The sequence below is a fragment of the Eriocheir sinensis genome, unplaced genomic scaffold (assembly GCF_024679095.1).
Source record: "Eriocheir sinensis breed Jianghai 21 unplaced genomic scaffold, ASM2467909v1 Scaffold46, whole genome shotgun sequence".
Taxonomy (NCBI): domain Eukaryota; kingdom Metazoa; phylum Arthropoda; class Malacostraca; order Decapoda; family Varunidae; genus Eriocheir; species Eriocheir sinensis.
In genome coordinates, this window is record NW_026111787.1 from 920,491 (window position 1) to 983,730 (window position 63,240).

Sequence of the window (63,240 nt, forward strand, 5' to 3'; positions counted from 1 at the left end):
TCTATCCAAACTAACTTAACCAACCCTTTTCATTTTATATGTAACTTTATGTCTGTGATTATAGAAAATAGCAGGTTTGCAGGAGCTTTGCAAGTGAGTTAAAGATATAGGCTACACATTAAAGAATTAGTATTTGATGAGACTGGAGACAAGATGGCGGAGGTGCATAATACGAATCTTAACCTAAATTAACTTAACCTAACCTAAATCACAAGGGGTAGGCAAAACAATTCTTCGAGGCAAAAATGTCCTCACATCCCCAATCCCAACTAAAACTAACCAAACCTAAAACAAACCTGGCCTAACGCATCTAACCTAAAGTATGAGGTAGGAAAAAATAAAAAATAATTAATTAATAAATATTTTGATGAAAAACTGCCAGGTTTACAATCAGCACATCGAAATCTATCGGAAAAAGTAGTTTCAACCCCAAATCCATTCTCTGACCTCTGCAATAATACCGAGTTGGACCTGTTTCTGCCGGAGATCACTGACGAGCCCTGTCCACACTCCCATGCACCATCAGGGCTCACAGCAGGAGGGGGACTCCCAAGGCGCCATGAGTACTGTGTAACAGTCGGGCGCCTGGGAGTCCAGCGGCTCCCTGCTGATGTGAGCCCTGATGTGACTCAACTGGTATGTACGGTGATGAGTTAGTTCGATTTTGCTCCCTATAAGAGTTCCATGGGTGTAGGACAGGCCTTGTGCATCAGCGGCCTGTGGCCGCCCTGGCTGGCACGTTTTCACCTCTCATTGTACAGATCTTATCATCGTCAACGATTCCTCAAGTGTCCAGCACATCCACAAGCCCTTCCTAACACATATACAGCACATGCCCTCATCATGAAGAAAACAATATATCAACTCTAAAAGGCCTGGTCTATATACCTTGTTTACGCTGTACTGGAGTTTTGGCGCGCTCTCTCTGGGGCCCACCCTCAGCTGCAGCGTCTGACAGCACAGTAGCAACACGTAGAAATCCACTCTCGAGCCGATATGTATATATAATGAAGACTAAAATTTCTCATCTAGACCTTCTCACCGCAAATATTCATTCTGATAAAATAACACTTTCCAACCTGCAAGTTCAGCTAATATATACGTGCTGCAGCCGTAATTTTTACAACGATCGACCGGCCATTTCAGATTCAAATTTTCGTCACCATTAATAACCATATTTCGCCAGGCGGTATTTATTTTTAATATTCAGTATCACTGTTGACTAGATAATTAATGCCAGAGAAGAGACATATAGGGCATGTGTACGTACGTTATATGTACCCGATAAAAAATTAAAAAATAATGACGTAGATCTGGCAAAAAATTGAAAATTACTAAAATTTACCAAATTTCACCTTGTCATTTCTTTTCATCAACATATATGTCTGGCGGAGGAAGGAGAATTTTTTTTCTGAAAAAAAAAAAAAAAATATATATATATATATATATATATATATATATATATATATATATATATATATATATATATATATATATATATATATATATATATAGATAGATAGATAGATAGATAGATAGATAGATAGATAGATAGATAGATAGATCTTACACGACTTTTTTTTTTTGCAATATCTATTCTTATACACTCAACCCTCGATTTGCCGGATTTCGGATTTGCCGGACAAGAGTCCGTGGGGTAAAAAAAAAAAAAAAAAAAAAAAGTCCGGGACAAGTCGATTTCAAACTACCGCGCCAGACAAAGTTCGCAAATCGGGCACTAGATGGCAGCCACTAGACCACACGGGATCAGATATCTACCATCAATATATCTACAGTAAGGTAAATGCTAATAAAAAAAACAGTACAGTACCTGTATATAGTATATGTATGTTGTATATGTGCATGTTGTAGAAGGTAATATATTATATTACAGGACAGTATAGGACAGCTATGCGAGGTGTAGTCCGGGGGTGGGTTGTGTTCCTGGACATATATATAGGTAAAGTCCTGCAAGGGGGGACGGACGACATTTCCGTTCCATTGCATTTATTTGCCATTCCCGGACAAGCCTTCCCCCCTTTTAGTCCGGCAAATCGAGGGTTGAGTGTACATCAAACTACATTAGAATAGGTACCTTTTTATGAAGGGACGCGTCGTAGTTCTCAAGTTAATTGAATTGAAATATAATGTGTGGTGTACGTATAGCTTGTCATAATTAACTCGTGAATTCCACGAGAATTTCTTACCCCAGTTTTATGCACGGCTGTAGACACGTCTATTTCTTAAGAATTACACGTGCATTCATTCACGTGAATTTGTCGGCTAAATACTCACGTGGTAAAGACGTGGATTTCTGGTGAATTCACGTGTTCACGAGTTTTCACCAGATATCCACATCTAAAAGATGTGAAATTCTGCACGTGTGCTGCCTGGGATGGAATCCGAGTCCGGCCTGGCTCAGCTGTTACCCATGGGCCCAGGTTGCCAGTTATGCATTTTCTGCTGCAGTCACAGTGCAGTGTTACCACGATAGGGGTGTCGAAGGAGGCAATGCCCCCCCGTTAGAGGTCAGGATATTTAAAATTCAGTTGGAGTAGTTTAAATATGCGTCCCTTAACTATTTAATATGGAGGCGTAATGTCATATTTTGGAGGCGCGGAGTCAATCTCCACAATTACTGTTTCATATCTTATTTCAAGTATGAATTAGAGAGCAATAAAAATTGTGGTAGAGAGCAAGAGAGTGTGAGTGTATGACATGGCCTGCCTGCTGACAATGTGGAAGGGAGCACTGCCAGGATGGCTCCGTTGCCCAGCGTGGTAACACTGCAGCAGAAAATGCTGTTATGCATAACTGGCAATTTGGCCGGCGAGTAGAAGCTGAGCTGTGGCGGGACCCAGATTCACGTGGAAGCTCTCCCTACCGCAACTTAACTCGTACCAAAACGTAACTTCTTCTAAATCTGAATTCTTCTGCAAGGTGAATAGCTTTCTCGAATGCTTTGGGGTGCATTCAGCAGGTGTTTTGGCTTGTCTCTTGGGTCCCATGTTATGTTATGTGGTAATGGAGAAGCGTAGTCTATGACAATCCGTATAAATCCAAAACCGTAGTATTGGAAACTCTACTATTTGAGGGACGACTGTGCTATAACTCAATAACATTTTATCCGGAAATGTCTGAAGTCATCCACAAGTCTGAAGTCACCCCATTTTACGGTATTGAACAGCAGAGTAGGGTTGTACCGACGTATCGGCATCGATGTATCGGCACATTTTAATTAAGAGTATTGGTATCGGCTGACTTTCTGCTGATACTACCGATACTTGAAGGAGTTTTGTATGTCGCATGTCACTCGTTGCAAATAATTTTGTTCAGCAGAAATTGGATGGTACCCCAAATTGCCCTTAACCCCATACCCAGTGGGCAAAACTCAGATAAATCTGATCAGATTCATGTGAATATGACACGTGAATATCACAAGAAAAACTGATCTAAAACGCAAAAAGGAATTGACATGTTTTTGACACATGAAATTCACGAGAAATTTTCACGCGAGTTTTACGTGTCGTGAACACGAGTGTTTCACGTGACCAAAACACTTGAATTACTCGTGTAATTTCCTGGGTAATTTCTGTATTAATATGAAAATTTCCTAGCTTATCGGCAATGCATGTCCTGTATTCCTGTATTATTTAAAGATATAAATTCCAAGGTAAGATTTGTATATCTGGATTTTTAAAATCTTGTATTGAATAGAATTATATACATCCACATACTGCAGGATATTCATATGTATTCCTTTTAAGTACTACAATGCATAATATAGTATGGCACTACTATGATGGTAGTACAAGGAATACATACATGAATATCTTGAAGTGAATGTATATATTTCTATAAAATGCACAGGATTTTAGGAATGAAAATACACACATCCTACCATGACATTTACATCTTTAAACAATATAGGATATGCATTGCTGATAAACTAGGAAATAATCAATACAGAAAATTCACATAAAGCACTACAGCATTGCAGTATGTATTGCAATGAAACACAATATAATACTATGTAAATTTAATATCCATCAGGAGAAAGAAAAGCCACAATACAATATAATACTATGTAAATTTAATATCCATCAGGAGAAAGAAAAGCCACAATACAATATAATACTATGTAAATTTAATATCCATCAGGAGAAACAAAAGCCACAATACAATATAATACTATGTAAATTTAATATCCATCAGGAGAAAGAAAAGCCACAATACAATACTGTACATCATCATTTTCACAATTTGCTGGTATTCATGGCAGGCCTGCAGTCAAGTCACAGCAATAGTGGGTGAAAGGAGGCAGGAGTCAGTAAAATTACATTGACTCCGACTCCAGCTGAGCTCTTGGATAGCATTATAAAGCCAGTTTCATTATCAACAACCATTTTGTGGCAGATTTCAGATTTTAGTTTTACCTCCTCAGCCCTAACCTAAGGACTGTTCTACACAGTATGCCTTGATATTACAGGTGTGGCTTTTAATTACTAATACAAATTTCTGTTCATGCTTTGAGAATACACATATCTTGTTGCTACATTTTTTGCACACCATACCTGGAATAAAAATGTGGGTATCAACAGTTTTCCTGAGTCTAACCACACTGTTGGACAGATCATAGAACAGTTTTCACAGTAAGGACAGGTTTCAAATAGTGTAGTTCTACAAGAATTTATAGGCCAAAACCCTAAAAAATGTCTGAGGTTACCTGATTTTATGGTATCCCCTGACCCAGCATCACTATTTGCCCACTACCCTACATGATTTAGTTTCCACTTTACTTCATTTTTGGGGCATTACACAATTTTGTTGCAATCATGTGTATTTCTGTTAAACTCACATCTCTGAATTTCTTCATAACAGTCTGTGATGACACTGCACAATCTTGTATTTTTAAAAGCTACTTTGCCCCGTTGTCCATACATGTTGTACTTACACATCAACTTCTTCGACATAATGCTGCACAATACCTTTGATATCATATCCTTCACTGAAATTCCACCTATGTGGACAAATTTTTCTGTCATTTCTTTGCAAAAAGAGGGTGTTCACAATTCATTTTCAAATGCCTCTGCATCCTCCATAGAGTCCAGCTGTTGAATTGATATATCATTGTCACTTGGTGTAGAACCAGTAAGAGTATGCAAAGAGGTCCTCATATCCAGCAACAAATGAATGACTCGCCTCTGGAATTCTGGAAAAAATAGTGAGGAAAAGAAGTTTTAACATACACTTGGCATTTTAGAACAGGCAATATTTCAATCCTCCTCAGATATTGTTATCCAAATGTGGTGAATCTGAGTGAGTGAACCATATTAATTATGGTGTGGAAATTATTTAGAGCTACACTCTTACTTATTGAATCTTCCTACTTACACATACCCACACAAATCAACAATCCACTCTCCACCAAATATTTATATGAACTAGTACCTATATTATACAGATTAATGCTAATAATTTATTAACTTAATATCATAACTCCTTTTTCAAATCACAACACAAATCCAATAATAATCTATTGATAATGATTTTTGCAGTAATTACATGGAAATTTCCATACATGCAGTTAAATTCCCTCAGATTTGTTAACTGAAATAAAGTATCCCTAAGCATGGTTAAGTATAATCCTCAATCATGTTTTATAAATCCATCACTGTCTATACTTTGCTTTTCTCATCTGTCCAAGATAAAGTGGGGAGGGGGTTTGCATATGCCTTTAAAGTTAAGCTTGACTGTGATCTGAAGATAGTCTCTTTGCCCTGTGAACAAGGAATGGCTAGAGAAGCTGAACAATAATATTTAAACTGTCAGTATTGTAATACTTTCCAAAGCCCTGTTATGTTACATTGTTGCTACATCTCCATTTAATTTTTATACTTTTGGACAGATTAAAAAATTAAAGTATTTACAGGATACATTGTGAAAATCATAGCATTGTAAACTACATGATGCTGTAAGTACATGGTATAGGACACTTGTGTAATCTTTGGAACCTGCAGGTAGATGATGAGTGGTGCCACTAAGTGAAAGACAGCAGGACTTTGGTACACTCACTGTAATGTCAGGTTACCGAAAATTGTTATCACAATAAATGCAACCAGAAAGAACGTAAAACTGTTAGGACAACATAACTCAGTACATTTACAATATATTCGTACAAGAAGAATTGGAACACCTAATGAAAAGCACTACACTGTTCAGTGTTTAAAACACTTGAGCACTACTCAGTGCACAAAAACTTTTCAACTTACTTGCCTAATCCATAGGAAATCCACTCTGACGGTTTTCTCCTTGGTTCAAGGGTTGAACATCATCAAGGTCTTCACTAGACAGATTCTGAATCCAATCGCTCACTTGTCGGTCACTGCTGTCATGTCTGCTGCGTTGGTCACTGTTGTCATGTCTGTTGTGTCGGTCACGACTGTCATGTCTGTTGTGTCAGTCATGACTGTCATGTCTATTGTGTCGGTCACAACTGTCATGTCTGTTGTGTCGGTCACGACTGTCATGTCTGTTGTGTCGGTCACGACTGTCATGTCTGTTGTGTCGGTCATGACTGTCATGTCTGTTGTGTCGGTCACTGCTGCCATGTCTGTTGTGTTGGTCACAACTGTCATGTCTGTTGTGTTGGTCACGACTGTCATGTCTGCTGCGTCGGTCACTGCTGCCATGTCTGTTGTGTTGGTCACGACTGTCATGTCTGTTGTGTTGGTCACGACTGTCATGTCTGTTGTGTTGGTCACGACTGTCATGTCTGCTGCGTCGGTCACTGCTGCCATGTCTGTTGTGTTGGTCATGACTGTCATGTCTGTTGTGTTGGTCACGACTGTCATGTCTGTTGTGTCGGTCACTGCTGCCATGTCTGTTGTGTTGGTCATGACTGTCATGTCTGTTGTGTCGGTCACTGCTGCCATGTCTGTTGTGTTGGTCATTGCTGCCATGCCTCATTGTGTTGGTGACTGTCATGTCTGTTGTGTCGGTCACTGCTGCCATGTCTGTTGTGTTGGTCACGACTGTCATGTCTGTTGTGTCGGTCACGACTGTCATGTCTGTTGTGTTGGTCACGACTGTCATGTCTGTTGTGTTGGTCACGACTGTCATGTCTGCTGCGTCGGTCACTGCTGCCATGTCTGTTGTGTTGGTCACGACTGTCATGTCTGTTGTGTTGGTCACTGCTGCCATGTCTGTTGTGTTGGTCATGACTGTCATGTCTGTTGTGTTGGTCACCGCCGTCAGCGTTGTTGTGACTGTCATGTCTGTTGTGTTGGTCACTGCTGCCATGTCTGTTGTGTTGGTCACGACTGTCATGTCTGTTGTGTTGGTCAAGACTGTCATGTCTGTTGTGTTGGTCACGACTGTCATGTCTGTTGTGTCGGTCATGACTGTCATGTCTGTTGTGTCGGTCACGATTGTCATGTCTGTTGTGTCGGTCACGATTGTCATGTCTGTTGTGTTGGTCACGACTGTCATGTCTGTTGTGTCGGTCATGACTGTCATGTCTGTTGTGTCGGTCACGATTGTCATGTCTGTTGTGTCGGTCACGACTGTCATGTCTGTTGTGTTGGTCATGACTGTCATGTCTGCTGTGTCGGTCACTGCTGCCATGTCTGTTGTGTTGGTCATGACTGTCATGTCTGCTGCGTCGGTCACTGCTGCCATGTCTGTTGTGTTGGTCACGACTGTCATGTCTGTTGTGTTGGTCATGACTGTCATGTCTGTTGTGTTGGTCACTGCTGCCATGTCTGTTGTGTTGGTCATGACTGTCATGTCTGTTGTGTTGGTCATGACTGTCATGTCTGCTGCGTCGGTCACTGCTGCCATGTCTGTTGTGTTGGTCACGACTGTCATGTCTGTTGTGTTGGTCACAACTGTCATGTCTGCTGCGTCGGTCACTGCTGCCATGTCTGTTGTGTTGGTCACGACTGTCATGTCTGTTGTGTCGGTCATGACTGTCATGTCTGTTGTGTTGGTCACTGCTGCCATGTCTGTTGTGTTGGTCACGACTGTCATGTCTGTTGTGTTGGTCACGACTGTCATGTCTGTTGTGTTGGTCATGACTGTCATGTCTGTTGTGTTGGTCACGACTGTCATGTCTGTTGTGTTGGTCACGACTGTCATGTCTGTTGTGTCGGTCACGACTGTCATGTCTGTTGTGTCGGTCATGACTGTCATGTCTGTTGTGTTGGTCACGACTGTCATGTCTGCTGCGTCGGTCACGACTGTCATGTCTGTTGTGTCGGTCATGACTGTCATGTCTGTTGTGTTGGTCACGACTGTCATGTCTGCTGCGTCGGTCACGACTGTCATGTCTGTTGTGTTGGTCACGACTGTCATGTCTGTTGTGTCGGTCATGACTGTCATGTCTGTTGTGTCGGTCATGACTGTCATGTCTGCTGCGTCGGTCACGACTGTCATGTCTGTTGTGTCGGTCATGACTGTCATGTCTGCTGCGTCGGTCACGACTGTCATGTCTGCTGCGTCGGTCACGACTGTCATGTCTGTTGTGTTGGTCACGACTGTCATGTCTGTTGTGTTGGTCACGACTGTCATGTCTGTTGTGTTGGTCACGACTGTCATGTCTGTTGTGTCGGTCATGACTGTCATGTCTGCTGCGTCGGTCACTGCTGTCATGTCTGTTGTGTTGGTCACGACTGTCATGTCTGTTGTGTTGGTCATGACTGTCATGTCTGTTGTGTTGGTCATGACTGTCATGTCTGTTGTGTTGGTCATGACTGTCATGTCTGTTGTGTTGGTCATGACTGTCATGTCTGTTGTGTTGGTCATGACTGTCATGTCTGCTGCGTCGGTCACTGCTGTCATGTCTGTTGTGTTGGTCACGACTGTCATGTCTGCTGCGTCGGTCACTGCTGCCATGTCTGTTGTATTGGTCAAGACTGTCATGTCTGCTGCGTCGGTCACTGCTACCATGTCTGTTGTATTGGTCATGACTGTCATGTCTGCTGCGTCGGTCACTGCTACCATGTCTGTTGTATTGGTCATGTCTGTCATGTCTGCTGCGTCGGTCACTGCTACCATGTCTGTTGTATTGGTCATGACTGTCATGTCTGCTGCGTCGGTCACTGCTACCATGTCTGTTGTATTGGTCATGACTGTCATGTCTGCTGCGTCGGTCACTGCTGTCATGTCTGTTGTATTGGTCATGACTGTCATGTCTGCTGCGTCGGTCACTGCTGCCATGTCTGTTGTGTTGGTCACGACTGTCATGTCTGCTGCGTCGGTCACTGCTACCATGTCTGTTGTATTGGTCATGACTGTCATGTCTGCTGCGTCGGTCACTGCTACCATGTCTGTTGTATTGGTCATGACTGTCATGTCTGCTGCGTCGGTCACTGCTACCATGTCTGTTGTATTGGTCATGACTGTCATGTCTGCTGCGTCGGTCACTGCTGTCATGTCTGTTGTGTCGGTCAGGACTGTGATGTCTGCTGCGTCGGTCACTGCTGCCATGTCTGTTGTGTTGGTCACGACTGTCATGTCTGTTGTGTTAGTCACGACTGTCATGTCTGCCGCATCGGTCATGCCTATCATGTCTTTTGTGTTGGTCACTGCTGTCATGTCTGCTGCGTCTGTCACGACTGTCATGTGTTTTGTGTTAGTCACTGCTGTCATGTCTGTTGTGTCGGTCACGACTGTCATGTCTGCTGCGTCGGTCACCCCTGTCATGTCTTTTGTGTCGGTCACTGCTGTCATGTCTGCTGCGTCGGTCACGACTGTCATGTCTTTTGTGTTGGTCACTGCTGCCATGTCTGCTGTGTCGGTCACTGCTGTCATGTCTGCTGTGTCAATTGCTGCTGTCATGTCTGCTGTGTCGGTCACTGCTGCCATGTCTGCTGTGTCAATTGCTGCTGTCATGTCTGCTGTGTCGGTCACTGCTGCCATGTCTGCTGTGTCAATTGCTGCTGTCATGTCTGCTGTGTCGGTCACTGCTGCCATGTCTGCTGTGTCAATCGCTGCTGTCATGTCTGCTTTGTTGGTCACTGCTGTCATGTCTTGTCTGTCGGTCAGATCTGTTCCTTAGGCTGTGGTTGTCATGCAGGTCTAAACTGCTGTGTTGGCTGTCACTGCTGCTAGCTATATGTAGGGTATCAGACTGACTGCCTTCATCTTGCTGTTGGTAACTACTCTTTCTTACTTTCACATCTGTGAAATATATGTAATAGGAAATATTAGTAATTATCTTGGGTCGGACATTAAACTGCATCCCGTGATGGGGCCACAGTTCAGGAGATTTGTGGTTTTGGAGAGCATGGAGTCGCTCCTTTTACGGGGGAAACAGCCTCAATATACAGATAGATAGATTCACAGCGACATTTTGTCATACTATATTCATCTCAGATTGAGATCACATCATAAATGACCTCATCCTATATAAGAAATACAGTAATATGACCCTTTACTGCATGTGGACTGCATTCGTTTCTCTACATCAGGTCATGATCACATAAAGCAATTAGTTATAGAATACAGCTACATCTTACCTGTCAGAATTATATGTCTTTTCAGATTTTTTTCTTGCTTCACTTGGCAAGACTCTGTGTTGATGGTTGTATGGGACAACCTTTTGTGGAGGGGGGGCGAGCAACTACTACTTATAAAGATGGCCCTGAGGCAAAGTCTGTGAAAAAATAATAGCTGTTAACAAAACAAAATTTACTATGGTAATATCTAATAATTCAAATATGCTTATCTCCTACAAACCTATAATAAAGCAAGATTTGGCAGGAAGAGCAAAGCAATGTGTGCTGAGATGGTTTGGTCATGTTGAAAGAATGGAGGATGACAGGTTGGTGAAGAAGATAGTAAGTTCAAACGGGAGGGGTAGGAATCTGAGAGGGCGGCATGAAAGGATGGATTGATAGTGTGAAGGAGGCAGTTAAGGAAGGGACTGACACTAGAGCATAGCAGTAGAGTGATTGTGCGTGACAGGAGCACAGGATGCAGCTCAAGGGCACACAAAAAAGAAAACAATAATAAAAAAAAGCCTGCTACTTGCTGCTCCTAAAAAAGAAACAAAAGAGGTGTCCAAAAGCAAGGTCAAATTCGGGAGGAGAGATGTCCTGATACCCTCCTCTTGAAAGAGTCCAAGTCGTAGGCAGGAGGAAATACAGATGAAGGAAGATTGTTCCAGAGTTTACCAGCGTGAGGGATGAAAGAGTGAAGATGCTGATTAACTCTTGCATAAGGGGTTTGGACAGTATAGGGATGAGCATGAGTAGAAGATAGTGCATGTATGTAGGTACATATTTTTGTCTAGAAAAACCTTATACATGCTTGCAAATGTCAGTAACTGAATACAGACTTACGTGGACAATCCAAATCCTGACTACTAATAAAGTCCTTTGGCAGAGCTTTCTTCATACGTTTCTTCCTACCACGCAAGGCCAAACCATCTTCCCCATCCAGGTCACTGCTGCTTCTGTCACTGTCTACTGCTGATGTCAGCTGGTGCTGCTCACATTCCTTGTAACTGTCTGAAACCCATTTAAATGCTTGTCTATTTCAGGTTTTCACTGCAAACATGACTCAATAACTTTTTAAACTTCCAAACCCTTAAAAGTGTTACTCCTCAGGTGTATTAACCCTATTGCGAAAAATGACAGATCATATAATTTACGGAGGGAAGAAATTAAGACAACTGAAAGTGATTACAATAATCCCTCCTGTATTTGGATTAATGGGGCCAGAGACTTCTTGGATTGGATATGCAGAGTTTCCAGATAAGGGAGGATCTCTTCGATCTGCCTTAACCTCTTCGTTACTGATGGTGTACTATAGTACTTCATATAAAATTTTGGCTAAGGAACCGATGAAGTACAGTTACCAATGCTTTACAGTTGTGGTCAATACAATATGTATTACTTACCAGAAGCTATTTTTACTTTTTTCAATGGAAATTTTCTCCATGATTTGGGGTCTGGGTCTTCTCGACTAAAGGCTGTTCACTTAACTCTGAGCCGTGGAGCCGAGCCTCATTTGTAACGAGGCCGCTGATTGGCTGGCTGGCTCTCTCGCTCACCCTGTGTTGAAAGGCTGCATAATGAATGCTCGCGTGGCACATGTCTATGTTTTATTCGTTATATCTTGTCTCATACACATAACAGACCATTTTTGTTGGTACCGTTGCACTCAGCAGTGAATGCAGAAGCTTCGATACTCAGGGAAAAACTATTACTAAGCAATAATAAAGAAGTTTTAGCGAGTTGAAGCGGAAATTTTCTTGCGATATCTTTATAACACTGTTTATTTATTATCATTTCCTGTGTAAATATTTAAAGGAATGCTGTTATGAACGATTGCGTTTCATAAAAGAATGTCTCCTGAACGGAATGCAATCATCAAATTATAGTTAGATGATAATATAAGCGGATTACTGAATTATTTATGAGCATGTGTCACTCGCCGGGAAGAGGGAGCAGCGAGGCAGCACGACACAAGGCTGTGTAGGGAGGTGAGGACGGGGGTAAGGAGAGCGCTGATTGGCTGGCGGCCTCTCTCACTCACCGTGTGAGTGATTTTATTTCATGTAGCTATATAACCTATATGTTCCACAGGAAAAACTATCAATCCAGTGTCAATAATCGTCAGATTAGCACCATTACTTTCATGTTGTGCCAAAGGATGCATCGTATCTATAAGTAAAATCAAGTAAGTAAAATAATAAATAATGCATGCAGGACACCCGGCCTATATATTTTCTGCTTTCAACACTCACTGCTGTTCTGTCTTCACTGCCTGAGCCTCCTCCCCTCACCTGCAGCATGAGTCTGCCGCCTGGCGGCTGCACTCCGCTCGCCCTTTCCCGCGAGTCATACCTTCCCATAAATTTTTTTGTAATTCACTTACATTACCTTCTAACTATAAGTTGACAATTGTATTGCGTTCAGGAGACATCCCTCAATGAAATGCAATAGTTTATAGCAGCATACCTTTGAATATTTATTCAGGAAATGATGATAAATAAACAGCGTTATAAAGATATCGGAAGAAAGCTTTCACTTCAACTCGCCAAAATTTCTTTATAGTTGCTTATTGCTATCTTTTTCCTGAGTATCGAAAGTTCCCCATTCATTGCCGAGTCTAAAGGTACCAACAGAAATTATCTGTCACGTACATGAGACAAGATATAACGAATAAAACATAAACATATACCATTATACACTGCCTCTCAACACGGTGAGTGAGAGAGGCCGCCAGCCAATCAGCGCTCTCCTTACCCCCGTCCTCACCTCCCTACACAGCCTTGTGTCGTGCTGCCTCGCTGCTCCCTCTTCCCGGCGAGTGACACATGCTCATAAATAATTCAGTAATCCGCTTATATTATCATCTAACTATAATTTGATGATTGCATTCCGTTCAGGAGACATTCTTTTATGAAACGCAATCGTTTATAACAGCATTCCTTTAAATATTTACACAGGAAATGATAATAAATAAACAGTGTTATAAAGATATCGCAAGAAAATTTCCGCTTCAACTCGCTAAAACTTCTTTATTATTGCTTAGTAATAGTTTTTCCCTGAGTATCGAAGCTTCTGCATTCACTGCTGAGTGCAACGGTACCAACAAAAATGGTCTGTTATGTGTATGAGACAAGATATAACGAATAAAACATAGACATGTGCCACGCGAGCATTCATTATGCAGCCTTTCAACACAGGGTGAGCGAGAGAGCCAGCCAGCCAATCAGCGGCCTCGTTACAAATGAGGCTCGGCTCCACGGCTCAGTGTTAAGTGAACAGCCTATAGTTAAGGCATTGTGAGCATCAACTTTTGATGGCCAATATAAAATCTGGCTGCCTTCAACTATCCAGGTAGATGGTACCACACACTCCTCTTCTTTTCTGCCCTCCAGCCACACCGACCTTTTCCACATCCTGGAAATATTAATTTCATGCTTATTGCAATAGAATATGTTTAGTCTCCAATATAATTGACCTCCGGCAGGAACCTATAGTACCTTATGTTTTACCCATTGTTTCTTAGAGAACTTTAGCGTCATCAAGACAAAAATCAGACATGGAGACTATGAAAAAAGGTATTATTAATGGCAGTTTATAACAATACATTACCAGTGGATTTAAACATTCTGATCATTTAAATCTCATTATCAGTTGCATTTACCAGTCGGAAATAGCTTCTTGGGATCCCCCAGTTAGGTTAAGTTAGGTCAGGTTAGAGTAATTATCCCACTGAGGTCCACCCTGTCTTTTTCACTAAAGAATTTCAGAATGCAATGGTTATTAGGGTGATTCCAATGTTGATTTTTGTCGGAAATCATTAGTTTTATTGCTATTACCTCCGGAGGTGAGGGAGTGGAAACCAATGATTCTCGGCAGAAATTAATATTGCAATCACATGAAAAACATTAATAACCATTGCATCCTGAATTTTTTGAATGAGAAACTAATAAACAAACACCAAACACAACCTAACCTAACTAAACCTAACAGAACCTAGACTAACGTAACGTAACCTAACTTAACGTTTTGTATCCTAACCTGGCTCACCTCATTCGTCTGAATCATAGTCCTCATCACTGGAGATACGAGGCGGAGCTAGGACATTTGGCACACAAGGAAGCCGTATAGCGGAACTGAATTTGAAAATGAAGCAGGATGGAATGAAGATGCTAGACAAGATGTCACTGGCTGATAGAAATAAAAAAAGGGGCGGTGATTGGCTGAAGGAATCTAGGAATTTCTCGCAAGAGTTCGCGCAGGCGCAGTGTCATGTGAGGAAGGGACGCAGCAGCCAAGAGACTCCTAGACAGCTGTAATGGCGCATCTCCTCACACGCATAACTATAAATTTTTCAAAAAATCGTATCTCGCTTATTACTAGTTTGTGACGGATGATTACTTAGAAGAAATTGTTCTACTCAATGAGAGGATTATAAAGATTATAAGAAAATCAATACATGACAGGGTGGACCTCAGTGGGATAAATACCCATTTTAGTTTAGGTTACATTATGTTTCATCTCGTTTTTAAGACATTCAGGCAACTTGCACTGCTAGACTAAAGTGCAGCAGTTAATTTGGGATACATCCAAGAAATTATTTCCAACTGGCCAATTTGGGGTCAGGTTAGGTTAGGTTGTCATGAGGGGGTACAAGGGGGGCGCCCATGATCGCATTCACAAATAAAAAGTTAAATATTAAAAAATCGCTGGCGGCGTTGCTATACATTTGCGACACATATATGCGGTTCAATGTAGAAGTGAATAAGTAGTTAAACTGTAACTGTATCCTGCTATATATAGGTACTACACGTTCAGTAGTACATACATGATGTTACTACAGTCTTGTGCATTGCCATACTGTAAAATAAAACCCAGCTGTTTCCCTAACATCACTGCATTCAAGGTGAGTCCCCCCCCGGAAATTTAAAGTTCATAGGATGTTTGGCAAACGTTTGTAAAAGGTGCGCAAACTTCACAACATGAGCTTCAGTTGAACCTCAAACAAGCCTGAAAAGTACCCGTTTTGGTGTACACTTTTCGGTTTGCGCAAACCTCATGTGAACTTTAAAAGCACCCAAAAATGAGCTGTAAAAAGACTTTTCATGAACCTTAAATGAACTTTTAAGGGCCTCAAAAAAACTTTATATGAACTTTAAAACACCTATAAATGAACCATAAAAAGCCTTTGAATGAACCTTAAATGAACCTTTAACAAACCTCAAAAAAACTTTAAATGAACTTTAAAACGCCTATAAATGAACCATAAAAAGCCTTTTAATGAACCTTAAATGAACTTTGAATGGACCTCAAAAATCTTTATATGAACTTTAAAAACACCTAAAAATGAACCATAAAAAGCCTTTTAATGAACCTTAAATGAACATTGGATGGACCTCAAATAATATGAATCACGAGTTCTAAAAAATGCCTTCATAGGAATTACTGCCATTTGAAGAAAACAACATGGTTTCCTTCTTGTTTTATTATCTCCACATATACATCACATTCTACCATAAGGAAATCCATTATGCAAAGGTACCTCTTTTATCTATATACCTTATATGAATCAGGCATTTGTAATTATTTATGATGCTAGCAAAAAGAAAGTTTTGTGTTATTTTGCATGTGTTGTACTTAGTTGACACTGACAGTGGAGACCAGTGCTTATATAACACTCAATAAAGAACACATGCATAAAATTATTTTAGCCACAAATTTGGTTTCAGGCCAAATCTGAATCATGTGCTGCATCAGACTCTAACCTCATCAGCTGCATGTTGTCATGAACTTTGGACAGAGTTTGCAGACTGGAATGTTTCCTCATGTACACTGTTACCAATCTGAAGTATGGCTCTTCCATGTTCAAATTTGTGCTTCTTTGCTGCTGCCCTTGTAGCAGTATTTTTTAAATATGTTGAAAGAGCAGTTGATGCCTCTTTAGTATCAACTGAAAGGGTTTTTATTGTTGTTAAGAGTACTGTATCCATAATTGAAGGCATCATTTTGCACATTGACAACTTTTTTGTGCCTGACTTCCCAAAAGCGCTAACATATTGCCATACTGAATCATCAGCTAATCTTTGCATTATCGACCTAACTATATCCAGAGCAGCTACTTTAGCATTCTTCTTAGGCTTGGGAGCTAACTCAATGAGGATCTTAAGGAGGTCGTTCCTGTTCTTCTTAGAATTTTCACATCCTTCCGAGAACTGCTTCTCCCGTTCGAGAAACTGTTGAAAAACATAATTCTTAGTTCATTATTGTTTATTTTATGTGTACATGAGGAACAGTTGTGCAATACAGATATATGAATAAGTCTGTTAATGTAAGCCTATTACATACTACTGCAGAGATGCTTGGTAAAATTGTACTTTTTAAATAAGATAAGTGACAAGAGAACAGGAGATTGAATTACCTTGGTTCAGTCCTACACAAGTATGGAAGAGCAGAAGGTGATATAAGAAAGGGAATGAAAGAGTGTTGCTGGGCGAGGGGTCACACACAGGCCGCAGAGATGACATGATCAAATGAAAAGAATAAGTTAACTGACTAGGAAGGTGCATTTGCACAAGACGTGGTAGCTAGGTGTTAAGAGGAAGAAAGCACATAAATGGGACGACAGGTTATTGCAGTATTTGAGGAAATTATACAGCAGAAGTGAAAGGGGATATGCGGAAGCAGATAAAAATTAAATGGGAACATATCCTAAGAGTGATCAGAAGTCTGCCACATCATAACCAAATAAGACACATACACACCACAAACTCAAAGTATCCCACCTCCAAGCACTAATATACCCATATCACAAAAAAATAATCACTTCAAAATTTTATGTTAACACTTAGAGCAATTGGCTTTAAGCTAATTGTTATGAACTAATAAAAAAATAGGGTACTGTGCTGTAGCACTTAATAATTTCATGTAAATGCACTTGAGGTGAGGATATTAAAGAATGCAGATGGTGGTAGTGGTATGGATGTAGGTATGGTATGGTACTGACTGTGTTGAGTGTTGCATTTAAATATTTTCTTTATACTGAACATCAAAGTCATGCAGTTTCAACATTTTTGTCAAATTTAGGCACTAAATTTGAATATAAATACTTTACAATTAGTTACAATAATTTGTAATCATCCAGTCAATAAAATTATGACCCTCACCATGCAGACATTCAAACAGAATTATACAAGGAAAAAATTCATTGATCTAAATACAAAGCATCATGCACGTCACCCAAGCAAGTTAATATTGTAAGAGGCATGTCTAACTACATATACAACTCAGTACATTGATGTAAATATTATACATATGTATGAAGGCTCAAAAGGAGTGAAAGGACAATGTGAACAAAGTAACACCCATCAAAAATATGTGATGAATTAATTGCCCAAGGCCAGTTTCAACCATGTGAGACATGAGACAGCCTCTGCTATGGCTGCATCAGCAGAAAGGCCTCAAACAAAACCACCCACTTCCTGCTACAACTTTCTGTAACAATTGGTGGCAATGAAAGCCTTTTCATGAAGCTGTGAGTGGGACTTACACATGGGACAACAGTGGGCTACCATTGTGCCATGCCTGTACAAAGCAATAAGTTATGCAAACCCAAAAACTGCAGAAGCGTGTATGCAGGTCTATCTTTTCAGCACTGAAAATGTCAAAGCAATCTGCCCAAAACTGAAATTACCTGAATGCTCAAAAGATAGGTGTGCTATATCGCTTCCTTAAACAAAACTATAATAATAATGCCTTATTAAGAACCACCACCACTATGTTTATCAAGCAGTATGATACAAAATCATGCTACTTCACCCAATAATCTGCTGTTATCAACATCAGATGTTCAGTCAAGTGGCACAGGACATGAAATAGCAAATCATGTTCTCGTTCTCTTTAATTTCAGATGTAAATATGATATAAATTGTTAAGAATTGCTTCCTGTTATAAACGAACAATACATGTTTCATTCTATCATATAAAAAAATATCATAGCATTCCGAAGTTAAAGAAAATAAAATTTATTATTTAATCCAATTTTGATTACACCACACTGATTACTTACTTCTTCCAGTGATGTAGCTTTAAAGCCAAAAGACTTCAGTTCATCAAAAGGGTTTTCAATAATCGACTCTGTACATTCAGATGAGTTCTCGAGCTTGCTCTTCAACTCTCACCTCCTGCTTCACATCTCGCACCTCCTGCAGCAAGACCCTGAGAAGATCGATCACACTCACATCCTGCAATAAAGGATATTTTGCCTGTATTTACAGAACATGGCACAGTTAATTAATCTCTATTACAAATGTAACACTTCTCCCATAAAACATCACCAAAAATACATAACAGCAAAAATGCAGTATCTGGAATTCAACATGGGAGAGGCAGTACCATACATACTGGCATGCCTACTTACAAGAGCCTTTGATGTATACATTAGTTTGTGACTCGTGAATTAATTACTTGCCAAAATATGTACAGTACTCTTAAATCTTTATGATGTTTGCAACTGTTGGAACTTTATACAGGTCTGGCTAACCCCTGGGAAAACAAAAAACATATTGAATACAAAATATACAAACTTATATCACCAATTCATATTCAAGAGTAAACTTGTAAGTTGTAAATTATTCCACAACTTCATACACACCTCCTCCATCTTGTGTTGTGTTTCAAAACTACTCGGAAGACTTTCAGCAATAAGGCTCAGTGTAGCATCCCCTGTAATGAATTCAGCAAATCAAAATGAGTCTTTCCACCGAGAGCACGCATTGAAAGGGGGGGAGGAGGAGTGGTAGCAAGGATGGTGGAGAACAGGACAGACAAGGGATAGGGCAAAGGTTATAGGCAATAATCAGTGATCAATGACAAAGCATTGGTGGTTGTGGGCAGTAGTGTGTGGGGATGGCATAGATATGTAATGAATTTAATTCTAAATTTAGATGTATATTTCAATCTCAGAAGCCATGGAAATGCAAGATATGTACGTCAATGTTACTAGCAGGGGTGTGGAGTCGGAGTTAAAATTTTCCGACTCCGACTCCAGGAAATTTTAAAGTTGCGACTCTGACTCCAACTCCTGCCCCTATGCCCCTCCCCCTCTATTGAAATTTTTTCTTTTTTTTTAGATGCCTGTAGCACCGGTAGACTCTCTTGAGGTCCTTTTTCTTACATGTATTTACATCCAAATTACGCAAACTCTATTAAAACAACATCTAGATAATGTAAAAGAAAAAAAAAATCACAACTACATTACATGATAAATGATATTACGTTAAGGAGTCGGAATCGGGGGTATTTTTATCGACTCTGACTCCAGCCAAAAGTAGCTGACTCCACCGACTCCGACTCTACACCCCTGGTTACTAGTATAAACTTACTTGATATAAAATGTTACATCTAAAGTGGTACAATGGTATCTGCATCGTAACATTAAATATATGTGGCAAAATATCAGTAAATATGTATATTATTTTAAAGCATATAGTATTATGGTATACAACAAAATGTTATACTTACGTGAGCCCTTTCTGTCTGTCGTGATGACGTGCGAGGTCTGCAAGAAGATATGTCTGAGGTGCACTTCTTCTTGCAGACAGGACGGTCATCATCAGACTCTGATGAAATCAGCATGGCCCTACTACCTGTCAAGAAAGAACAACATTAATAAAGAAATTTAATAGAGAACTTCAGTGCTCTTGATGCTGAGGTAGTGGGGAAAATATCCTACATGTAAATGCTTGAAAGCGATAACTTTCAGTGTTTTTATGATGGACCTTACGGAAGATGGCAAAAACAATTCCTCCCTTGGGGTTTATCCCCAACGAAACTATGAAAAAAAAAATAATAATAATAATAATAATATTATGGAACATTATTATAACAAATTACATAATAACACAAATAATACTTAATTCCACCTAAACTTGAAGATACAGGAGATCCTGAGTGTTCTGAATCAGACTCGGATGATGCAGGTCCTGACATGGTCTTGAATTCTGCTGGTTAGAGCAAAACATTACAAAATGAAAAATGACAGTAATCCATATCATATACCAGTATACATTTTTAGTATTTCAAATGTAGTGTATAGCATAAATGGAAACAATAGGGCCGGGAGGGCATGAACTTTTTTAACCAACAACCAGGATTTTTCCACTATTTGACTATGACTATAATGTGCTTCTTAGAGCCTCGGAAGATTTTCAACCCTCAAGGGAGGAGGGCAGTCGCCCCCTTCAGCCCCCCTTGGCTACGCCCCTGGTGCCTCACTGGTCAGTTATATATATCCAAACCTAAATTAATGTACAGGAGTGAATTGAGTCAGTTGACCGTGAAATATCGGCACATGTGTATGACAATTCCCCACCCCCGGGCCCATACACCCGGCCACCTGTCACCCGTATACTCATTAACTCTTTAAAATTCGATAGCGCAGTTTCTGGCCTTATGCCACATATGTATGGGGTTCAAAATGTATATAATAATGAGATCTAACCCATGGTTAGGATGAGAAATAGGACATATGTGTAACATTCGGGAATAATACCGAATTAACACCAGGCCCCCCGAGGTTATCCACAGGGGAAGAGAAATTACAATTGTACCCCATATTGTTGTAGAACATATATATAAAGACACACACTTACCACAAAGTAGGGTGGACACCTTTACCGTAGCCGCCAGCAATACGGCTGTGCAGGTGTCCTGTCCAATGAACCCTCCAGCCTCCAGGAATGGCAGCTGTCCCGTATTCCTTCTGCAGCGTGCACGCTCGCCGACGACAACAAAGTGGCGTGGTTGGTGTTAACAAGCAATGGAAGACATTGGGAGCCAAAAATGTGCAAGAAACTGACTTCCCATTCCCAACCGATGATAAAGGTCTCTGATTCCCGCCAAATAGCGTTGGCGCCAGAATTCACCCGCATTGCGCTGGCAGTTCAGTTCAATTTCGCCTCTCTCTCTCTCTCTCTCTCTCTCTCTCTCTCTCTCTCTCTCTCTCTCTCTCTCTCTCTCTCTCTCTCTCTCTCTCTCTCTCTCTCTCTCTCTCTCTCTCTCTCTCTCTCTCTCTCTCTCTCTCTCTATATATATATATATATATATATATATATATATATATATATATATATATATATATATATATATATATATATATATATATATATATATATATATATATATATATATATATATATATATATATATATATATATATATATATATATATATATATATATATATATATATATATATATATATATATATATATATATATATATATATATATATATATATATATATATATATATATATATATATATATATATATATATATGTATATATATACATACATACATACATACATACATATATGTGTGTGTGTGTGTGTGTGTGTTCTTACCTAATTGTTCTTACCTAATTGTATTTTCACAGGATTGAGTCAAGCTCGTTTTGTCCCGTCTTTTGACATCATTTCATCATACTTTTCTTTAAAACTATGAATACTTTTGACACACACTACTTCTTCTGGTAGGGCGTTCCATTTATCTATCGCTCTATCAGGGAATCTGTATTTTTTTACATCTTTCTTTAGCCTTTTCTTGTATAGCTTTTGCTGTGTCCTCTTAAGGATGATGATGATGATGTGTGTGTGTGTGTGTGTGTGTGTGTGTGTGTGTGTGTGTGTGTGTGTGTGTGCATACAATATTAATGAGAGCTTTGTGTGCTCCCATTTTCTGACCAAAAAACTTATAACAATTTTGAGGAGGGATCAAAAAAGTCTGCAATCAAAAGGTGAAAAAGATGTTTGCGCATGATTAATTTGAACAACTTTTGAATCAATATTTCTGGCTGTGGGAGTATTGAAACCATTACGAGAAAACACTATCATTTGTGTTATATAGAGTTACAGCTTATCAATTAAAGTGTTGACCACATGATAAAAACGATTGTTAAACGTTTGTTAAACGTTTGTGATTCACCATCCTTAAAAGTAATTTTATAAACCTTATAGATAACAGTAATTTCAATATTTAAGCTAACAAACCCCATGCAGCAGATATAAGAGTATATTGCAGTAATATTTAGTCACATATTGAATCACAACTCTATGCATAAAACGTTCGTTAAACGTTTGTTTGACGTTCATGAATCACAAACCTTAAAAGTGCCTTGATAAACCTGAAATGAACAGTGTATGTGAAGCTCGCGAACGTTCGCTTCCGGGGGGGTCAAATGTAGGTACACCCACAGTCCCACAACCCACATCGTTTGCCGTGATTTCACTGTCCTTTGGTCCACGAGCAGGGTCTTCAATATCTCTTAATGCACTCCAGAGGGAGAGGAAAACCCGGTAATGGGACAAAACATAGGCAGAAATCTGTTATTGGCCGCTCATCACGAAAGTCCCGAGTGAGGCAATTTAAGCGGGAAAATGTTGGATTTATTTTAGTTCAGTTCAGTGTTGTCAAGAGCGATGATTTTCAGCGCATAATGCTAAAGCCATAATTGCGGTCAATTGAGAACAAATAAAAGGCTATTTATGTGATTTACAATTTAAAAATTCATTATTTAGCAGAATTATAATATTTATATAAGTACATGATGAGCCACAACCTTATTGGTAATAGAGTAAATATAGCATAATGTGCTATAATATCTAGCATTCTGATTGGCAACGCGCAAGCTCCCGCCCGCACACACACACACACACAGAGAGAGAGTTATACTTGTATATGTAAGTAAGTTTGGATGAGATCGTAGAATACGTGATATGTGTATATATATATATATATATATATATATATATATATATATATATATATATATATATATATATATATATATATATATATATATATATATATATGTATATATATACATATATATATACATATATATATATATATATATATATATATTATATATATATATATATATATATATATATATATATATATACATATATATATATATATATATATATATATATATATATATATAAAAATATATATATATATATATATATATATATATATATATATATATATATATATATATATATTATAACTATTAATAAGTTGAGAATTACCCCGAGATATATAGAATAAGATGTAGGATACATATATGATATATGTACATAAAATGCAAACTTGTGTTTTACACACATAGTTTCCACCTGAATTATTGGAACAGTTATACACATGAATTTCTCTGCCAGTAATACCTGGGAAAACCACGTGAATTGGGACCCAGTTATACACGTGAATGTTAGATCAAGTTATACACGTGCGTAACTCGTGAATATCTAGTGAAAACACGAGTACACAAGTAATCCACAAGATTTCCATTAGACATTCACGTGAAATTCACGTGTTGTGCCCACTGGGCCCTATCAGCGGCTTAAGGTGGTGTCATAATGGCTGTTTTCGTCCAACCGTTGGGGTTATGGGCAACGCCCCAACCGGGAACGAGTTCACGGTTATCCATATGCTGGTGTCACACTGGGCTTTTTTCTTCCCACCGAGTTGGTGCCACCTAGGCCAACCGGCAACTCCAACTTTTCCTGGTGTGCGTCACACACGGCCAAGGTCGGTTGCCCGTATCCACATCCACAACGTAAACAAAGCACTTGCCCTGTATCAACATGGCGTCATCTGCTAAAGTAAGGGCTGTCGCAGCTTGTGCTGCCATTACCCAAGTTGTGGACTTGTTGCTGCTGTTAAATGGAAGGAAGAAACAGTTGTGGGTGTGGCGTGCCTGTGGTTCCTCCATGCCAGTTCTCATTGTCATCACTGCGCGTGCATGGCCAACCCATCCATCTTGACTCAGCCACATAAATACGTGGATCGAATAACAACACACACACACACACACGTGAGTGTCGGCAATGATGTCATCGGACTCCCAGCGAATCATAGCGTGTTTTCAGAACCGTCAGCCAATCGTAAGGCAGCCGCCTTCAACTCTGGCTTCAAAATGACCCATTCTCTCTCTCTCTCTCTCTCTCTCTCTCTCTCTCTCTCTCTCTCTCTCTCTCTCTCTCTCTCTCTCTCTCCATAGCCTACTATTTCACTTATACTATCAAAAGTTTCACCATTAACTTTAACTTCCTGGATCTCATCTCTATTTTTCAGTTTTCCATTTATAAACTTATAAAACAGTTTTGGCTGGTCTTTGCACTTATCCACAATATTTTTCTCAATATTCCTTTTTTCTTCTCTTCTTACTCTGACATATGCATTCCTCTTCCTTTTGTACTCATTCCATAGATCTATCCTCCTATTTTTTCTCCATTTATTCCATGCCTTCTCCTTATCCTGCTTGGTGTCTTCACACTTTCTATCATACCACTCTTCTCCTGATTTCTGGCCAACTTTCATCCTTGGTACCCACTTTTCCACTCCTTCATTGTAAATCCGTAGAAAGATAGCCCATATTTCTTCCATATTGCCAGCCTCAAAAAAAATCCCATAATGCTGCCTCAAAATGCTTCCTAAATTGTTCAAAATTTGCTTTATTAAAGTTGAACCATTCTTTCCTGTAGTCCTCATTCCTGATTTTTCTACCTTCTCGTAATATGTATTCGATAAGGACATGATCACTCTTCTAGTTCATCTGCTCTATGATATCCGGCTCCCTGGTGTTTATCAAGTCCAATCTAGATGCTTCGTCATTTCTTCTGAATCTCGTATTTTCCTCCACCCACTGTGTGAGGAAGTTATCTGTAACCAATTCCAAAACCTTGTTCCCCCACTTCCTTCCGTTGACCAGTTTTCCCATGACACTTCCTTACAATCTCTAGAAGGGACTAGGGTCTGCAACAAGGTGAGAGCCAAGACTACATTTTGAAACACACGTCGGGGCGAGGAAGGGGGTTTGGGAGCGTGTGTGTGTGTGTGTGTGTGTGTGTGTGCACACGAGACAGCGGGCGCCAAGGCCTAGCCACAAATGGACCTTAGCAAACGCCGAGAAGCAACTCAAATTAATAAACGATACAATATACTTGAGAATATATACTTTAATATAAACAAGAAGGGAATGGATTATAAATCCACGTAATATTTGCAGGGTGGGGAAGGCAACGAGGCCTCTTACCCTAGCAAACGCCGGGAAGCAAGTGGGTGCTTGGGGTGGTGGGAGAGGGCCACAGGTAATGGTTAGAAGCTGGGCTAAACAAATAAATACATTAATAATTTTGGTTTGCGAGTGCCTTAGTGTACGAGCATTTTGATTTCCGAGCCCCAAAAATGACTGAAAACGGCTTGGTTTACGAGTGGTGACTAGGTGCCGCTTTCACAGTCATCTGGTATACACCCTAACCAAAGGCCCTACCATCCTGGTAGCAGTCATTACCATCGAGGCTTTCACAGTCGCTGTTTTCGTGGTATTGGCGACTTCCAGCGTGGTAACGATCACAACGAGGCGAAGGCGTGTGGTTCGGCAGTGTTGGCGTGCCTGAGCGGCGGGAAATGTCAACATTACATCAGCTGAGCGGAGGACTATGAAGGATAAATGTGAAAAATACACGTACAAAGAGTAAACGTGAAGAATAAATATAAATAATAACTGTGAAGAATAAATATGATGAAGTGTCTCGCTGATACAGCGCTCAAATTTGCTGACATCCTAATATTTCCTAGGGATAATAGGTGAAAATGTATTTGATAATGGTGACAAGTATTAAAGTTTTGTTATTTAACACATGTCAGCAAGACAGACCCCTCACCTACATTCATTACATTTGTTCATTAGTCACACTTGTTTACCAGACCACATTCATTTTTTACATAACAGGGCTAATTTTGTTATTTGTATGCCCTATGCATATATACATAATGAGGCTGTCTAGAATAATATGAAAGTTTGGCCAAGAAGGCCTAACAGGTGAATAATGGTAACAAGTATTAAAGTCCTAGCTCTCTTCTGCTCAATTGTGTACTTTTACAACAATAAACCATTAAATAATCAAATTGAAATTCTCAGCAGGACGTTTACTGGTCAGCAGGTGAAGTGAGTTCATGTCATTCATATTCCAAGTTTTTTCTCATATTACCATTGAAGCTCTGCAACGTGTTACTGTATTGTTTAATTTTTCTTTACGTCTGTATAAAGAAGTAATATAACCACTTAAGAGCAAGAATTTGTACTAATTACTATATAATGTCATTGGTAAGCTTCATTGGGGAGCCCCCGTGACTACCAGAGCTCCGTTACCAGAGGTTCCAATCTCTGGTAGTGCTGCAAACAAACATTGCCGCGAAAGACAACTGTGACAGCGTATTTCTTAGTGGTAGTGGCGATCGCCGCTCATTGGTAAAGATCTGTACAAACAAAAGTGACTGTGAAAGCGTCCCTAGGTGTACGAGCACCTGTTCTTTTACAAGTCAAAGACGCCAGCGTAGGTTAACTTTGTTTGCTGCAAGACGAGAGCACTCAGATCGGAAAACAGTATGCTCGTACCGACCACTGTTTTCCATCCGTACAGACAACCGACAACTTGCTCCCGGTTGAGCATGCGGGCAATTACGGTTGCCCATGTCCCCAATGGTTGGAGGAAAACGGCCATTGTGACACCGCCTTTTAACCCATACAACCCAAGGTACAACCCCGCTGTCGACTTTAACCAACACCGCATTTGTACACCGAGGCCCGCTGCCGTCTGTATCCAACACCAACTTCTTCCTTTACTTAGGCAGCTTGTATGGTAGCCATTGCAAGGGTTTCCAAATTGGACATGTGGTAGCTCTCTCTGTCTCTTTGAGAGAGAGAGAGAGAGAGAGAGAGAGAGAGAGAGAGAGAGAGAGAGAGAGAGAGAGAGAGAGAGAGAGAGAGAGAGAGAGAGAGAGAGAGAGAGAGATTAACATAGATTTACATAGAAAATCAGACCACACAGACCCCATGGTCCAGACTAGGTGGTCTGTCCTTAAACCGAAGTGAATTTACACTAATCAGATGGCTCCAAAACGTTGCTTTTCTACTCTAGTTAATATTAAGTTCAAGGAAGTGACGGTCGAGCTTGTTTTTAAAGGAGTCAATCGTGTTACACTGGACCACTGACGGTGGGAGATTATTCCATTCTCGCACTACAACGTTGGTGAAGAAAAATTTGGTGCAGTCTGAATTTACTTGTCTACATTTGAGTTTTATGCCATTGTTCCTCATTCGCAAAGTGTCATCGATCATAAACAATTTTGTTCTGTCTACATTCGTGAAACCATTAAGTATTTTAAAACATTCGATCAGTTTTCCTCGGAGGCGACGTTTCTCAAGAGAGAACATGTTAAGGGTGGAAAGCCTTTCTTCATAGGATTTGTTGCACAAGGAAATGATCATTTTTGTTGCCCGACGCTGAACACCTTCTAATTTAGCAATGTCCTTTGCATGTGCATGTGCTGTCACCCTGCCTGGTCAAACTCTTTCGCCTCTGCCTGTCAACATCTACCTTTCCTTCTTGCTGGAAGTATGCCTTCACACAGCCTGTACCTAAGAAGGGTGACCGCTCCAATCCCTCAAACTACCGTCCTATTGCTTTACTTTCTTGTCTATCTAAAGCTTTTGAATCAATCTCAACTGTAAGATTCAAAAGCACCTTTCCACTTGACCTTCTATCTGATCGCCAGTATGGGTTCCGCAAGGGGCGTTCTACTGGTGATCTCCTAGCCTTCTTAACTGACTCTTGGTCATCCTCTCTTAGCCGTTTCGGTGAAACTTTTGCTATTGCGCTGGACATATCAAAAGCTTTTGATAGGGTCTGGCACAAATCTTTGCTTTCTAAACTACCTCCTACGGTTTCTATCCTTCTGTACCTTTATCTCCAGTTTCCTTTCTGACCGTTCTATTTCTGTGGTAGACGGTCACTGTTCTTCCCCTAAATCTATTAACAGTGGTGTCCCACAGGGTTCTGTCCTATCTCCCACTCTTTTTCTGTTGTTCATTGATGATGATCTTTCCAAAACGAACTGTCCTATCCATTAATACGCCGATGATTCCACTCTGCATTATTCAACTTCTTTTAATAGAAGACCCACCCTTCAGGAACTTAACGACTCAAGGCTGGAGGCTGCAGAACGCTTAGCCTCAGCCCTTACTATTATTTCCGATTGGGGCAAGAAGAACCTGGTGTCCTTCAACGCCTCAAAAACACAGTTTCTCCACCTATCCACTCGACACAATCTTCCAAACAACTATCCCCTATTCTTTGACAACACCCAGCTATCACCTTCCTCAACACTAAACATCCTCGGTCTATCCTTAACTCAAAATCTCAACTGGAAACTTCATATCTCATCTCTTACTAAATCAGCTTCCTCGAGGCTGGGCGTTCTGTACCGTCTCCGCCAGTTCTTCTCCCTGCACAGTTGCTGTCCATATACAGGGGCCTTGTCCGCCCTCGTATGGAGTATGCATCTCATGTGTGGGGGGGCTCCACGCACACAGCTCTTCTGGACAGAGTGGAGGCAAAGGCTCTTCGTCTCATCAGCTCTCCTCCTCATACTGATAGTCTTCTACCTCTTAAATTCCGCCGCAATGTTGCCTCTCTTTCTATCTTCTATCGATATTTCCACGCTGACTGCTCTTCTGAACTTGCTAACTGCATGCCTCCCCCTCCTCGGCCCCGCTGCACTCGACTTTCTACTCATGCTCATCCCTATACTGTCCAAACCCCTTATGCAAGAGTTAACCAGCATCTTCACTCTTTCATCCCTCACGCTGGTAAACTCTGGAACAATCTTCCTTCATCTGTATTTCCTCCTGCCTACGACTTGAACTCTTTCAAGAGGAGGGTATCAGGACACCTCTCCTCCCGAAACTGACTTATCTTTCGGCCACCTCTTTGGATTCTTTTTAGGAGCAGCGAGTAGCGGGCTTTTTTTATTTTTTTTTATTAATGTTTACTTTTTTGTGCCCTTGAGCTGTCTCCTTTGCTGTAAAAAAAAAAAAAAAAAATGGTGAGGAGACCAAAACTGTACCGCATATTCCAAGTTGGGTCTGACGAAACTATTGTAGAGCGGAATTATTACATCTTTATTCTTGAATAAAAAGTTTCTTTCAATGAAGCCCAACATTCTGTTCGCTTTATTTGCTGCATCAATGCATTGATGTGAGAATTTGGGGTTTGACGTGATTTTGACCCCCAGGTCCTTAACGCATTGAACGCTTGTGAGTTTAACGCCGCGCATTTTGTAATCGAACTTCTTATTTCTTGTTCCAACTTGAAGGACCTGGCACTTGTCTACGTTAAAGGGCATCTCCCATCTATCCGACCAAACTGAAATTTTGTGCAAATCCTCTTGGAGGTGTAACGTCTTTTTTTCAAGCCAACGCTACATTCCTTCTGACGGCCACTGTTTAGATGGTAATGTGGTAGCGGGGTGGTCGTCTGGCTATTTCCGAGCGGTTGTCAATGATGTTGAGACAAGCCTCAGGACAAGTGAACACTCGTTCTGGGTTTTAGTGCGGTAATGATGGAAGGTGGGTGGATTCCCGTGTGAACCACTCTGAGACAATGTTTAGTCAAGGGGGAAGTGGTGATAACGTGCGTGTGTGGGTGTGTGTTCAGTAATGCCCAAATGGCAGGTTGACAGGCTTGAAATTATAGCACTTACAGTAACTTAACAACTTTTCTTATGTATGAATATAGTTACAGCCCCTGGGCAGTTAGCGGAGTGACAGTTTTAAGTGAATACATACATAACGGAATATTATTGAGCCTAACTAACTATCAGGGAGATTGGGGAACATCTGAATGCTTATCTGTGTTGAAGTGCTGACTGGTGCAGGATGGAGGAGGGCACTGGGGCGATTGAGGCGCCGGCGGGGGGGGGGGGGGGGGTAGACTGCCGGGGCAGGTAACTGCAGCAGCGTTGTTGAAGAGGCGTGGTTGAAGAGGCCGTGGTTGGGTGGTTTACGAGCTGAGGCGTGGCTGCAGAAGCCGTGGAGGTGGTTATGACGGCAAGGCTGGTTTAAGGCGTTGTTAAAGAGGCTGCTTCTGCCGTGCTTTTGTTTCGCCTCGCCTTGCTGAGCTTTGCTGTGCCTTGCCTCGCCTCTGCCGTGCTTGCAGTGGTGTTCACAGGGCTGTGATGGACGGTCATGCCAACCTCTTAACGTGCGTCCTTCACCGCTCGTCGGTCTCGCTCTCTGCCTCTCACTGTCTGCCTGTATCTCAGGGTTTCTGTCTCCTCCCTGGTTGCCCTCCGTGCTGTAGTGGTGCTCGTCTCCTCACTGGCCCGTGCTTCTCCCTGCCTTGCCCTCTCGCCTTTGCTCCTCGCTAACTAATAATCATTCTAGGGTTCGAGACTGAAGATGAGGGATTTCAGAACAGCCCTTCATCCATTCACACCCTCATTCACGCCAATAATCTCTACTTATCACACACACTCGTTCACCCGTCCACACATCCGCTCACTTGCTTGTTTGTTGTAATATATAATCATTCACTCACTTGCATTCCATACTCGTTCACTCATTACACATTTGGACCGTTACAGAGGCTTTGCCTGTCTTCGTGAGTGAGAACCGAGTTACCAATCTTTGTGTCGTCTGCAAATTTACTAATGCGATTATTGAGTCCAGCATCCACGTCGTTGATGTAAATAATGAAGAGCACTGGGCCAAGAACTGAGCCCTGAGGGATGCCACTAGTGACCGCCGCACACACTGAGTTAGATCCGTCAATCACAACTCTTTGTTGTCTGTTGCTCAACCAATTCACAATCCATTGGTTTACTTGACCGTCAATACCTATCTGCTTTAATTTATAAAGTAATTTATGACTTTATCAAACGCTTTCTGGAAATCAAGATAGACTACGTCCAATGATTTGGTTACGTCATAAACTAAGAAGAGGTTGTTATAAAAGGTCAATAGATTTGATAGGCAGGATCTTTTGTTATGGAAGCCATGTTGTGAATCCCCAATTAATGAGTGGCTTTCGAGGTAACTCACAATTTTGTCTCTAATTATGCTCAAGTAGCTTACCTACAATTGAAGTTAGACTAATGGGTCGGTAGTTACCTGGTATTTTTTTGTCTCCTTTCTTAAAAATCGGTGTCACGTTAGCCTTTTTCCAATCCGAAGGGACGATGCCTTGTCGCAAGGACATATTGAATACGGTTGTGAGGGAGGAGAGTATTTCGCTCTTTGTTTCTTTAAGCAGTATAGGATATACTTTATCGGGTCCGGGACTTTTATTTATTTCAAGTGGATGGAGAGCTTTAAGGACTTCATCGGTTGTTATTTCAAAATTAGGCAATGCATGCTCGAGATTTACATTAGTACTGGTGTTGGTGGTAGCGGGAGGAAGACTGTTAGTATTAAACACCGAGGAAAAGTAATTGTTTAAGAGGTTTGCAATGTGTTGGCTGTCAGTCACTAGTGCACCGTCGCTGTTTGTTTGAGAGAGAGAGGGAGAGCGCCTGACTCCCACCACACCCAGCCACAACCATAGTGAACTCAACACTAACTAGTCTATATCAAAAACATTTTGTGTTTCTTACATATTATTACCAAGACAATAATGATTGACAGTAAGATCGAAAGAGACAACAATAAAAGTGAATGTATGACATAAATTTACACACAAATAATATGTATTTAGTTATTACTATAAATTTTACGCAGTTGTGCATGTACGTAGTCAAAGAGATAATCATACTGCTTACAAACATCACTAAAGCAAGAATAATACAGCGTCAGAGTGGCGCGCAAGATGTGGGGAGTTGGCGGGAGGACGCTCGGCAGCACCATCCGTAACATCCCCCAGAGAGGCAAAAATAAGCTGATATGAGTGTTATTATACCCTTTCCCTTAGGTTTAGATCATTTCCAATTGATTTATGCAATAAAAAAAACTGATAGGGGCTCGGGATTGAGGTGAAGAAGAGCTCAAAACAGCGTGGGGCTGTACGGGTTAAGGCAGCGCACGTGATGCCGACGGTAGGCAGACGTGACTCGTACATGTCAAAGCAGCGTGAAACTCACGGTGAAAGTGCGCAAAAGTCAGGATGGTAAGAATTTAGGACTAAGCTCTAAACTCAGAAACCGCAAAACTTGAGAGGGTAGTGTATGGGGAGGCGGTGGCTGAGTCGTCAAAGTAACGGCCTCGTGTTCAGGAGGACGCGAGTTCAATCCCCGCCCGGTGCCACCAAGCTGGGATTTTTCAGCCGCCGCCGAGTGGCTTAAAACTACCCACATGCTGTCCAGAAGACCACCTATCAACCCGGACTCTAGATTCTAGGATCAAAGATGAGCTCTGGGAGGGCAGCATGAGCCAATGCAAAATGGCGCCACTATAAACACTCGCCTGCGCCAGAACGGGCTGGGCCGACCATCAGGACCTACCGGAAAGAAGCCTTGGACCGACCATCAGGATCCACCTGGAAGAAGCCTACCGGCGCAATAGGCTGCAATGTAAAAAAAAAAAAAAAACTTACAATATAACATGCTTAGATCATGTCCAGTGCTAATTTTTAACAAGGTGGATTTTTTTATTTTTTATTAGTAGAGAACAGATAGAATAACAATTCACTGTTCAACCCTTAAACCCCGGGCATATTTCAGCAGTGTTGTGCTGCAGTCTGGAATAATTGGGCAAACGTTGCCCTTGGGAAAATATTCGCCAAAAAAAAATACTTAACCCAGAGCAATAAACCAAACAGCATATGAAAGTACATCCTTGGACTTCAAGATGGCGGTGTTGTTTGACCGGTACGTAGACAGTGAAGTCTGGGGGGGTGAGCAAACAAGGGTAGTTTGCCCCCATTTATTGGCACTTCCCAGCACGCATGGACGTACCACACACTCACAAAGCTGTTTATATAATACTGAGCTCATATATACACAGTATCACTTTGTTTTCACAAGGAATTTCGGTTGTTTGCATAAACAAGTGGGGCACGTTAACACGCGTTTTTTCTGTGAAATGGTACTAGCGCAGAACACTGTTTGTTTGCAGAGTTGGCTGGCCTGAAAAAAAAAACTGTTTATGGGTTTACATCTAAATTTATTGGATGATTGTACTTTTTTTTATGAAAAAAAAACATCATTCCATTGCTTGTGACTGCAAGTGTATTGTAGCAATATATGAGGTACAGTGGCAAACAAACATCATTGTTTACATTATAAACAGTGACTTGTTTACGCGATACATATGAAATGAAGAGGTAAAAATGACGTATGTGAGTTACACCGTTGTGTGGCTATGCTTATTCATTGAAGAAAATCACAAGTAGTGATTGTTTACACCCACGATAATTGTTTACACCCCAAAAAACATTGAATTTTGAAGAAAAAAAATGTTTGTTCATGATATATGAGTGTGTGGTATCAGTATCAACCAAGAAAATCCGCCGTAAACGATTTCCAAGTGTTGTTTGCTTCTTGTTTGCATGAAAATTTTGTGAAAAAGTTGTAAGTTTCGGTGGCAAATTGAGCATACATGACTTATGGCCCCTTTACTGAACCTATAAAATACAAAAAAAACGCATTGTTTGCACTGGAATGTCATTGTTTACACCTAAAACTAAAATTATTGTATTTTTCGCGACAAAAGTGAAAAATAATGTACATTTCCTTCACCCGTCTGTTTGCCAATGTTTACGTATTGCGTTGCATTGTCTACGTGTTTGTATACCTACCACACCAAGCTGTTTACACATTGTATTCCTCGCTGTCGCGCCCACGATTGCCGTGTGTCAATCGTACTGAGTGAGTGTACTGAGTGAGTGAGTGCCGGGGCAGTGGTACGTGCCTGTGCGTGTGTTGGTGCCGGGTGTAAAACGGTGATGACAGGGAGTAAGGAGGGGCGGTGCCTGGAGGGCGGCTTGAGGTGGCGGGAGTGCGCGGGATGATGGATGATGGAATTTTCCACTCCCAGAATGTTCTGGAAGCCACTAATATTGGTGCATTTTTCAAAAATTGGTAAGACGACATACGTCGTCACCCGGGGTGAGGGACTTTTTAGGTAATGTCGACATATGTCGTCACCCGGAGTTAAGGGGTTAAGGCACTTATCTAAGAAAACGTGTTATATTGCAATTGCATATACTAATTTTCAAAAGAGAAAGAAGCAAAGTATGAATAAAATATTAGTTAACTATATCTTGTTCTATCTCTGTTCATTTGGTGGTTAAGACCAGGGGCGGTATTAATAAAGACTCCTAGCAGTACTTTTAGAAGTGCTGCTTGAAGCTGTTTTCCTTTTAGCAGTAGCTTTTAACTTTACTGCTATAGTCTGTCCAAATTACTTGGCTAATAATAATTATTTACACTAAAAAGCCTCTCCCCAATGCGGGCTCCGCCCCCCCTTCCACCTGATTGGCTGTTCATGACGTCATGCATTGTATCAAAGACACGTACCAAATATATATGATTGAGATAATCTTGCTATTTTCATGATTAAAAAAATATTCGTAATTTAATTGAATGTTGGTACTCTACTCTGACAATCAGTGACGTCACCTAAGAAACAAAGTACAATAATAATTATGCCAGTTTTCATAGGCATAATAAATATAATCACATAAAAAGTATCTTCTACAGTAACTTCATACAGGTAGGAATCATTGTATTAAGGAATAAGTTTTGTATCCTTGGCTTTGAGGGACGGGTGTGTACGCTCGCGGGTGACGGTGAGCGCGGCAGACGACGCACCCGTCCCTCCAAGTCACAGATACGAAACTTATTCCTTATTCCTACCTGTATGAAGTTACTGTAAAAGATATTATTTATGTGATTATATTTAGTATGCCTATGTGAATGAGCTATGTAGGACATAATGACGGAAAGTGTGCATTACTTTAAATAAGTAGCCTACTATAATTGCCTTTAATGCTACATTGCTTTTTTTTTTAATTGGTGCCTCCCCCCTGGAACAGCTGTTTGTCTGTATTTTTATTGGCACAACACTTCAGACACGATAATTAGTGCGTGGGGGCCATCAGTCAGCTGTTATTATCGTTATTATATTGAATGAGACATCCGAAAAGTTAGCTTTTAAGTCGTTAAAAGTACCCACGAGGACTTTTACATTTTCAGCGACTCCTATCAGTTAAGTTGCTTCTTCTAGCAGTAAACTCGGTTTGTCAACATGGGGCGTGGCTTAGGCAGGCGAGGGGGCGGAGCTTCGGCCGCCAAGACGAGATGCCAACTAGTCAGTTTCCTTCCGCTCCACATGCAACCATCTCTCTTTATAACCTTAAAATTGGTGACTCCTAGCAGTAAACTTGCGACTTCTAGAAGTTAGCAGCAAAGTTAGGAGGAAACTCTTTGAAAGTTGAATTTCACTCCTAGGAGTCTTTATTAATACCGCCCCAGGTTAGATTTTCAGGATCAGCTAATCTTCAGGTGTAACTACCATTGATTTTCATTGTTGATTATATGCATCAAAAGATAGGTAAAGAATATGGTTATGTGATTGGTAGCAGTAAAGGAATATCCGATTTATGACGCAGGTCACAGGCATTGGAAGGAGCTGTTGCACAAAGCTAATGGTACATAGCAGGAAGGTTGTGGCAATATACATGCTAAAGATTGGCGTCCCGCCCACCCTGACAAATAAACTGGCAATTTTTCAGTCATCACTGAGTGGCCTAAGACTACCACATACTGTCCTGAAGACCACTTGTCAATCCTTAGTCTAGATTCTCTCTAAAAGAGGATCAAAGATGAGCTCCGGGGCAGCGTGAGCCAAGAAAAAAGGCACCATTATAAACTTGCCTGTGGCATAATTGGCAAGGGTTGACCACCGGACCCAACCAAGAAAGTCTACTGGCACAGTTGATGAAATGTGAAAATAGAAAATAATAATTAAATAAATATAAATATAAATAAACTAACAACTTTGCACAAATAATTTTAAAAATTAATTATAAATCAATTAGGAAGCAAAGTATACACTTCATGGTGTAAAAAATAAACTTACCAGGATTAAACGTTCACATACTTCCACCCTAGAGCAGCGGTTCCCAAACTTTTCAGGCCACGCACCACCTCCCAGGCTGTGACCAAGTCCACGCACCCCCGCCAAGATTCGAGCAGTACTAAGGTCCTGTCGATGTCCTGAAATTATGTCCATTTTGTATGAATTTTGTGCTCGCAAAGTATGTGGCTCGGAGTGCTGGCTGTGAAAATTGAAAGAAAATGTACCTGGGAGTGGATGAATGTGCTCAGAGTCTGGGTAAGTTTAAAACAAAGAACAGACAACTCAGCTGAAGCATACAGCATACCATAGTTTTAAAACAATAGCACTTAATGATGTGTTTGAAATTTTAGTGAGACAAAATCCGCCATTACTTAATTTTTTTTTCCTTACACACCCCTAGTGATCAGCTCACGTACCCCTAGGGGTGCCCGCGCCACACTGTGGGAACCGCTGCCCTAGAGCCTGCCTGGACAATGAAGTTTAAAACAATCATAAAAATTATTAAATGCGCTCGTCAAAATTTTTCAACTCAAGCACACAACAGCAGCATATTTAAGCTTTGGTCTTATCATTGTTGTTATTATTTTCTTCATCATTTCTTTGACCAAAAAACAGAATGATACCCTTATATTTTGCAGGAGCTGCCTCGTACAGGCCTACCGGCCTCTTGCAGACTCCTGCGTTCTTATGTTCTTATCATCCAGTAGGTTTCTCCAAACAGCTTGTTTATGTGCTTTTCTGGGGATAGTGTGTCTTGCATCATTACTCCCAAATCTTTTTCTTCATGGACCACCTTTAAGTTTTCTTCTCCCATCCTGTATATTTTCCTCGATCTATTCTTACTTTTCCCCATTTCCATAACATGGTACTTGTTTGCATTAAATTCTATCTCCCATAACTGGTTCCATCTATATACTCTGTCTAGGTCTTTTTGCAGCTCCTCACAATCTTCCTCTGTCCTCCCTTTTCTTATTAACTTTGCATTATCTGTGTGTGTGTGTGTGTGTGTGTGTGTGTGTGTGTATATTTACCTAGTTGTATATACCTAGTTGTGACGTACGGGAAGAGAGCTACGCTCGCGCTGTCCCGTCTCCATATCCTCTCTTATCCAACTTTTCCTTAAAATCATGAATGTTTCATGCAAAAACCACCTCCTCCTCCAGTCCATTCCATAGCTAAGTGCTTCTGTTTGGGAAGCTAAACTTTTTCACATCTCGCCTATACGTGGTCGCCCTCAACTTCTTCCCATGTCCTCTCGTTTCTCTCTCACTCCACACACACAGGTCCTCTCTGTCCAGATTCTTCACCCCGCTCGCCACCCTGTACAGGAAATCCCCTATATACGAAAGGGTTAGGGACTGAAAAAACCTTTCGTTTATCGATTTTTCGTATATCGAAGCCATTTCCCCCATAGGATTGTTAATAAATAGGGGGGTTAGGGACCAGCGCCAGCAAAAAAAAAAAAAAACAAAAGTTAAATATAACTATGCTTAAAAGCAATTTACTACTCACAATACAATGAAACGCAAGGCTCATAAATAATTAAAAACAATTACCATTTCCTGTTCCTTTACTGTTATAGAAATGCATTACATATGTTAGGACAATCCCCTCTAACTCGTCACTACAACTCATCACTTAACATTGCCAAGCTGTGAAAGGCCAGTTTCGACTCTCGTGCCCGAAACACGTGCCAAACAGTACACCACCACTCCAAGCCCCCCCCAACCCTCCATCACCCTCACGTTTCCTCACGCTGGCTGGGATGTGTTTCGGATTCGAGTCGAAGCAAGGGGTTCACAAACTGGCAACGCTAAGTGATGAGCGTTGAAGTGGAGGGGACTGGACATGGACACTTGCTGCCTAATCACTGCGAGTGTGCGTGAGGCTGTTGACGGCGCGCGGCGACAGATATAGACATCGGGTACGAAACAGTGGGCGCGGAAACTGTCGTACTTTTCGTATGTGCGAAGCATGTCTTTAGTGAACCGAAAATTGTCCTATATTTTTCACTTTCGTATATCCGAATTTTCGTACATCGAGCTTTCGTATATCGGGGATTTCCTGTACACCATTATCAGGTCTCCTCTTTCTCTTCTTCTCTCCAGGGTTGTGAGCCCCATGCTATTGAGTCTCCCCTTGTTAGTCCGATCCCTAAGTTCCAGTACCATCTTAGTTGCCGCTCTCTGTACTCTTTACAGCTTTCTTATGTTCTTCTTTTTGTGAGGAGACCAGACCACTGCTGCATACTCCAACCTTGGCCTTATCATTGTAACTATTATTTTCTTCATCATCTCTGTCCAAATACACAAATGCCGTCCTTTGTTCCTCACCAAATTCATAGTTTGCCCCATTATCCTGTTGTGTTTGTCTGGTGACATGTTCTCTGAGATAGTCACTCCCAAATCTTTTTCTTCCACTCCTCTGCATATTATATCACTTCCCATCTTATAATCATATTCACATCTTCTACCACTCCTACCAAACTCTATTTTTTTACATTTCCCAAGGATTTCATCTGCCATATACCACTCCACTCACATATTTTGTCCAGGTCCCTCTGCAGTGCCTCACAGTCTTTCACATCATTGACTCATCTCAATAGCTTTGCATCATAAACTCACATAGCTGGTCACTCCATCCACCATATCATTTATATAAACAGCAAACATTATTGGTGCCAGCACTGAACCTTGTGGGACCCCACTCCTCACTGGGCACCAGTTGGAAACCCTGTCCCTGATTATTGTCCTCATTTCCCTGTTAGTTAGGAAGTCCTCCAGCCACTTAATCAGTCCATCACCCACTCCACCCCTATTTTTAATTTTCCAAATTAGTCTTCTGTGCGGTACTTTGTCGAATGCCTTTTTCAAGTCCAGGTACACTCCATCCCCCCAGCCTTCTCTCTCTTGTATTAAATCTGCCACCCTTGAGTAATAACATAAGTTGGTGAAACACAATCACACTCCTGAATCCAAACTTGCAATCCGAGATAATTCTCTCCCTTTCTAAAGAATCCGACCACCTGTTTTGAACTAGCCTCTCACATATCTTCGCAGCCACACTAGTGAGTGATACCAGTCTGTAATTTAATGGGTGCTCTCTCTTTCCTCCTTTATAAATTGGTACTATGTTTGTTCTCTTCCAATCTTGTGGTACCTTTCCTTCACTCAGGGAGGCGCTCATTATGGAGTGCAGTTTCTCTGCAAGTTGCTCACTACATTCTTTCAGGATCCACCCTTATAATTCATCCGGCCCTGTCGCCTTTCTTACATCTAGCTTGTTCAAGCTTTCCTTGACCTCCTGCACTGTTAACTGTATCTCCTGCATAACCCTTCCTCTTTCCTGGCCCGGTGGTTGTACGAATTCATCTTCCTTTATGAAAACATTTTGAAAGCTGTTGTTCATCACTTCTGCCATCTCTGCTGGGTTTTCATATGTAGTTCCATCCATTTTCAGTCTATTGATTGTCTCTCTGTTCTTTAATTTGCCGTTCACATGTCTATAATATAATTTAGGTTGGTCTTTGCATTTGTCGATTATATTTTTTTCATATTTCCGTTTTTCTTCTCTTCTAATCTTTGTATATTCATTCCTTGTTTGTTTGAAATTGTTCCACGTGTTGATTCTTCTTCGTCTCTTCCATCCCTTCCAGGCTTCCTCCTTTCTTTTTCTAGCTGCCGCGCATCTTTTGTTAAACCACTCCTTTTTACCAACATCCTTTTTGGTTACCTTAGGGACATATCTATTCTCGGCTTCTTTGTACAGCTTTATAAACTCCTCCCACTTTTCTTGCGTACTCCTGGCTTTGTACAGCCCACTCCAATTTGCATTCTCAAAAAAAGTTATCATATTAACAAAGTCTGCTCTTCTCCCTATTTTATGATCCTTTTTTCGGTCAATCGTTCTCTTTTCTTTTACTTCAAATTCCACAATCGCATGGTCACACTTTGTTATTGGGCAGTCTATTTTAATATTTTCTATTACTTCCGGTTCCTTGCTAAAAACCAGGTCTAATCTTGATGCCTCGCCTTCTTTCCCGAATCTAGTGTGTTCCTTAATCCATTGCGTCAGCACGTGTTCCATTGCCAGTTGCAGGAGTCTTCCTCCCCACGACTCTTCTGTTCCCTGCGTTTGCCAATCCTCCCATTCTACCTCTTTACAATTAAAATTACCCATCAAAATTATTCTCTCACTCTCTCTTAACACTCCTTCCAAGCAACTCACTGTGTCTTGTATCATTACTTCATATTCTCGGGCCTTCCATGCATTGGTTCTTGGTGGCACATACCCTACTACATACTGCCTCCTTCTTCCTTCAGCACCCACAGTTTCCACTTTCAGTACCTCTACCAAGCCTTCACCCTCAATCACCTCTTCCACCCTAATGCCTCTAATGCCTTTCCTTACCATCAACATCACACCTCCACCCTGTTTTCTCTTTCTGCCTCTCCTCCATATATTGTATGCACCTTCTCCAATCCCCACCACCTCAACTGAGTCACACAACTTGGTTTCTGTCAGCCCCACAACATCAGGTTCTCTGTCTCTCAAATAGTCGTTAAACTCTATCCACGATGACACTATTCCATTGATATTCGTATAAGACACTTTCCATCCTTCCTCCTTTCCTGTTAGATTTTTTCTCTCCTTTCTCTCGTCACCATGAACCACTTCCTCACTTTCATATCCATTACTCTCCAAAAAAAAACTCCTTTTCTTCTTCCGATCTCTTCTCATTTAAATCATGAACCTCACCTCTGAGTTCATTCAACTTGTCTCTCTCTTGTTCATTCAGATCTTTCCTCAGCCACATCATTTTGGTGTCTTCTTCTCCTGCTAGTTTCCAAGCTCCTGCCAGGGCCTCTTCTGCTTCGCTCTGTGCCTTGAATTGAATCCTAAATGGTCTATCTTGGTGTGTGTGTGTGTGTGTGTGTGTGTGTGTGTGTGTGTGTGTGTGTTTACCTATTTGTAGTATACAGGGCCTGAGCTCAAGCTCAGTCGGTCCTGTCTCCCAATCTATATTTGTCCAGCTTTTCCATCCTGTTATGGACACAGCCCGCTTAGCAATGTCTTTGCTGAGTCCATTCCATGTATCCACACTCCTGTATGGAAAACTACTTCTTTAGGTCTTTCAAACAAGTCCACTTTCTCAATTTCTTACTGTTCTCCTAGTTGCCTTCCCTTTTCATCATTTCTGTCCATCACTTCCATTCCACTTGTATTCTTGTACAGTGCTATCAGCTCTCCTCTCTCTCTTCTTTTTTTTAGTGGTGGTAGGCCCAGTTCCTCTAATCTACAGTACCCTCCCGAGTTTCACGCTTGCTTCGTTCTGAAGGTGTAGCACTAAACTCCAGGATTGCAAAATTTGGGGTATTGAAAAACACTGAAAAAGCGCTTATTTGTTCCAGCCCGTAGCGAAGCTGACTTTTTTTTCCACTTTACTCCCTTGTTATCTCAAAATACTTGCCTTGGAAAAAGGAAAAAAATAGGAAGAGAGGACAGGTCGTTTTGAAGCTGCAGCTGAGTGCAGGTGCCTTATGATTGGCTGACAGTTTTGTAAACATGCTTGTGATGTGCTGTGAGTCCAATGATGTCATCAGCGGCCTCGCTGCCTTAAGGCAGTGTCACACTGGCCGTTTTCCTCCAACCGTTGGGCTATGGGCAACGCCCGTACGCCAAACTGGAAGTGAGTTGTCAGTTGTCAGTATATAAGCTGGTGTTACACTGGTCCTTTTTCCTCCAACCGCATTGGCGGTAGGGGCAACCAGCAACTTCAGCTTCTCCAGGGCCAGATTCACAAAGCGTTTAGTGCATAGTTCTGGGCCTCAGCAACAAGGTGTGATTCACAAAGCTCCGCCGTAGCAACTACAAGTTATTAGCAGTCCTAACGTGTGCATGCACAAAACTGATGAGTCATGAGGCACGCTGGCTACTACATGTTGTCCACCGCGCTACATTCACAAAGCTCTTTCGTCTCGCTGCATGACATGAAATTTGTTGTTCAATAACTACTGCCTTGGAGGCATACTAAGTGCTAACACTATTAACATATTTATATATAAATGCTTCTAAATAGTGTTTTTCAACTTGAAATATAACTTTGCAAGTAAGAGAAGCCAATTCCTTTATAAAATGAGGCATGAGCAGTGTGCCCAGCAAACACAACTATGTCAGGCCTCCAGCAGCCTTATGTGTGTTGTTGCGGCAGCCCGATGGTGCAAAACTCTGTCGGCCCAATTTCCTTTTTGCTCATTGTTTTAACGGAGGCCCGATGTAGTATGCCAATCATATGCCTCCCATATGCTGATTTATATGCCTCCCACATGCCGATCAATTGCCACCCATATGCCTACTATAACCCGATCATATGCCTTCCATGTACCGATCAAATGCCGCCCATGTATCCCCAGGCCCCCACCCACCCACTTCCCCCTTCACTTTTACCACAAGCCCCACAGCCCCCCCGGAAATTTAAGGTTCTATGAGAGTTTGTGAAATGTTTCCTGGGGGCGCGCAAACCTATGGCCGTGAACCTGAAATGAGCCCTGAAAACGACCATTTCTGAAAACAAAAAATCTCTCAAACGTTTTACGAACGTTCGTGAATGCTTCTAACAAACCTGAAACACACCTTTCCGAATGCTTCCAACAAACCCGAAACACACAAAAGTCCGCTAGCTGCTCCGACAAAGAAAAGCAGAAAGAGAGATCAGACAACAGCAAATTCGTTAATGTTAAAGGCATTATATATAGTTGTCATGCACAACTTGTCATGTTCAAGCTGGGGCCGAGCTCATGTGTGGCCGGAGGGCCAACAAAACAAACCGCTCTTCTTCTTTTGTTGTTTTCCGCTTTGTGTCGCTTCCTCCTTTTGTGGAGTGCTGGGGTGCGGCAATAAACGGAACAAGTTCCCCGATAAGTCGTTCAACAGTAAACTAGCTTGAACAAGAGACAGGAACTGAAAGGAGATAAAATAACAGAAGCACGTTGAGGGCAGTTGAGAGGCAGTGTTTGGCAACCTGTTGATGAGTTGCCAGTTACTGCCCTCAGCATTCTCGTGTTATTTTCTCTCCTCTCAATCCGTCTCTTGTCCACAGCTGCTGATCTGTAGAATGACTTATCGAGGAACTTGTTCCGTTAACTGCCGCTCCCCAGCATGCCACAAGAGGATGTCATTTTGGCAAAAAGCCGGTCTTTCGGTGTCGTGCCGTTCATGGGCACTCTTTTTAATTAATTATGTAGGTTCATTATACCTCAAAGTAGAATTAATTATTGATCATTTAAACCACAGAGTAAAATTAGTAGTTTATTCACCCAGTCTTATAAGGCACCATTATCGCACACAGGATCATCACCTGTCCAAGTGATATAGGTAACACGACTTTAAGAAAGTTACTTGAGGTAATTATTGTTTAGGGATTCTGATGGTGAACTAAGGGTCATAGGACAGGGTCCACTTATTAGAGGTTAGCTTACATCACTAATTACACTTGTAAATACCCTGAACACAGGTTGACATTAACACCTTAACCTAGCATGCACACATGGCAATAAGTAGCACCAACATAATTGTTTCCGCCCACACGGGGAAACACAGACTCCACCATTCCACACCTTAATTAAGTCCTAACTAAACTAGTGAGTGTTTGCGCTTATCCATTGTTACCCCTGAGAACAACACACATACCACCCTTTTGGCCTCCTCCTTTCCTTCCTCTCTTCACACACCCTGCCACAGGCAATCCCCCACGACGCAGCTTCAAAAGTGTTTACTGCTGCATGTTGGCCTTGGTCTGGACGACGCCCAGCTTCCCATCTGTCAGGCTTGCCTTTGGCACACCTGAAAGGGGCGATGTCGCTCGTGAGAATCCAGTCTCAGTTATAGTATTATAGCCAAAGTGAGTTGAAGACCGTGAACAGTTCTTTCCTCACCTGAAAGGGGCGATGTCGCTCGTGAGAATGAGCTCGCTCCCACAACCTACCACCGAGGCAGGGGCGTTAGTCTCGGCCCCAAAATGCCTTGGTGTGACGTCACAGAGTGACAAACTGACCGCAGGTTAGGCCTGCTTGAGACCTGAGATTTCCTTGGTAGGCTTCCAATATCAATATAAGGTCTCTGGTATTTTATTTCCATTATAAATATTTACCGTTCTCGCGCAATAATTAAAAGAAGGCAGATTGACCACTTTTGGCAACGATACCCTGTTTTGACCCCTGACACCTCTGAATTTTGTTGACACTACAGATTGTAGGGGAGATATGGGAGCCCAACAGGCCCTTTGTTTCAACACCCATCTCTTCCCTCTCGCTCTCTCTCCCCTCTCTCTCAAACTTCTTTCTCTCTCCTCTCATACTTTTCATGTTTTTTTCTCCTTCTCTTGTGTACTTCCTTCTTTCCTTTCTCTCTCTCTCTCTCTCTCTCTCTCTCTCTCTCTCTCTCTCTCTCTCTCTCTCTCTCTCTCTCTCTCTCTCTCTCTCTCTCTCTCTCTCTCTCTCTCTCTCTCTCTCTCTCTCTCTCTCTCATGAGAAACCCACATACATATATAACTGGTTGCGCAAACACCCCAGGTTAACTCTATTTACATGGGGAAAAATACCATTACAATTGTAGTACATTTCGGGCCATTACATCGGTATCGACCGAGGAGCGCTGTCGCTACAGAATTTATATGAAAGAAGGCTTTTTCCTTGCCCTCAGTATCTCCTAATTAAGAGATAAAACTTGTGAAAAACACTAAATAATCCACTATGTCCATGTATGACACGCGAGGGCACCAACAAATATCACTGATGAAACGCAACTTTTCCATTGTCCAGGGGTCTATTTATTCCGATATAGATATCTTTTCCTCATATTTCCTGGCTGCATTCTCCGGTAGCCAGTAATAATAGGTAGAGTAACCTCTAAACACTCCAGTAGAAGAAGAAGCCATCTCCACCTTCGTCTCCACGCCGCCGACACGTGTTGTTTTGTTGGTACTCCAGCGATTAGGAAAGTAACCCCTTGCGATGGTGAACAGTTACACGCCACCTGTATAAAAGTCATCTGTCCTCAGACCAATTTGAACTTTTTTCATCTCTGGCAACCCTTTGATCCCCCACCCCTATAGCCTCCTGGCGATTTTTTTTCATATTTTAGGTGATGGCTGTAGCGCCAGTAGGCTCTCTTGGGAGGCCTTTTGGATGTTTTGACAGCCCCAGCCTGTTCATGGAGCAGGTGAATGTTATCTATGATGGCTGCCATGACATAGGTTGTGACTCTTTGTTTGGCCCAGCTACCCCCAGTGCTCCTCTTGACGAAAGCCACTGGAGTTTGGGTTGACCAAAGATCTGGGCGGCACATGGGTAATCTTCCTTTACTCGCCGATGACTTGAAAATAAGCGAGTTTTGGAGGGACTCGAACGTAAGTCTACGGGCTCATTACGCCCGCACGCTGCCACTCAGCCACTGCCTCCCAACCCTCACTGCACCGCCATCCCTGTACCATCTGCTGTCCATCTGTCGCTTGAGAGAAAGGTAATCATTTGGTACTCGGTTTACTCTGTTTTCGAGAGTAATGAAAACCGAATTACTCAGTTTGCAGAAAGTACTCGGGTCCCACATCCCTAGTCAGCAGCACCCCATCACCTTACTGAATGTACCTCCGTGGGATTATTTAAGTAACTACAAGGAATAGTTTTTGCAATTCGTTCACATATTAGAAACCCAAAATATGTCTGTAGGTATATCCTTTTAATTTCAGATCGCTCATACAGTAGCTATCATAATTCTAAGGGGCACTTTCACAGTCACTTTTGTTTGTTTTGATCGTTACCAATGAGCTGCAATCGCTGCTACCAACAAGAAATCCTCTTTCACAGTCGTCTTTCACGGCGCTGTTTGCATCTGTACGAAAGATTGGAACCTCTGGTAGCCGTGGGGGCTCTCCAATTGACCTTACCAATGACATATAGTAAATAGTACAAATTGTTGCTCTTAAGTGGTTATATTATTTCTTTAAATGGATGTTAAATGCAGAATCAGGCATCTTCGTCTTGTCTTGATCGTTATCATGCTGGTAGTCGCTGGTACCATGAAAACAGCGACTGTTAAAGCGGATCGAGGCGATGGTAATGACTGCTGCCAGGATGGTAGGGCCTTTGGTTACCGTGCGTACCAGACGACTGTGAAAGCGGCCCTAAGTACAGTACTGTCTCCAGGATTGCGAGTTTCAAGTTTGCGATAGGGACCCAAAAAATTCAATTTTTATTGAAAGCTGAAATTGCGATATGACCTGAACTTAGCGGGTGGCGTGCGTGAGAAAGTGGTGGTTTCCGCTCTAGTTAACAAGGTGGAGGGGGTCGTGACATCAGGGCGCACTGCGGCGTCACAACTACAACTGTATTCTGCTGCCCACTGCCATTGTTCACCTCAACCCCGCGGTCCCACCCAACTAAGGATAGTTCAGTGAAACGTCATCAACTCAGCCGTGACGTCACTGGAGACCCACTCGTGTGGCCGTGGCCAGTAGTTCAGTGAAACGTCACCAACTCAGCCATGACGTCACGTGTTCTATGATGTCACAGTGGTGACGGGCGCTGGGAACCCTCACCAGCAAGAGTCTCATTTGAATCTTGATTTTATTCAAGGATTTACACATCATATTACGAAGTGTGTTGTTCTCTGAAACTTTAATCCAGTGGCACTGTGGCCACACGTGTGGGTCTCCAGTGACGTCTCTGTTTACATGTGACGTCACGAGCGCGGTGCATTGTGGGAAAAACAAATGCTTAGAGAGCTATCCTTTATATGTCTCTCATCCCTGGTCCCACCCACATTTTTACCCCCATGTCGTTTGGGCCCTCAAAGCCCCGGTGTGACACTCTCCGTTCGCTCCCGGTCCCCTTTCGCTGTCCGCGCTAAAGCTGTTGCAGCGGGGCAGTGGCAGGGATCCACCGGAGGGTTCACGCAGCGCCGGTCACAGGCGGGACACGCTCATGCAGTGTTGTGCCAACGGCCCAGTGTGCTGCGGCTTACATTTCGCGGTGGCAGTCGAGCCCTCACGCCACTCGTGCTGAGAGCTCGGACTGGCGTGTCTCCAGTCCTTTCGTGGAATGCACTAGGCTGTGTGGGCGTGGTGGCTCCAGCTCTCTCTATCGCCGGCTTTTGGCGTGGCATTTCAGATGAGATGTCGACGGTTTTCAATTTTCCCCATAAGAGTAATGGTTCAAAGTCTGCAATTTCAACGTTTGCGACCTGCAACGTCAACCTATTTATCGCAAACTTGAGACTGTGCTCTCTCAACCCTAAAAAAAAATAAGAATATTTTCCCCACCGTATTGCGATTCTGTATCTGAGTAATCAGATACCTCTTGTAGGTCTAGTAGAGACTGATTCCTCACTGCTACTGCCCTCAACAGGATTTGCACCTCCAGAGTGAATGTTATTACCAGCCTGTCTTCCCTCTGAATGACCAATTGCCGGTTGGGTTCTTCCACTCTCAACACTGGTATCAAACTGTAGGTTCTGGCGCCCACCTACCTCAATTTTTTGTCTGGTGCTGGTGTTTTTCAAATAGACAGACAGAGCAGTTGTTGCTTCTTTCGGATCTACTGACAGGCTCTTACATGAGAGAATAATATCCATGATTTGAGGCATCTTGCTGCTCATGGTCATCTTTGTCCCCAATCTACCTGTGGCACAAATATATTGCCAAAGCCAATCACCAGCAAGTCTCTGCACTGACACTCAAATTATTTCCAACACGGAGATCTTACTGCCATGGTTTGGCTTTAGCGCTAACTCCATGAGGACCTTCAACAAGGTGGCACGGTTCTTCCCGCTGAAGTAGTTGTTGATAAAGCAAATATTTATGATTACTTTACAAATATTGTCTCCTGTATTTATAATTAAATTACAAGCAAAACAGAGGATATGCTTTGAAGGAACTCCAGGGGTTCCAATCATCCTTTAACAATCTGATGGTTATGGTAGAGTTTGAATGTAGCAGTGTTGTATTTTACTTAGCCAAATGTTCTTCTGGGAGTAGTTCTTAGATGGCTGCCAACTACAGTACAGTATAATTCCTGCAAGCTCAATCTGCCCATCTATTTCAGTTATCACAAACTTGAGACTGTGCTGTCTCAACCCTAAAAAAAAGAAAAAGAATATTCTACTTATTATTAACAGGACTCCCACTTCAATGTCCCAGACAGGACATAACCCCACCCCCAGTACTTCATCATACAGTATTCCTGGTATACATCATACAGTAATGTGTGCACAGTACTGATTTGAGTTTATATATTTAAATCTTGCAACACATTTGGGGTAAGAACTCACCAGAAAGTTATATAATATAGTATATACACTGACATAAGTCATGGAAACACAAACAACACAAGCATGTACATTCAGATGAAAGAGGTTCTCGGACATTATTCTTGAGTTTTTTAAGTACTGGTAGCAGTAGCATTTTTTCTTGAATATCCTGCAGCAATAAAATCATTCTAACTATATTAACTGATATTAGTAATAAATAAATACTGCATTTTACTCACCTTTTTTTCCACTAACTTGGTCCTCCTTGCTCTTGTCTCCTTGTGAGCTGATTGGAACTCCTCCTGTACTCTGTCATAAAGCTTCACTGCTGGCAGCCGGGGAGTAACAGGACCTGGAATCAGTTTAATGAAATAAATTACAAAGAAAGGAAAGTAAAAGAGCATAAGCTTGGAATTACCAGGCAATGCTCTTAATTCCACATGTAAACAGATTTATTTTGAAACTGTTGTACAAAGAATAAAAGGTAGTGCTATGATTGCTACCTATACCATTTTACACGTTAAAGAATAGAAATTAATAAATGAAAATATATAAACTCAAATCAGTACTGTGCACACATTACTGTATGATGTATACCAGGAATACTGTATGATGAAGTACTGGGGGTGGGGTTATGTCCTGTCTGGGACATTGAAGTGGGAGTCCTGTTAATAATAAGTAGAATATTTCACTCGGAGAACACCCTGTTCACCCAGCACCACACTACCCTACCCCACCCCACACTGACTGTTTGTGCCTTCCTGCTGCCACAAATCAAATAAAATTGAAACTAATGTAATTAAACTAAACCTAACATAAGCTAGCCTACCTAACAGGGGGCTTGTGCCCCCCTGACCCCATCCCTAAAGGGGGGTTTGCCCCCTCAACGCCCGTCATCGCTTGCAAAAATTCTGAAATAAGCCTGTAGCTAATTAACGAATGATTTGCCCAAGAAATTAATACCACCACTGAAATCAGCACAACAGTCTGAGATTGAAGGAGTGTTCTGAACTTCTCTATTGAACAACACACTCAGGGTAAATCTGGACCGAAATTTACACTATAGGAGCGGTCATCCATGACATGATGTGTATATATGAAGTATTTTTGTTGCTATTTATGAGATATTGAGGGCTTGCGGGGGGGTTTCAATGGTTTCCGGGGGTTTTCATGTTAACGTACTGCCCATATAATGTTATAAATGTTACAGCTGTTCTAATTATTATTAATTCCCTGCAACCATAAATAAAAAGCATACAAGCCATTACTGTTGTGATACAGTGAATTTACCGTACCCAACGGTTATGTTTCTCGCAAGACACTTGAACCACACCAGGACAACTCCACAAAAAGACACAAACCACTTACCACTATTATACCAGGGGTGCCGGGCTTTCCCCACCAAGCACCTCCCAGCGTTACAATGATAATCCTAACAGGCCTGATAGTAATACCTATTTGTAATCACCGTAGGAGGCGCTTATCTTTCGAAGGGTTTCAAAAGAAGTGGTCTCTTGAAGTAAGTTCTGGAGGAGTCCTGTTGTCCTCGAGACTAAGTTTAAATCAGCACTGCCGCGAGTTAATATGGGGCGAAAGCGCTGAGGTGTTGCTAGCTTGAGAGCAGGTGATGTTGTGGGCCAAAAGCCAACACGTGGGTCTGAAGGGGTATTTTGAATTTCCCTCGCCAGATGGCGTGGCTTTCGATCAGTTAAATTATCTTTGCTCTGTAATTATAATTCAGCAAGGGCAATTATTTATTATTTCATGAAAGGAAACACTGAACTATTGTTATTCCTTTCATGGTAAATGTGTTTAGTCTTGAGGCAGTGAATACGGTGATACTGTCTCGGTCTGGAAGCCGATGAGCGAAGTATGTAAGTACCATCCAAGGCTTATTTGAGCTCAGACGATACTCTTAGTTGGCTTGAACTCTTGGCCCGAGACTAGTTCCATAAGGGAAATATTTAATTTGTCTAATCCCCTGGTTAACTGACCTAATTCCTAACATTACAGGGGGTGGTGCTTTTTACAGTAAATTTCCCACAAATGCTCTGCCATTGACCTAGTCTAATTTAGAAGTGTTCTAGGCCTAGGCCTACCAATATTAAAGGGAGGCTGTATAAATAGCCTGAGAATTCATATAGTTACAGCACTGTAAATCTAGCCACTTTGAATACAAAGACTTTACTCACACTCTCACCCATAAAAACTCATTAACTTTTTAAAAATTGGCAGTGGATTTTTTAGCCGTTTGCGACGCACATATGTGGCATTCAAAATGCATAGAATAATGAGATCTAACCCATGGTTAGGGTAAGGAATACCACAGTGAGACGGGGAGCGTTATGAAATACAGGTAACTCTCGATTTATGCGAGTATTGTGTCCTTGAAGAGGTCGCGTAAATCAAAAACAATGTAAATCAAACAGGAGGTAGGTTTGTACCTTTATTGCCTGCTGTATCACTCTGACTCCTCTCCCTCTCGTGGTTCCTCCTCTGGCTGCCCTTTCCCTCGTGGTAGCACAGCAGTGAGGGTGTTGTTGTTGTTGAGTAGCGTGGCAGCGAGGGTACTGTATTGTTGTTCAAGTGGCGCGCGGGAACAACTGAGCTCAGCTGTGTGGCCGCGGCACCGTGTGAGTCCAGTTGCGTGAGACATCTGGTGGCCACTCCATAAAATATCGTGTATAAGTGAAAAAACGTGTAAATGAAACATTTATTTGGATTTTGAACCCTGCGTTATTTAAAAAATGCATAAACCAAACTCGCGCAAATTGAGTTACCTGTAATACCTGCGGGTATTGTTGGGGATATACCCCAAGGTTGGGGGGCAGTGCATGCTGCACAACCACCCAGACAGTAATGGATAAGCCCAATGCCATAAGTTTAAGGCCAACACTCAGGCTGGGGTGAAGGAAAGAGCCCGGGGGCCCATCCTCTCCACCTCAAAGGGTCGGGGTGGGGCTCTAACCTATGCGATGCAACACCCTGGCAAGCCAGTGTCACTGAGCCACCGAGGCCCATTCTCTCTAAGTTATATATACATTTGTGGTACCTACGTACCTATACGTACACTAGCGTATTTAACATACAGTATACCAAGCCTGGGTTCACAAAATTTTCAAATTGACTCATGGCCACCCCTACCCCTGCACTAGTTTTCGAGATAACCATTAAAGCACCAGTATAATTTCATAGTTTAGTAGACCACGGTGAACATGATGCTTGCCTCTAATGGTACAAATCAAATTACATACCTTTGTTGGCTGAAATGTGGTATCTCTTGCTCACACCACAAGTGACCAGTCTTGTTGTTGTTATGGGCTGAGGCAACTAGTCACTTACATGATCTCTGGTGTCGTCCTGAGAGGGCTTCACAGGCGCGTCTTCCTGAGGAAGGTGCAGGTGGGGCGGGTGGCCGCTACCTCCTGCCGTGAGGGGTGGACGCCTGCCGCTGCCAGCAGGGTGGGCAGGTCGAAGGAGGGCATGTCCGGGACACGGAGGTGGTGTCATGGCAGCATCCACTGGGAGTGGAGGTGGGGCAGTGCAGCAAGTGCTCAGTGGTCTCCTTGACGGTCCTGCACCAGGGTCAGTGAGGGTCGGGGGCCAGGCCAGGCGGTGGAGGTGACCATTGTGAGGCCCAGGCGGAGGCCCGTACGTCAGGGCCACCACATCTAAGACGCGATACGTTATCCTCACCCACGGCTGTGGGGAGGAATTGATGAGGCTGGCCCATGGAGGTGGTGTGGAGGGCGGTGACCAGTGACCAGAAGTCCACCATTAGCCCTGCCTGCTCAAACCTAACCGCACGCCACGCACCAATACAAAACAAATCTTCAATGCACATTATCATTTTGCAATATGGCAATAATATAATGATACAGACATTTTTTTTTAAAGAGTATGGCAACTGACACTTAAACATACATCCATACACATTTTTTACATAATATGACTTGAGATACTACTTTCTTGTGTGGATGTATATATGTGTACTGTGATCCTTATGCCCGCCAAGTTTAAAGTGTGATTTGCCAATGATCACGTACAATTTGATGGCACTTTTCATAAGTTACCTAATATAAAATATCAAATAATGTGTGTATTGTAATTATATATGCTTATTTTGGTTATTTGGAGGCAGACGTTCAAAGTACATGAAACGAACAGTTTTCTGCTATACGCAGGACGCAAACTCGAAAAATAACAATCACACACCCTAAACAAACATTTCATTTAGGGTTTGCAAGAGTTTACTTCTGGGCTGGAGGCTTATATATATTTTTTACCGCATGTACCATTTTTACGTAGTCATTCAAAATAAATATATTTCAACAACTTAAATTATAACTGTGTAGTGCTATATAAAAATATAGTATGAATTACATTTTAAGGAAACCAGTTTAATTAGCTTGAAAAAGATTGATTGATGGTGTATTGTTGCAAAGTTATACAAAAAAGGAGAAGAGAGGAACCTGCCAGCCCATCCCCTGGGCAATACGTAGTGTGACTGTACAACTATTGATATTGTAACATCTTTTTTTTAAGGGCAATGCTACATTCCTTCTGACGGCCACTGTTTAGATGGTAATGTGGTAGCGGGGTGGTCGTCTGGCTATTTCCGAGTGGTTGTCAATGATGTTGAGACAAGCCTCGGGACAAGTGAACACTCGTTCTGGGTTGTGATGTGCAGTAATGATGGAAGGCGAGTGGATTCCCGTGTGAACCACTCTGAGACAATGTTTAGTTAAGGGGGAAGTGGTGATAACGTGCGTGTGTGTGTGTATGTTCAGTAATGCCCAAATGGCAGGTCGACAGCCTTAAAATTATAGCACTTACAGTAACTTAGCAACTTTTCTTGTGTATGAATATAGTTACAGCCCCTGGGCAGTTAGCGGAGTGACATTTTTAAATGAATACATACATACATACATACATACATACATACATACATACATACATACATATATACATACATACATACATACATACATACATACATACATAAATGAATATTATTGAACTTAACTAACTATCTATCAGGGAGATTGGGGAACATGTGAATGTTTATCTGTTTTGAAGACCCTTGAAGTGATGACTGGTGCAGGATGAAGGCACTGGTGCGAGTGAGGTGCTGGCGGGTGTAGACTGCCAGGGCCGGTAACTGTAGCAGCGTTGTTGACGAGGCTAGGGTTGTGTTGTTTAAGAGCTGAGACGTGGTTGAAGAGGCCGTGGAGGTGGTTATGAGCTGAGCGTGATTGAAGAGGCCAAGGATGGGGTTATGGGCTGAGTGTGATTGAAGAGGCCGAGGATGTGGTTATGGGCTGAGTGTGATTGAAGAGGCCAAGGATGGGGTTATGGGCTGAGCGTGATTGAAGAGGCCGAGGATGTGGTTATGGGCTGAGTGTGATTGAAGAGGCCGAGGATGTGGTTATGGGCTGAGGCGTGTTGTGGTGCTGCTTCTGTCCTTGTTTCGCTTTGCCAAATCGTGCTTTGTTTTGCCTTGCCTTGCTGTGTTTTGCTCTGCCTTGCCTTGCTGTGCTCTGCTGTGCCTTGCCTCGCCTTTGCCGTGCTGGTGGTGGTTGGTGGTGTTCACAGGGCTGTGATGGATGGTCAAGCAAAACGTGCGTCCTGTTGACGGCTCTTCGGCTCCCTCTCTCCCCGCGTGCCTCGCCTTGCCTCCATTCACACCCTCATTCACACCAATAATCTCTACTTATCACACACACTTGTTCACCCGTCCACACATTCGCTCACTTAATTGCTCGTTTGTTGTAATCTAGTCATTCACTCACTTGTATTCCATACTAACTCACTCAATACACATCTGTACCGTTACAATATATTCACATTCAAACTTTATTTTGTTGTCCTCCAGCCCATAATTTGAACAAAGAGAACCTTAGAATTGATGGTAGATGTACCACTAAAGCAGTATTCTTTGAGAAAAATAAAAATAACCTTAATTAGTCCTTATAACATTGTCACATTTTTTGTTGCTGTTAGCTGCTACAATCCATTCTACTTACATACAGCATCTATACATTACTGGCATAAGCACCGTAAATAAGCGTATTGTTGACTGTTGGCGGAAATTTGACTAAAACCTTTTAGAACATATAACTATTTTTATGTGCATAATGCAGTGTGCATTTTTAAGCTCTAGCTTAAAAAGGCACACTGCAGTATTGCATATGAAAATAATATGTGAGATAAAGCTCAGAGAAAAGAGTATATAGATTAAAAAAAAAAAATGTAACTGATAATATCATCACACCACAGCATTTTAAAATTGGTTGGAAAATTTGCTGTTTTTACATGACCCAAAAAATATTATTTACATTATATTGAAAACATTTCCTCAAAATTATAACCCATTCATGTGTCCTACCTATCATGTTTAGGTGTTTTTAATGCAAAAAATAATGTCTCCGGTCTCGACACAAGACAAGGCTTCTTTTTTTGAGTTACTGATATATCAGCAACTTAAAAAAATATCAGTTACTGATATATCAGTAACTCTAAAAAAGAAGCCTTTTGTGTAAAGAGACCAGAAAAATTGATTTTTGCAACATGGCGGCAGAAATTAAGAGGTAAAAGACTGTCATTAAGAAAGCTGATGAAATGGAGAGACTTAGACTTTACACTGTCCAAGAGAGTTGTGTGTGTGTGGAGCCCCCTAAGGCATAAGATGCATACTCCATACAAGGGCGGACAAGACTCTTGTATATGGATAACATCTAGAAGGGGGAAAAGAACTGGCGGAGACAATACAGAATGCCCAACCTTGAGGAAGCTGATTTAGTGAGAGAAGAGATATGAAGTTTTGCAGGTGAGGTTTTGAGTTAAGGATAGACCGAGGATGTTTTTTGTAGAAGGTGATAGTTGTGTTGTTGAAGAATAGGGGATAGGCGTTTGGAAGATTGTATTGAGTTGATAAGTGGAGAAATTTGTTTTTTGAGGCGTTGGAAGGACACTAAGAACCGCTTTCACGGTCACTTTGTTTGTTATGATCGTTACCAATTGTGGCGATCACCGCTATAGAATGTCCACTTAAAACTGGTCGATGGGGTAGTGGTGGCTGTGGGGTTATCCCAGCCCCGCTCTCAACACCTCTTGCTTCCTCTGCAGCCATCACTACCCCATCGGCCAGTTTCATGTGAAAAACTATAGTGTTGATTGGCGCCATTGGTAACGATCAAAACAAACAAAACGACTGTGAAAGCAGCCCTAAGTTCTTCTTGTCCCAATCAGAAATGATAGTAAGGTCTGAGGTTAAGCGTTCTGCAGCCTCCAGCCTTGAGTCATGTAGTTCCTGTTGGTAGGATTTTCTATTAGATGTAGAATAATGCAGATTAGAGTCATCAGCATAGAAATGGATAGAACAGTTTGTTTTGGAAAAAGATCATCAATGGACAAAGAGAGTGGGAGATTGGACAGAGCCCTGCAGGACACCACCTTTGATAGGTTTTTGGGAAGAACACTGATTGTTTACCACTACTACTCCTACTGTTGTGAATTCCTAGAGTCCTCAGTGCATTGATGTTCATGTCACCTTCGGCGTCCTCCATCCTGATCTTTGGCTGTTCTAAATCATTCTCCCATTACCTTCTCCATCACAGCTGTAGTAGCATTCCTGTATTCAAAATGCCTATGGGTACATTCTGGAAATTAATCAGTCAAAGACGGGGACAAGCCAGCAAAGGGTGCGGGCAAGCCAGCCAAGGACGTGGGCAAGCCAGCCAAGGATGTGGGCAAGCCAGCCAAGGACGCGGGCAAGCCAGCCAAGGACGGAGGAGTACCAAGGGGGCCATCTTCACATTTTCATGGTAACCACATGGATGTAGCTGACACAACACTGATCGGTTTTAATTTACACTACTTGTTAAGACATTTCAGGCGATTTTTATGTGCTGTGTGTGTCTGTGTGTGGAACTGTATATAGTTTCCCTTAGGCTGTTGAATTTTATTCAAGTGTGTGTGGATGTTTAATATTTTTCCTGAATTGTGAACATTGTTCGCATTTTAAGTATAGTCATTCATTTTGTTTTCTCCTTTCTTGTGTGTGTTTTGTTGCACAGTGGAGAAGGTAGTTTTATCATGCTAAGTATTCACTCATTATTTTTTTCTCTCTTTTTAATGCATTTTGGAAGTATCTGGGGTGAGTGAGCACACACCTAGCGGTGAATGATCATTACCTTTAGTGCAGTTTAGCGGTAATACTTTTCCTTTTACCTTATTCCTCCTCATGAAGCCTTAATTTACTAATGCCTCTTTTTAAATGGCAGAGAAACCTGACCCGGAGTTAGAAGCTTTGGCCAAGGTATATCAGAAGTTGGTAAAGGAGTCGGAAGAGACTGATGAGGATGAGTTCCTCCTCCTCCTCCTTCCCACCTGCATCATAACAAAGGTAATAACTTAACTAACCAACAATCCACAATGGCTACTAACACCATTAAACTTCTGCTGACTACGGCATCAGTCAGAGCTTTTGCAGGCAATGAACCGGATTACACTGCGAGAGACTTCATCCTACAATGCGAGGATGTTATGAACAAGTCATTTGTGTCAGAACTGGGAGATAATATCTCCTTCATTAGGTCGAGATTAACCCGTAAAGAGTGAATTAATTCATGAAATAATTCATGGTGTTTAAAGTATGAAAAAAAATCATCAGTGGAGTCCTTTTTTATATATATGAAGACGATAAAATTATTATGTGCCGCTAAATGTTTGTCACTGCTTCATAAATATTCCTTATATTTATAACATAATTCCGAACTCAATTTTCAATCAAAGAAAACGAACCTAAGCTAGGTGATGCTGCCATCTGGTGAGGAGGGAATGAGACAGTGCTGGGCCCAGCCTCTCTGTCCCTCCCTCCTCCCCAATCACCCCCCCTCCTCCCCATCCCTGCCTCACTCCCTCTTCCTTGCCTTACCCTCTCCCTCCAGCATAAAAATTGTGCTTTTGTTATCAACAAGTAGGTCCTCTTAGTCTTTTTCCTTTTCCTATATGAACCTCTCTCTCTCTCTCTCTCTCTCTCTCTCTCTCTCTCTCTCTCTCATTAATTGGGGACTCACAACATGGCTTCCGAAACAAAAGATCCTGCCTATCAAATCTATTAACCTTTTATAACGACCTCTTCACTGTTTATGACGTAACCAAATCACTGGACGTAGTCTATCTTGATTTCCAGAAAGCGTTTGATAAAGTCCCGCATCATAAATTACTTTACAAATTAAAGCAAATAGGTATTGACGGTCAGGTAAACCAATGGATCGCGAATTGGTTGAGCAACAGACAACAAAGAGTAGTGATTGACGGATTTAACTCAGAGTGGGCGCCTGTCACTAGTGGCGTCCCTCAGGGCTCGGTTCTTGGCCCAGTGCTCTTCATTATTTACATCAACGACGTGGATGTTGGACTCAATAACCGCATTAGTAAATTTGCAGACGACACAAAGATTGGTAACTCGGTTCTCACTGACGAAGACAGGCAAAGCCTCCAAGAGGATTTGTACAAAATTTCAGCTTGGTCGGATAGATGGGAGATGCCCTTTAACGTAGACAAGTGCCAGGTCCTTCAAGTTGGAACGAGGAATAAAAAGTTTGATTACGAAATGCGCGGCGTTAAACTCAAAAGCGTTCAATGCGTCAAGGACTTGGGGTCAAAATCGCGTCAAACCTCAAATTCTCACAGCAATGCATCGATGCAGCAAATAAAGCGAACAGAATGTTGGGCTTCATTAAAGAAACTTTTTATTTAAGAATAAAGATGTAATACTCCCGCTCTACAACAGTTTAGTCAGACCCCACTTGGAATATGCGGTACAGTTTTGGTCTCCCCACCATGCAAAGGATATTGCTAAATTAGAAGGTGTTCAGCGTCGGGCAACGAAAATGATCCTTCTTGCGCAACAAATCCTACGAAGAAAGGCTTTCTACCCTTAACATGTTCTCTCTTGAGAAACGTCGCCTCCGAGGAAAACTGATCGAATGTTTTAAAATACTTAATGGTTTCACGAATGTAGACAGATCAACATTGTTTATGATCGATGACACTTTGCGCACGAGGAACAATGGCGTAAAACTCAGATGTAGACAAGTAAATTCAGACTGCACCAAATTTTTCTTCACCAACGTTGTAGTGCGAGAATGGAATAAGCTCCCATCATCAGTGGTCCAGTGTAACACGATTGACTCCTTCAAAAATAAGCTCGACCGTCACTTCCTTCAACTTAATATCAACTAGAGTAGAAATGCAACGTTTTGGAGTCTTCTGATTAATGTAAAATCACTTAGGTTTAAGGACAGACCACCAAGTCTGGACCATGGGGTCTGTGTGGTCTGCTTTTCTATGTAAATCTATGTAAATCTCTCTCTGTGTCTCTCTCTCTCTCTCTCTCTCTCTCTCTCTCTCTCTCTCTCTCTCTCTCTCTCTCTCTCTCTCTCTCTCTCTCTCTCTCTCTCTGTCTCTCTCTCTTTGTCTCTCTCTCTCTCTCTCTCTGTCTCTCTCTCTCTGTCTCTCTCTCTCTGTCTCTCTTTCAAAATTAACTCGCTTAGAGGGAGCATTCAGAATCAAGGCCCTCGCTGCTAAAGGGTTAATAATCATACTATCTATACATATACACGTACATAACATTCTAATATATAATACAGTGATGGGAGAAATAGGGAGGGACACAAGAGTGATGAGGGAGGCGAGAAGTTAGGGGGAGAAGAGGAGGGATAACGAGAGCGCGAAGGGGGAGTAGTTGTGGCTAGGAATAGTTTGGGAGGGTGCAGGGGGGGGGGCACACTTTCCTTCGAATGCGTCAACATGACTCGTCGGGTTTGTGTTATTTTTCACAAGTAAACTCGTCACATAAGACATATAGTAATGTGGTAGGTTAGCCATAAATTAGGTCCGGGTATTATAGGTAGTGTGCTGAAAGTTATGGGCCAGAAACCGGTAAATACGAGGCTCTGAGTACGATAATCTGGCAACTGTGGATACAGCTACTATTACCTATGGTCTTGCATTAAAAAAAAAAAAAAACAAAACAACAATTGGGGAGGTATTAGGAGTTGAGTATTTTTGTATCAACATCCAGCTATTTCAGTGATAGATGAAATAATACTTATTCCATTGCACAGGCAAATATTGCAGGAAAGACACTATAATCCAAGTGATTATTTTCGCTGAAGGACTTTCAGAATCACTAAAGAGAGACAGTCATCTAACATATGTAAAAAGAAATCGCAATACTCCATCCCAAGCAAACCCCCCCCCAAAAAGGAAAGCCAACACGCATTACAAACCTCAACAAACTAAGAACAAAACTCCCACAACAAAACTAACTAACAAGTTAGCTTGCAACAAACAAACGAGCTAGCTCCCTAATTAGCTTTTTTGCTAGTTAGCTAGTTAGTTAGTTAGTTAGTTAGTTAGTTAGCTAGTTTGTTAGTTAGTTTGTTTCTTTGTTTATTTGTTTGTTTGCTTGCTTGCTTGCTAGTTAGCTTGTTATTTTGTTTGTTTGCTAGCTAGCTACCTTGTTAGTTAGTTAGTTAGTTAGTTAGTTAGTTAGTTAGTTAGTTAGTTAGTTAGTTAGTTAGTTAGTTTGTTTGTTTGTTTGTTTGTTTGTTTGTTTGTTTGTTTGTTTGTTTGTTTGTTAGTTAGTTAGTTAGTTAGTTAGTTAGTTAGTTAGTTTGTTTGTTTGTTTGTTTGTTTGCTAGCTAGCTTGTTTGCTTGCTTGCTTGCTTGCTAGCTAGCTTGTTTGTTTTTGTTTGTTTGTTTGTTTGTTTGTTTGCTAGTTAGCTTGTTATTTTGTTTGTTTGCTAGCTAGCTACCTTGTTTGTTTGTTAGTTAGTTAGTTAGTTAGTTAGTTAGTTAGTTAGTTAGTTAGTTAGTTAGTTTGTTTGTTTGTTTGCTAGCTAGCTTGTTTGCTTGCTTGCTTGCTAGCTAGCTAGCTAGCTAGCTAGTTTGTTTGTTTGTTTGTTTGTTTGTTTGCTAGTTAGCTTGTTATTTTGTTTGTTTGCTAGCTAGCTACCTTGTTTGTTTGTTTGTTTGTTTGTTTGTTTGTTTGCTAGCTAGCTTGTTTGCTTGCTTGCTTGCTAGCTAGCTAGTTTGTTTGTTTGTTTGTTTGTTTGTTTGTTTGCTAGTTAGCTTGTTATTTTGTTTGTTTGCTAGCTAGCTACCTTGTTTGTTTGTTTGTTTGTTTGCTAGCTAGCTTGTTTGCTTGCTTGCTAGCTAGCTAGTCAGTTTGTTTGTTTGTTTGTTTGTTTGCTAGCTAGCTAGTTTGTCTTTTAGTTTGTTAGCTAGCTAGTTTTGTGTTTGTCTGTTTGCTAGCCCGTTCGCTTTAATTGGCAGGCAGGCAGGCAGGCAGGCATTTTTTTTTTTATTTTTTTTTAGAGAGAGAGTGGGGGTGAAGGGAAGAAGGGGGGGGGGTGGAGAAGGGAAAGGGGGGAGAAGAGAGAGAAGTACAGGAGGAGGTAGAAAGATGGTGGGCGTCCACCTGACAAGGACATATTTATTTATAGTTATATAATTTTACATTGATTTCTGTATGTTGAATTGACAATATATATATAGTTATTTTATAAATACACAAATAACGAATTTGATAGTTGTAGATGTTGGTGTTATGTAGTAGGTGTAGGTTTACAGTTTGTGTGTGTGTCGTGGTGTGGGTGTTTTGTTGTTTGGTATCTAGCTAGCTAGGTGTCGTCAGGGAGAGATGTGGGGTCAGTGAAAGAGCGGGGTGGGGATGGTGTTGAGTGCAGCCAGGCTGCTGGGGAATGATTGGTGGTAGCGGCGAACGTTATGGGCATTGTCAGTGAGAGTGGTGAGGTAGGGTAAGCGGAGTGACTCGAGGCGGAGCCACGTTTTGACAGCCCGGTCGTGAAGTCTTACGTTAAGGGGGAGGGTTTTTGTGGCAGTGTGTATTTGCTCTGTGTTCATCGTGAACGGGTAGTTTTGGTTCGTGGCGAACCGGAGTGCTTTGTTTTGGATGCGTTGCAGCTTCCCAAGCTGGGTGTTGCTTAGGGTGTGTGGGGATGGGGGGGTAATCAAGGATAGGAAGGATAAGGGTTTTAACAAGGTGGAGTTTGATTTTCGGAGGCATGAGTTTGAACCGGTACAGCCTAGTGAGTTGACTGTTTGCGTACTGCGCCCTGTGCTGGACATGCTTTTGATAGGCAGGCAGGCAGGCAGGCAGGCAGGCAGGCACACCTATTTACATGCCGGCACACCTACTTTCATAGCAACGTATTTGCAGCTTTTTAGTCATCCACCTGTATACTGTTGGGCATGTAGACGCTTGCCCAGGGTTCCGGCGGGCTACTCGGTGGCGGGGCTGCTTCAACGTATCTGAAAAAGCGGGTCCAGTAAGAGAGGGCGCAACGTTATGATGAGGACGACAACGAGAAACAAGAAGAAGAAGAAGAAGAAGAAGAAGAAGAAGAAGAAGAAGAAGAAGAAGAAGAAGAAGAAGAAGAAGAAGAAGAAGAAGAAGAAGGAGGAGGAGGAGGAGGAGGAGGAGGAGGAGGGAGAGGGAGAGGGAGATTCCCACTTCCTCAGCCTTTCCCTTTCAAAGGTCGCTCTGAGCCTGTCCCTCACCCTCTAACCCTACCCTTGCTTTCCTATACACTCCTGCACAATCCAAGAGACAATAGAAGGAGTGGATCAAGAAGGGGAGGCTTCTTTCTCTCTGTCTATATATTTGCCATCTTTCTCATTATTGCTTTCTTTCTCTTTTTCTCCACCTATATTTCTTTCTCTTACATTCTTAACCTTTCTATGTCATTCTTCCTCTCTTTCTTTTCCTCTTCCCGTCCAGACGTCGCTTTGTTTTGTCTATATATTTTCCAACATAGTTTTCTCTCTCTCTCTCTCTCTCTCTCTCTCTCTCTCTCTCTCTCTCTCTCTCTCTCTCTCTCTCTCTCTCTCTCTCTCTTTTCATAAATATCCTGTTACTGATTCTACAAAGAATTGACAGGGACAGGGGAAATTATGGCAAAATGATGTTTCTGTAAGAACTGAAACAAACAAATTGGAGCTTCCTAGTGGCAAATGAGGTGGATGGGGAGCAGTGGGCGGAGGTGTGAACCATCATTAGGCAAGAGGGAGGGAGGGAGGGAGGGAAAAGATGGGATTGAGGAAACAAACAAACTAGTGTCAAATGAGGTGGATGGGGAGCAGTGGGCGGAGGTGTGAACCATCATTAGGCAGGGGGGAGGGAGGGAGGAAACAGAAAGAAAGAAAGAAAGAAAGAAAAAAAGGAAATATAACTGAAGTAAAATGTGTGCTACTATTCTCTTAGTGAATAAGAATGTGGACCTCAAAGAGGTCCGGGGTGGGTGGGTTAGGTCGGGCTCGCTCAGGCAGCGGCATTAACCACCGAAGCCGTACAGGGTGCGGCCCTGGCGTTTGAGGGCGTACACCACGTCCATGGCGGTGACGGTCTTGCGCTTGGCGTGCTCAGTGTAGGTGACGGCATCCCTGATGACGTTCTCCAGGAACACCTTGAGCACACCACGGG

The 63,240-nt window shown here is 41.8% G+C and overlaps 1 protein-coding gene and 1 long non-coding RNA gene across 4 annotated transcripts; both read right to left on the minus strand.

Moving 5' to 3' along the window:
• Positions 1-6,949: 6,949 nt before the first annotated feature.
• LOC126992426 (dentin sialophosphoprotein-like) lies at positions 6,950-11,498 on the minus strand. The gene is made up of 4 exons (XM_050851164.1): positions 11,346-11,498; positions 10,521-10,657; positions 9,271-10,182; positions 6,950-6,955 (listed from the first exon to the last, which is right to left on the minus strand). The coding sequence occupies exons 3-4, from the start codon at positions 10,027-10,029 to the stop codon at positions 6,950-6,952; spliced, it is 765 nt and encodes a 254-aa protein (XP_050707121.1). The 5' UTR covers positions 10,030-10,182; positions 10,521-10,657; positions 11,346-11,498.
• Positions 11,499-15,421: 3,923 nt separating this feature from the next.
• LOC126992425 (uncharacterized) lies at positions 15,422-21,389 on the minus strand. Of its 3 annotated transcripts, XR_007746546.1 has the most exons (7): positions 21,149-21,389; positions 20,420-20,497; positions 20,019-20,143; positions 19,150-19,220; positions 18,565-18,739; positions 18,315-18,393; positions 15,422-16,732 (listed from the first exon to the last, which is right to left on the minus strand). It is a non-coding gene; the product is annotated as an uncharacterized LOC126992425 (long non-coding RNA). The 3 variants fall into 3 exon arrangements; XR_007746545.1 differs by having other exon boundaries at positions 15,422-18,393; XR_007746547.1 differs by lacking the exon at positions 18,315-18,393 and having other exon boundaries at positions 15,423-16,732.
• Positions 21,390-63,240: the final 41,851 nt, after the last annotated feature.

What these genes read in the sequence shown, in the direction of transcription:
- LOC126992426 (XM_050851164.1), bottom strand. Translation starts at nt 10,029, where the DNA reads ATGACAGCAGTGACCAACAAAGCAGACATGACAGCAGCGATTGACACA.